Raw genomic sequence first — 72,089 nt, forward strand, 5'->3', positions numbered from 1 at the left:
CCACTAAGACAGAAACAGAAATAAACGTGACCCTCTCAAAAATTAGTTCCATTGAAGCAGATGTTTCCAAACCATTATATAATACCCGATCTTCGGCCTCTCACCTGGTTCATCTGTTTCCTTGATTCCCACCTACCTGGCTGGATGGGTATTGTCTTTTTTCCCTTCAACTCCCAGGGCTCCTTCATGTATTTCAAAAAGGTGAGTAGGTCTGGTTTAGACACACCTGTTTATTAGAAAAAGGAACATGGGCCATAGCCAGTTTGGCTCATTGGGTAGAGTGTCAGCCTGAGGACTGAAGGGTCCCTGGTTTGATTCCGGTCAAGTGCACATGCCTGGGATACAGGCTTGATCCTCAGTAAGGGATGTGCAAGAGGCAGCCAGTCGATAATTCTCTCTCATCATTGATATTTCTACCTCTCTCTCCGTCTCCCTCTCTGAAATCAAATAAAAATATATTAAAAACAACAACAACCAAAAACTTACAAAAAAAAGAAGCATGGGTTCAATGGAGAATCTCCAATTTCCAATCCAGCTCTGTGCTCAAGTAAGAAGAAAGGACATTGTAGAATACCAGAATATCATAAAAAATTATTTTCCAAAATATTATTTTCTGACAGAACCTTTAACTATACTGGAGACAACATTTAAAGTTTTCAAATCTTGAGTTCCACTTCCAAATACATCAGGAAGCCTTTTTGTTCTGCACCAGCAAAACCGCAATTGCTTTCCTTAATAACATGGATCTGAAACACTATCATAAAAAGCAGAAGCTACAAGCAGACACTGTACTAATGAAGACAACAACACCCTGCAGGTGGAGGAGAAATTCTGGAAGGAAGTGGTCCTCACCCAGGAATACCAGGTTCCTGTAGTTCTGCAACATCACGTCCCTGTACAGTTTCCGCTGAGCTGGGTCCAGGCATGCCCACTCCTCCTGAGAGAATTCTATGGCCACATCACTGAAGGTCAACTGCCCCTGAAATTAAAAGGAAATTAAAAGAAAAGCATTAATCAATTGACCATGGGAAGTGGTCATAAAGCCACCCAAAATGAAAAGATAATAGAACCGGTTGAGACTTAGGAAAGTATCCTGAGTTATCCAACAGCATCACTTTGACAATAAAATTATCTAATGTATTTTTAGAAAGGAAGATGGCATATGATCCACAAAACCACAGAAGTTTTACTTTTTTGAAAGATAAATTTTAAAAATACAGGCATCAACACAAGCATATCCATTTTTGAGTGCTATGTTTGAATCATAGAGGATCAACTGTACATATTTCTTAGCTGGAGAAGTCATTTGGAGTGAGCACAGTGTAGTACTTATAAAATTTTAATGAGTTCCGGGGGGGCCTGAATTTCTATCTGTTTAACCAGCTCACTTGTAACTATGGATACCAATGTGCTGGTACATGTGCCGAACCTTTGGATACTACAGAAGAAAACACAGGAAAAAATTCATACACAAGATTTTGACTGAACAATTTTATGGAATTTACAGGTGTCATAGAATAGTATGCCTATCAACCACAGTTGTTTTAAGTTATTTATATATAAATAATTAATAAATCTCAAAAGTATTCAAAGAACAATAACATTCTTGTTCATTTTTTTAATGTTTTTATTGATTTTTAGAGAGAGAGAAAGGGGGAAGGACAAAGAAACAAAAATGTCAATGGGATAGAAACACTAATGAGTGGACTCCTGTACACCCACTACCAAGGATTGAGCACTGTACCTGGGCATGTGCCCTACAGGGAATGGAACCAGTAATTTCTCAGTGCATGGGAAAACGCTCAACCAAGTGAGCCATGACTATTCATCCTTTTTTACGAAAATATTTTGTAAAAGATCCATAAAACGGTAGAGCCTGGGTGTTATTCCAAACTTTACCTCGAATTTGACAAAAAGACCACAGACCAGTACACAGACACAGCCCTCATGAATATACACAGCTATTGTAACTGTAAAGAATAGAAATAAGAAGGTAAGAAATAAGAAGAGGTCAAATAATGTTAACATTTTCTGTAAAGAGGCAGACATAAAAATGGAAACAATGTACAAATTAAATGTGACACAAAATAAAATGTTCATGTCAATAAAATTACCCTGCAATAAAATCAACATTAATGTCAATGTGTCAATGTTACAAATCTCTTTGTGAATGACTGTCTTTGTATTCTATGAACACAAAAGGGAGGTAAACACACCATGATAAAAAAATATTAGTACTATTATTTCTTAGCCTTTTATTTTTTGGATAAAATTTATCATTGGTGCTGATCTGTATTTTATAATTTTAACACACTAGAACATCCATTACTATGATGCTTGTAAACATTTTTGAAAATACAAAACACTGATAAAGAAGAGTGTATCTGTGATAAGTCCGTGAAATACAATAAGAATTTACAATTCTAGGGTAAAGCAAGTATCTCCAGTGAACTACAACAACAAAGCAACCTACAAAGAAAGCGAAACTGAAAAGCCATCAAAGTTTCCAGAAGAAATGTGATTGTTTATGCATAAATCTCAGAAAACTTTTGACACCCTTATTTTAAAAAAAAATTTAACTCCATAGTTCAGGAATTGGGCAGAAAACACTTGTACCAAATGAAAATCAGTTGCAAAGTAAGTGACATCAGGTGACAGAAGGACACATCATCACTAACACCAATTTCATACAAAATTCATTCCACAAATACCTCCTGTACGTTATAAATCTCACACTGCATTTAAAAAGTAAGACTTCCATGCCAATGTAGAGAGCAAGTCTCTGCTAACGAGTTTTCTTTTTCAGAACTTTCTGATCTAATCCCGGCACCTAAGGCCATCCTGGTTAAAGGTGCTTTGTCTCAATCCTGTTCTGCACAGCAGATGTTGCAGATATACAAAATGTGAAACCTACATGTCCCTTCTGCAAACACCATCTCAATAGGGAACTCAGATATCAATGCCTTCCCATGTTGAAGTGTGGAAAAGAAAATATTTTGAAAAGGTGAAGATAGGGGTTCAGAACAAGGCACCCTAAGATGTGCTTCAATGGTATGTTGAGCTGAAGGCATCAAGAAATTTGGGTTCAAGAGAAACTTCTGCTCTCCACCTGAACTACCTAGAAGAATTTACATGATGAGCCTGACCTGTGATATATGTTAAACCAAACATGACATTTGAACTACCTAGATGGTAAGGAAACTAGTATTTCCTGAACATGTGATTTCCTGGCAACAATATTCTAAAGTCCCAAGGTGCATTACCTCATCCCAGGCTCAGAATGTCTTATATGCTAAATTTCATTTTCAATCTCTGAAACTCTCTTGCATGTGGGGTCTCTGACTCTGTCATGTGTGTGCAGCTCCCATACATATCCCCTTTCTGATTAGACCAGCTGAGAGAACCTTGAAAATAGAAGAAAGTATCTTCCTCCCACACAATGGTCATCAATTTATGGTGAGATTCCTAGGGGGGACTTGGATGGACACAAGAGACAGAAAGCTGTGGACAAAAACGCAGAGGTAGCTGACTTTATCTCCCTCCTAAAGGCCTGCTTCCTTGCAGATGTTGAAACTGCTCATGTACTTGAGCAGTTGATGAAGGCTTGACTGCTAAATGACCCTCCTCGGGTGGCTCTAGTGAACTACACTGCCATCTTTCCCCCACAGCGCAGATGCTAACAACCAGATAACCCGGTTGGAAAAGGAAGTAACTGCACCCTGAAATGGAAATCTCAACCAGCAGGCCTTTTTCAAACCACCCTCCTATGTGTCCCAAGCTTGTCAGGGCCGCCAAGCAGCGCCAGCCCCTCAGCAGCTCAGAGGCCCTTCCTTTCTTCTGTGTTGTCTCCCTTATGATCGAGCATAAGCCTAAGAAAATTTCCCAAGATATATCTCTAGAGGTTCCTCTTGATTTCTATCTTGGGGAACCCATAACCCCAAGCGACAGTCACATTTTAAAGAGGGAACTTAGACAATCACAAGAAAAAAAAGTAAGCAGTTGAAAACAAGTTTCGTGTTGCAGGATCATAAGAAATAGAGAAACAAAGGTCTGCACCATCTAAATACATGAACTTTAGAAGGAAAAGCAGACACAGAACTGAGCCAAGACAGAGCGTTTACCTGAGAAGCAGCCATATTGTCCTCTTCCTCCTCCTGCTCGGGGTTGTTTTCTCAGGCGACTTTATGTTGACCAATCACACATGCATCTTGAGGATATGTCTTGTTGTCACCACACTCACAGGCAGAAGGACTTGAATGATGAAAAATGTCACACTCCCCTGCCCTTGACACAGGAGAGATTAAGAAACAATGAGATGCTACATGAAGATCAAACTGTTTTTCTCTCCTGTCTTCTCTTGCTCTCCCCTCCAACAGACATGCCCAAATTCCAACCCAGCAATGAGAAAGTGAGCTGCACTTCTGTTCCTCCCAAACCCAAAAGAGGACCCTGGACCAAAGCCCATTGTCAACTCTCACAAATGCACTGGGGCAGGGAGCCCTTCTGCTAAACACTGGCCACACTTTTGAATCACCTGGCGCACCACACTAAAATGACAACGATGTTCTACCCAGACCAGTTGTTCAACTCTGAGGGGGAAGGCACAGGCACTGTTATTTCTTACAACTCGTCAAGTGGTCTAATGGAAGGGGACCACCTAGCTAAGCATTTCTTCTACAGCTTTAACGTGCATACAGAACCGTGGGGACCAAGGTTTCACTCTAAAAAGTTATGATTCTGTAGAGCTGCAGTGACGCCCATGAAATAGCATCTTTACTTAGTGCTCTGGTGGAGGTGACCTGCTTTAGGTAGCAGTGGCCTGGAGAGACTAGACCCAACACACCTGAGCCCTGTGCATAGTGTGAGGGGTTGGGATAGGAACTTCCAGAGCAGTGGTTCTCAACCTGTGGGTCGCGACCCCTTTGGCGGTCGAACGACCCTTTCACAGGGGTCGCCTAAGACCATCCTGCATATCGGATATTTACAGGACGATTCATAACAGTAGCAACATTACAGTTATGAAGTAGCAATGAAAATAATTTTCTGGTTGGGTTACAACATGAGGAACTGTATTTAAAGGGCCAGAAGGTTGAGAACCACTGTTCTAGAAGGCAGCCTCCCAGGGTGGATCCCTAGAGATGAGGTTGTCCTGGAATGGGTTTGGCCAGGCCTGTGGCTACTGTGCAGATGCAACAGGGGAGAAGAGAAAACTTGGTGGCAACAGGGTTCTGCAAGAATCCTGCCCTCAAAATCCTTCCAAAATGCCACCCAGTCCCTTTGCCCACGCCCCTCCCATGGGACACGTATAACAGGACAATCTCCCTCATCCCCTGTCCATAGGTGAATGGAGCCTCAACCCCTAAGGGACAAGGGATAGAAAAGTGTTTCCATCACAGCTGTATTTGCAAATGAAGTAAAGGAGCATAGTCTAGAAGCCTGTCAAGACATGAGATTGTTTGTATCACATTCATGTTCACTTTCTCTAACTGAACCCCAAACACATTTTAATCGTTGCTCTTGTTAATGTAAGAACACTTCACATGAGATCTACCGTCACAATATTTTAATGTATATTTTTATTGATTTCAGAGAGGAAGGGACAGGAAGAAAGAGATAGAAACATCCATGATAAGAGAGACTCCCTCCCGTAGGCCGACACTGGGCACGTGCTCTGACCCGGAATTGAACCACGATCTCCTGGTTCATAGGTCGACACTCAACTACTAAGCAACACTGGCCAGGCTTAATGAAATTTTAAGTGTACAATACAATAGTGTTAACGGGAAAAATGTTGTACAGTGGATCTCTGAGACTTATCGAGCCGGTAACCTGGGCACGTGCTCTGACCCGGAATTGAACCACGATCTCCTGGTTCATAGGTCGACACTCAACTACTAAGCAACACTGGCCAGGCTTAATGAAATTTTAAGTGTACAATACAATAGTGTTAACGGGAAAAATGTTGTACAGTGGATCTCTGAGACATATTCATCTTTGATAAAGAAAAATCTGTATCGCTGAATAGCAACTCCCATTTCCACTCTCCTCTGCCTGTGGCAATGCTAATCTTTCCTCTAATCTTTGTTCCTATGGGTTTGACTCTATTGTAAGAATTCTGACCCTTTATTTATACCGTGTTTATACATTAAAAGTACTTACTATGACACATAAGTTAAATATCTATAAGGTTAGTAGTCATATTCTTAAATTTGAGGAAGAAAATATGATTAAATTAAAATAAACTCTAAATTTTATAGTTTAACAAACATAATTATTATGAAAGAAACAAAAAACCAATTCCTGAAACACAACAGATTGACTATAATAAAACCTTAAAGCAGTTCTAAATCTTCATATAGAAATTTATGCTTTTAATTGCAGAGAAGCAAATCCATAGGCCCAAGTCATTATTTCTCATTAACATTGTTTTTGGAAATAAAAAATTAATACCTTTTCCCTCTATGCATATCTCTGTGACCAGATTTCCTGTGTTAATAAGGACAACAGGAATACTGGAGGAGGGCCCACTGTTAATGTCTTTAATTTACGTTGATTATTTTTTTTAAGGATCCTTTCTTTAAATAGGGTAATATCCCAAGGCAGTGGATACGATTTCAACATATAATTTTTAAGAGATCCAACTGAACCCTTACATGGTAAATTTACGTGGGTGGGTGTATAAGTGTGTGTGTGTGTATATATCTATGAAATTTTATCACACAGATAGGTTTGTTTAAATCAGGGACCACAAACCAGATCCTTAACTTGTCACCCCTCCTGACAACTCCCATCCCTAACCCAGTGCAACCATTAATCTGTTCTCTATACTAATCTGGTTGGATTTATTTTTGATAACTTTATAATTTCCAAACAATCATTAAATCACAAATTTGAGTTAACCCAATCACTTACTATAAATAGTTCTATTTCATAAAGAGTAAATATTTAAAGAAACTTATATAAGGTATTTCACAACCATTTCCCCCTATTGTGTTTTGAAGAATCAGTATGTATCTTCCACTAACAGCACATCTCAACTGAGACTGGCCACAGTTCACACGCACAACAGCCACAGGAGGAGACTGACTGCCATATTGGATGGGCCAGCACTACAGTATCAACATGAAAGTATTTTATGCAATATGAGGGCAGTCTGTGCCCTGTAATACTCAACCTTTTCATTTCTTTGATGCTTTCCTTGAGGTTAAGTATAAAATCACCTATGTAACTGAGCATGGTCTTAGGAAAAGAGTATTTTTTTTTGTAGGGTCAGAGTCAAGTGGGTGTGTATATACACTTTCAACCTTATATCATGGTGTTACTCAGTCTTTTTGTCCTTGTTGTATTTGTCTAAAGATCTGCCAAGTTCTGAGAGAGGAATTAAGAAAAATTCTAACTTTCACTCTAATATATGTTTCTCAATTTCTCCCTACATTTCCAATCATTATGTCATTCATCTTTAGCTTTGTCACTAGTACTTACATTTATGACTACTATGCATTTACTCATTCAAGTTTTATTAACCATCTCTTTGGTGCCTGGCATTGGAGAACAGAACAAGACCAAGGCCTTGCACATGTGGGACCTTAATCAGGAGACAGACAATAAATATATAAACAAATAAATAAACAGAAAAATATCTTGAGTCTAGAGATGGCCAATGAAGACAAGTTAAAACAGCGTGGAAATCTCAGTGAAGGTTGGGGACAATGTAATAGTCACGGCAAAGGCCCTAAAGCAGAAACCTTCCTATGTGTTTAAAGAACAGTGCGGAGGCCCCTGTGCCTGCAGCTGATGCAGGGAGTGGGAGAGAGCAGGAGATGGAGTATGAAAGGAGCAAAGGGAGCCTGATCTGTGGGCTCCAATGGGCCATTTTAGCTTCACACACTGCATGTTTTATTATCTATCCATTCACTGAAATATTTCATGAAACTATTAGAATATTATTTAATGAGCTCTAACTAATAGGTTCTGGCAATGAATTAGACATATAAGGTTCTTGTCACCCCTATAACTCTCACAGGATATTAAGAAGAGGAATAAACAATTTGATAGAAAAGCAACAGAAACACATTTTTCCAATTACAAAATAAAATGCAATCTTCCTAAGGGCCAGGCTGTTCTAAGCTCTTTCTGCAGAGTCATTAATTCTTGTGACAACATTACGTGGTAATGATTGTGCCCATTTTCCCAATGTGGAGCCTAAGCCACAGTGCGCCAGGAAAACTCCCGAGGTTACACAACCAGCACCAGGCAGGCATTTCTTTCCTTCCCTGTCCTAGCACTTCTCCTCAATCACTACCTACCTCTCTTCTCTCGGACTCCTCCTCCCTATGACCCCCCCAAAAAAACCAAGGGTCTGATGGAACACAGCCCTTACAATTCCTCAGGCCCCTCTGCTCCTCCTGCTGCTAGTATCTGCTTGGTGCCTGCACTGGTGAAGGAAGAGGTAGAGGGGCCCCAGGAACCCAATGCTGCCTTATGGCTGCCTACCTCCTGCGGCTCGTGGGCACTAACTTGTCCTGGTGAGTTCCTCATTAAACTGAGGACCCTGGACACTGTTGAAGGGACAGGTGGAATGAGAGGGCTGTAAGCAGGGGAGGGTAGGTCAGCTCTGGATACAGGAAGATCCCTTTCGGGCCATGAGAGGGGGACAGACTGGATGGTAGACACTGAAGACCAGAGAGGAGTCTAGAAGAAGGCTGAGGGACAGAGGACAGAAGCTGAACCACCTGAAACCATGAAGATGGAAAGGAGAGAATGGGTCAATTCAGGGATCTGAACCCAGGAGAAAGAGGGATAGAGAATGGGGGTGGGGGACTTGTTGGCACAGAGGACCCTGGGTCTTCTCCAGTGACTAGAGTGGACAGAGGAGAAGCTGGGAAAAGAGAAAGATTAGAAAAGACAGTGAGCTCAGTGGGAACTGTGAGTGTGAAGGGCCATGAGGGAGATATTTGGGCCCAACAGTCTAATAGCCAGGATCCTTTCTTTAAATAGGGTAATATCACAGAGGGTGGTCTCATGGATCATGGGGAGGGGAACCCTATGCAAAGCCCTTCAAAAATGAAAATGCTCAGGGTGTTCCAGGAACTTTGGTCAGACTGCGCTGGGTGTGGGAGAAGCTTTGAAAAATGCCACAGGAAAACCAAGGCCTCAAACACCAGGCAAAGGTGCCGGGACTTCCTGCCCAGGGCAGCAGCATCATGGGACGCCTGTGATGGAAGATAGAACCTGGGAACAGGGGTGGGGGCAGGAGGCCGGTGGATTGAAGGGGGTGCGGGTAGGAAAGTCCCAGTGGGTTCCTGATGAGCACAGGGAGCTCTAACAAGAAACACTTTGTAGTGATCACTTGCACACATAGCACCTCAGTGACACAGGTCTTGTGCTGGGCTTTTATAAATTCACACACTTAGTTGCAAAGTTGGAGCCTTTATTATCCCATTTCTCAGATGCAGACCCCAAGGTACATAATTTGCCAAAACTCACACAGCTTGTGCGTCACAGAGCCATGATTTGACTTGACTCATGGCTTTCTGCTTCCAGCATCTGAGCCTTTCATTCTACTGCCTCAATTTCCTGATCTGCCTGTCCAAAAGGCATAATAATACTCCGTCTACCTTAATAGAACTGTCTGTCCACAGGTCTATTAAAGAGACACAAGCATTTCCTGCATCTTTTCCAGGTATTCACAGCGAATTATTTAAAATATATATGATTGTGCACTTAGGTTTTGGCGCTGAAAACTTTGAAAAACATGTTATCTTTGAAAATAGATTGATAAAATTCTTTCAAAATGAACAGATGAGCTCTCTTGGAACAAAGTTTCATGTCCATCCTTCAACATTTTCAGAGAATGGAGAAAAGGGATTTAGAGGAATATCATTGGAGCTCACAGCTCACTAATTTAACAAATCATATAAATGGAATTTTTAATACTGTGAATATTATACTAACTCACTAAAACTAGGTTCTCTCAAGAACATAGCCATCCTTACTAAGTGTACACTGAAATAGCCTAATCATTTGTGTATACCAATGGATGTTCCCACATATTTTAAAGGAGAGAAAGAATGCACAGCACATGATCTAAACTAGATACAATATATTTAGAAGGGAAAACAATTCAAATTTTTGAAAATATAATGACTTCCAGGGTTAATTTTATTTTTTAATTTAAGCTGCCCTATATTTAGAAAAGAATGGTAAGAGCTGGTAATGAAACGTCAACAATGCTTATTTCAGAAGTAAATGAAAATTTACAACAAAGTGGAAATTCAACAAGAATTTATTTCATTCTACTATTTTTAAAATATATTTTTATTGATTTTTTTTAGAAGTGGAACGGAGAGGGATGATGAGAGAGAAACATTGATCAGCTGCCTCCTGCACACCCCCTACTGGGGATGTGCCTGCAACTGAGGTACATGCTCTTGATCAGAATCGAACCTGGGACCCTTCAGTCCACAGGCCAATGCTCTATCCACTGAACCAAACCAGTTAGGGCTATTTAAAAATACTTTTTAAAAAACAGTGAAATAAATGTAACAGCAATAGAAAGGAAAAAGTAAATCCATTTCAAAGAAATAAAAAACCATCACTTTTAATACTCCTTGAAAAAGCATCATGTGGGATAGACTTGGTCATTCTTGTCCCAGTTCACCTTGCTAATCCCACCCCAGGAAATGGGAAGAGACCCAGGACTGACTGAGACAAGATTCTCCCCTCTGGCTGAACAAGGGCTGCCAATGAAAGCTATCTGCTGACGCAAATAACCATTTTATCATTTATAAAATGAGCAAGCCTTATAAACTGGACCTTTGCAATTCTCACTTGCATCTGTATAACTGAAATACAAATATTAAATTAAATAGGTCACAAAGCCACAAGTCATCACATCACAACTTAATCACCCACATCCATCAGTTTTCCACTCACCCAGAACGGGGTTCCCTTCCTCCTCTTCTGTTTCTCAATCCGTTTAGGTCGCTCTCTTTCCTTTGTTTCTCTCCCCTGTCCTTGCCTGTGTTCCCCCTCGCTCCTGTCTCCCCTCTCCCTTTTATTCTACTCCTTTCCTATACTCGTTCCGTGAAATTGCTGGAACCGTCGCCTTCGGTAGCCCTTTATCCCTAATTTCTCTGATTATTCTCCACCTCCATACATTTCGCCTTTCTCCCCCCATCCCAGTGTCCCTTCTGCTTCCCCTCAGGTTCCACCTCTCCTGCCAGCCTCCCTGGCACCGCCGCCTGGCACAGCTCAGAGTGCTGATTCTTGCTGGGCTTGGTCATCCCTTCCTCCCTTCCAGCCCCTACACAGGCCTCATCCAACTTTTTCTCCTGACTCTCTCCATCTCAAGGGCCTCGCCCTTCGGGGCCCCACCTCTACTAACCAAGGGCTCCTCACCCTTTTGCTCCCCTTCACGTTTCTAGAGCTCCCCCCTTTCCTCCATGGGTCTCTAAGTGTTCTCCATTTACCACTTTCCCGAGTTCCTCTTTCATACTTAACAGTCGATTTGCAAGGGCCTTCCACGTCCACAATTTTGCGGACTCCTTATGGGCCCCCTCACTGCCCTCTCACTACTTTATTTCTTCTCATTATCTCTTTCTCTGATTCCCACTCACCCTCACTGCGCCCCTTTCAGGGCCACCCAGTCGCAGTCACGCCTTCCACGAAGCCAATCCCTGCGTGGGCGGAGGTGACAGCTCCGTGGGACACCCCGTGTTCTTCTGTCCTACATCCCACCTTACTGAAACGTGCACACTCACTCGGCATCCGGCCTCCTACTCATTAAGTGGGGCGTGGGGGGGGGGGGAGCATCTGGAAAGGGGGGGGTGTCTATACTCCCAGGCCAGGGAGGAATCCGGCTCTACAGGCCGGGAACTGCGAGGCTGCGGAGGGGAGAGAGGGTTTCACTCCATCTCCCAACACTTTAATGGCCTGGGGCGGAGGGATGCCCGTGAACGGTTTTAGCAGGAAAACCACGCGCGGGCCTGCGCGGGGGCCCCGGGAAGGCAGACCGCAGGCAGAGAGGACTCCAGAGTTTCAGCCAAAGGGAACGCGGGTCTCAAACCCGCAGCGAAGCCCTCGGGGTCAGAGGTCTCACCGGGACGCGAGACTTACTGCTGATGGGAGGCGGGTCTGGTGTTTCAAGGTCTCCTCCGCCCTCGGGCTTCACACGTGCAGGGCTGTGGGCTGAGATACGGAGGTTTAAAGGAGAAAGACCAAGGGTCTCAGACGCCACGGTTACCTTCCCTCTGCACCAGCCGCTTCCGGGTCCGGAAGTAACTGCGCGTGCGCGGCGCCGGCTCACAGCGGGCGGGGCGAGGCGCAGCGGGCGATGGGCGGGGTTTGGGCGCCCCCGGAGCTCCCGGGGCCGGGCCGAAGCGCGAGGCGTGAACAGGGGGTTAGACTCGGACGTTGCATCTGGGCTGGTTTGGGCTGAGCTCCAGGAAGGCGCGTGAAATGCACTGCGGCCTAAACGAGGGTGTGGCCTGTCCGGTGGGAAAAGTGGCGGAACCGATGCTGGAGCACATTGCCTACTGGAGGTGGAGCCCAGCCCCAGGATGACCAGGGTCAGCGTCGCCGGGGATGATAGCTGGGCCCCTACTCCTGTCCGCTTGCCTCACAGTTTGTATTTTCTGAATTCTGAACCTGTGCAATTTCTTTCGTGCCCTGTAAAGCAGGACTACTCCCTGCCCGTTTTAAGGTGCTATTTCAAAATGTTTAATGTAAAATGTAGAGTTCAGTGGGCCACTTACGTAGAAAGCTACAATGTCTTTGTTTTAACAGGATGAAAACGGATTTGCTCAGAACTTCTATTGGGAAGTGGTGGACTCGCCGGTGAGTATTGGCAGAGATGCCAGCTGAACTCCAGCTCTGGGGTCTGAGAGCCTGGCAGAGTTGTGGTGGAGCGATGATTGGATGGAGGAACGCCCCAAATAAGGAATTAATGAAGCAAGGGGTGCAGTTGTCTGTGCAGGAGATGCAAACTTGAAGGTAAAATTCAAAATTGTATCTGTGTGAAATTCAAAATTCTACCTTTGGGAAATAGGCCATCGCAGACAAACATCTATCAGAACACCATTTCCGTTCCCATTCCCCACTCACCCTGTGCTCAGATGCAGAGAATTTTATAAGGACAAGACCTGGAAGGATGAAGCATGTGATAATTTAGGTCACCATCCATGCTTTTTAAAAAAAATATGCAGCTATAGTTCTGAATTGTTATGTTTTTTTGTAGAGTTCTGTCCCACCTGTTTAGAATTTCTATTTTGATTCCACAGTGTTCAGAATTCTGTACTCCTGATGAATTCATCTCTTTATCATTTTGAAATGAACTTCTTTATCCCTAATAATAATAATAAAAATAGGCAGCCCTAGCTGGTTTTGCTCAGTGGATAGAGCACCTGCCTGTGGACTGAAGGGTCCCAGGTTCGATTCCAGTCAAGGATTGTGGGCTTGGTCCCTAGTGTGGGGCATGCAGGAGGCAGCCAATCAATGATTCTCTCTCATCACTGATATTTCTATCTCTCTCTCCCTCTCCCTTCCCCTCTGAAATCAATAAACATATATTTTTTAAAAGTGCAGCAATAACTTTTACAAAATAGATATAAATTGTATTGTTATTTATATATGCGACACTTGAGGGGAATGATAAACTCCAACACCTTCGTTGAGATAAACTTTTCTGACAACAATTTGTCATTAACTTCTGTATATAATTCAATTTCAAATTTATATTTATGCAAAAAAGGAGTCTTATGTACTTTTTATATTTTAGCTTTTTGCTTGTTTTCTACTTATGAAGTTCTCACATATGTGGATAATAAACCCCGTAAAATAAATGTACTGTTACAAGACAATAGAATTTTCCTTAGCTGGTTTGGCTCAGAGGAAAGAGTGTTGGCCTGTGGACTGGTTCGATTCCGGTCAATGGTACATGCCTGGATGTGTGCAGGAGGCAGCCAATCAATGATTCTCTCTCATCATTGATGTTTCTATCTCTCTCCCTCTTCCTGCCTCTCCAAAATCAATAAAAATATATTTATTTTTTAAAAAACAAAGACAATAGAATTTGCTTTTACCTTATAGAAATTTTTGCAATATTTCTAAAGACATTTAGTAAAGATGTCTATCCTCTTTCAAATGAACCTTAAAGAAAGTAAAACAATTTAATCAATTTCCAGAGGTCTTTCAAACCTTCAAGAAACTTGAAAGCAATATCTATGACATCATATCCATCATGAATTACATTTTTTTCTCAAATCCCTACATGTGCAACATTTCTGTCCAGTAAGAATTTTTTGATGAGATCAAGGTATTTTGGATAAACTCTCCTGTAGCATATAATAAATTGATAAGTTGTCATTGCCATATTCATATGTGATGTTTCCCAAGGTTATGCCTTTGTTGTACTCTTTTGACATTCATTACATTTGACTTACCTAATATTTTGTAAAGTTTGAACATCATTACTCATAAAATGTGTAAGATTTCATTATAAACTCAATAACATGATTATCCCCCAACTGTTGACATTTGGATAAGAACTTTGCCACACAATGTATTTTTAAGATTTCTTTTACATGTATATTTACTAATGTTTGGTAAAGTTCAACTCTTGGTAAAATACATTGTCCAGTGCATTATATTTTAAGACACCTTCCCCAAGTAGGAGATTCTCATACTTCCTGAATTTTCATCCTTCATAGACACAGCCCAAATTCATTATATTTGTAAATTTTTTCTCTAATATAGATAACTGTGATATTTGTTCATTAATGAAGAATGGATTGAAACTTTCCCTATCTCTATTGCAAATGTTGGTTTTGATACTAGGAAGGATTCTTCCATGTTATGAAACTAAGGAACCATTTTGAAAGATTTCTTGACTGGATTACACTTACACTATGCTACTCAATATTGATCTCTATAGTTAAGCCTGAGGTAACTGAAAGCTTAACCCCATCTTTTTATCAAACCATTCCAGGCATTGGCTTCCAGCATATATATGTGTTTTTAATACAGTGTTTGGCTTAGATTTGACGATCTTGACAAGGTAAATATGTAGATTTACTGTCTATAGTAATATCACCAACCAACCATGTTGCCACAAAAGAGCTTTCAACACAGGCTCCCATTTTCACATGAACTTTTTATCAAACTCAGAACTGTTGGAGAAAACCCAATTACAGATCAAAGTCAAGCATCCATGTTGTTCACGGGGAGTTTTGCTGCTTATAAAATTTACAAGGGAGTGAAATGGATAAAAGGAGTATTCACATGAATAAGAGGAGTATTTCCTTAATCACTGGAAATTTTTGACATGTGTCTCCCTGTACTATCGTTATAAAACATGCAGATTATTAGGTTATTAAAATCTTCACAATTATTGAAGGCTTCAAAAAACTGAAAAACATAAAAATTAGTTTGACCTGGTGAGTTAAATTCTATATCACAAAATCACAGACCATATATATAGAGAGAGAGCGAGATTTTTTTTTTGTATATTTAATTTTTTAGAGAGAGAGGAAGGGAAAGGGAGAGACTTAAACATCCATGAGAGACATCAACATCAATCAGCGGCCTCCTGCACGCCTCCTGCTGGGGAATGAGCTTGAAATCAGCACGTGCTCTGAACAGGAACCAGACTGGTGACCTTCTGGTGCATGGGTCAACGCTCAGTCACTAAACCACAGTGGTCAGGCGAGACTATACTTTTTAAGCACACATGGAACACATATTTAACACTGTCAACTAAAAAAAATCTGGGTTTATGTAAAGAGAGACTATACAAAAGATGATTTCAGTAGGGAGAATGCTCTGACCATGAGATTAAAAAGGGTCTCAAACACCAGACAGAAAGGGCTTTTCTTTTTATAGAGTGGTCAACAAGGCTAGAAAGGACAGCGGGTTGGGGAGTGGATGAGCAGGAAGCCTAACTCACCCTTGTGAACACCTTTTACCCTGAGTTTGCCTGGTCTAGAAGGAGGCGTTGTTCCTAATTATACTGTGCAAGGATGAGCCACAGTTCAGGGATCTGGGGAGATGGAGAGAAGATTGATTAGGTGTGATTTAGTCATGTCACAGCAGTTTGTTCCAACTGATCAACGGAGACAACCAGTTCAGCACATTATAAGATGAAAAATGGCGTTGGTAAGGTTTGTGCCTGGCTGTGTTCCAGGTGAGCAATGGTGTTGCCCACAATCCTATCTAAGTAATATAAGAAAGGGCATTTCTATTTTCATCAACAAAAAGGCTTGGGGGAACTTCTTTAACAGCTGTTGTCACTACTGATTATGAAACCAAAAAGTTAAAAAATAATAAATACAAATATATTAGAATATTAAAAAACACTCAAATCCTATAATAACAATAAGAGTAAGCATGCTCAAAGATTCTGATATACTGTATTTTTCTGAATTTGACTATACACTTAATTTTACACTTGCTTTTTTATATTCTCATGTTACTAACAAACGTTTTTCCATTTCAGCTTGAAGGCCAATGTTCCGGCATCCTCCAAATTTCCTTTTCCTTATGACTTAGCCACACTTTTCTGTGTTTTTCATTCCTTCTAGCTTTTGTTGAGAACTGACACTTTAAATAATGTAATGTGGAAATCTAGAAATCAGAATCTCCTCTTTCAGGTTTGTTGCTGCTACGGGTTGTGGGTGCTAATTAGTTTAGTGCTTTTTCACAGAGATTTTGCGTTTATTACATTGTGTGGTCAGTGTAGTCTCTCTTCCATTAGCTTAGTAGTCATTTTGTGTTTCACAGAGATTTCACTAAGTAACTGGAGCCAAGACAGAAAGGAAAGAGGAAAAGAAGGTAAGTTGTTCTCCCAGTATTTGCAGATTGGCTCTGAGTTCTGACAGCTGATCAAACATTCAGCCATGCCATCTGCCACACGGTCTTCACCTTCACTTTCTGTTTGTGCAGAGCAAGAGGAGACAGCTAATGTCTTTACCCAGGTACTTCTATTCCCCAGTATATGGGTGCTATTTGTAAAGCCCTTAGTCCACACACATTTTTTTCTTCTCAGCCTCACCACACACTTTTGATCTTTCTGTCACTTATCCAATTACCCCTTGTCCTAGTCTGCTTTGGCCAATATTGTTCCTTTCTAATTCTGGATGATTTTCACTGAAATTTGCCAATGAGAAAAACATGTATTGAATTAAAAAGGCATAAAGGAAGCAGTAAGTCATTTTCAGAAGAACCCCATGACCAGATAAAGACTTTCTCTCTGAAGTACTTGCAGCAGTTTCTGGGACACTGAGCCGCAGAGCCTCTGGGGACTGGACTGAGAGCAGCCATAACTACTCGCTCCGCCCGCCCTGTTGATCCCCTGGGACCCGCCCTGCCCAAGCCCTGCACAGAAGCATTTGTTGGATAGCCCCAGGCAAAGGCTAGATTAGCACCTCCCTAGAGGACAGAAGTTCTCCACTGCAGACACAGCTGATTCTCACAGCCAGTTGCCCTGGAGGTCAAATCCACCCCCCCCCCCCAGTGTTACCTACAACAATCAAGTCTTAACTACAACAAGACTGCGCACAAAGACCACTAGGGGGTGCACCAAGAAAGCATAAAAAATGCGGAGACAAAGAAACAGGACACAAATGACAGAAATGGAGGAAAGCAAAATGCTGGATATAGAGTTCAAAACCACACTTTTAAGGTCTCTCAAGAACTGTCTAGAAGCCGCCGATAAATTTAGTAAGGCCCTCGAAAATACTGGTGAGACCTCCGATAAATATAGTGAGATCCTCAAGAAATCTAATGAGACCCTTGATGTTGTGATAAAGGACCAAATAGTAATTAAGCATACACTGACTGAAATAAAGAATATTATACAGACTCCCAACAGCAGATCAGAGGAGCGCAAGGATCAAGCAAATCTTTGAAATGCGAAGAAGCAAAAAACACCCAACCAGAAAAGCAAAATGAAAAAAGAATCCAAAAATACGAAGATAGCGTAAGGAGCCTCTGGGACAGCTTCAAGCGTACCAACATCCGAATTATCGGGGTACCAGAAGTTGAGAGAGAGCAAGATATTGAAAACATATTTATAGAAATAATGACAGAAAACTTCCCCTACCTGGTGAAAGAAATAGACTTACAAGCCCAAGAAGTGCAGAGAACCCCAAACAAAAGGAATCCAAAGAGGACCACACCAAGGCACATCATAATTAAAATGCCAAGAGCAAAAGACAAAGAGAGAATCTTAAAAGCAGCAAGAGAAAAAAAGTCAGTTACCTACAAGGGAGTACCCATACGACTGTCAGCTGATTTCTCAACAGAAACTTTGCAGGCCAGAAGGGAGTGGCGAGAAATATTCAAAGTGATGAATACCAAGAACCTACAACCAAGATTACTTTATCCAGCAAAGCTATCATTTAGAATAGAAGGTCAGATAAAGAGCTTCACCGATCAGAAAAAGCTAAAGGAGTTCATCACCACCAAACCAGCATTATATGAAATGCTGAAAGGTATTCTTTAAGAAGAGGAAGAAGAAAAAGGAACTCTTACCATTTGCCACAGCATGGATCAAACTGGAGAGCGGATAAATACCACAGGATCTCACTCATTTGTGGAATATAATGAACAACATAAACTGATGAACAAAGACTGATCCAGAGATGGAGAGGCATTGATTGGACTGTCGGGCCTTGGAGGGAAGGTAGGGGAGGGTAGGGGTAAGGGGGAAAGATCAACCAAAGGACTTATATGCAAGCATATAGGCCTAACCAATGGACAGGGACAACGGGGGGGTGAGGGCATGAGCGGGGGGGTGGTGGGGGTAGAGGGTAACGTGGGGACAAGGACACATATGTAATATCTTAATCAATAAAAAATATATTTAAAAAAAAGAGAAAGAAAAAAAAAGCAAGTGAAAGAAACTCAGTTACCTACAAGGGAATACCCATACGACTGTCAGCTGATTTCTCAACAGAAACTTTGCAGGCCAGAAGGGAGTGGCAAGAAATATTCAAAGTGATGAATACCAAGAACCTACAACCAAGATTACTTTATCCAGCAAAGCTATCATTCAGAATTGAAGGTCAGATAAAGAGCTTCACAGATAAGGAAAAGCTAAAGGAGTTCATCACCACCAAACCAGTATTATATGAAATTCTGAAAGGTATCCTTTAAGAAGAGGAAGAAGAAGAAAAAGGTAAAGATACAAATTATGAACAACAAATACACATCTATCAACAAGTGAATCTAAGAGTCAAGTGAATAAATAATCTGATGAACAGAATGAACTGGTGATTATAATAGAATCAGGGACATAGAAAGGGAATGGACTGACTATTCTTGGGGGGAAAGGTGTGTGGGGGATGGGGGAAGAGGCTGGACAAAAATCGTGCACCTATGGATGAGGACAGTGGGTAGGGAGTGAGGGTGGAGGGTGGGGTGGGAACTGGGAGGAGGGGAGTTATGGGGGAAAAAAGAGGAACAAATGTAATAATCTGAACAATAAAGATTTAATTTAAAAAAAAAAGAAAAGAAAAAATTCAGTTCTTTCACTGACATAAAGGAACCTCTTTCTTCACATTCATAGAGTACCTACTTCGTCCTACCATTATTCCGTGGATATTTTTATGAAGACACTGTCCTTTCTCCCCTGTATATTGTTGGATGCTCTATTGTCTAATTTTTCGTAATCATGTGGCTTTAGCATGGCAGTGCAGGGTGTGGGATTTGAGACTTTTCTTGCTGTTTCCACTCTGCTTTTATTTTGCAATCTTTTTTTTTTTTATTTTCAAATAATTTTCATTTCTTGAAGTATTACAAAAAGTATTACATATATCTCCCCCCCCCCCCCCTTAACATTCCGCCGGCCCATACCTCCTAGTGTCTTGTCTCCATGGGTTATTCTTATATGCATGCATATAAGTCCTTCCGTTGATCTCTTAACCCAGCCCCCCAAACCTTCCCCAGGCTTCCCACTGTAGTTTGACAGTCTGTTCAATGCTGCTCTGCCTCTGTATCTACCCCTGTTCATCAGTCCATACTGGTCCCCATTATCTGTTCCAACCTCCTTGGAGCTGTCCCAACCTCACTGAGGCCGTTATATCATCACCAGGGCCATCTTGACCTCACCGGAGCCATCCCGACATCACTGTGGCCATCCTGACCTCACTGGGCCATCCCTACCTCACCGGGGCTATCCCTACCTCACTGGGGCTGTTTCAACCTCACCAGGGCTGTCCCTACCTCACCAGGGCCGTCTCAACCTTGCTTTTGCCGTACATCGCCTGGGTCATTTCGGCCTCACCGGGGCTGTTCCAGCCTCACCAGTGCCGTGCTGACCTCACCAGGGCCGTTTCAACCTCACTGGGGCCATCCCGACACCACCAGGTCCGTTTCAACCTCGCCGGGGCCGTCCCGACCTCACTGGGGCTGTCCCAACCTCACCTGGGCCATTTCAACCTCACCGGGGCCATCCCGAACTCCCCGGGGCAGTTTCAACCTCACAGGGCCATCCCGACCGCACCAGGGCCATTTCAACCTCACCAGGACCATTTCAACCTCACCGGGGCCATTTCAACCTCACGGGGGCCGTCCTGCCTTCACTGGAGCCGTCCCGACCTCACTGGGGCCATCTCGACCTCCTTGGTGCCGTCTAGACCTCACTGGGGCCATTCCGGCCCCGGATGGCGTCTCAACCTCACCGGGGCCATTCCGACCTCACCTGGGCCGTTTTGGCCTCACCGGTGCTGTCACAACCTCAACGGGGCAGTATCGACCTCACCGGGGCCGTTTCGACTTTTCTAGGGGCATTCCGACCTCACCGGGGCCATCCCGGCCTCACTGGGGCCGTCCCGACCTCAACGGGGCTTATCGACCTTACCAGGGTCGTCCCAGCCTCACCGGGGAAACACGAAGTTTGGCACTCTGTCCCCTGTTGGGCGGCTCCCCACCAAACAAAATCTCCAGGCTTTCCTGGTGGCTGAACATCCACTACGCCTGCTCAGACTTCGCCCTCCACCGAGTGCACAGATTACCCGTCTGCCGTCCCCCAGCGTCCCACGCAAGACTGGAACCGGTGGGCGTGCTTGTGCGCCTGTTGGTACAGTGGTTCCACATCGCCGGCCCAGCCGGACCCAGCCCCGGCCTGCCCCAAACCCGACTTCACCCCCCGAGTGTGTCCCTCCCGGATGTAAGGAGCCGAAATCTGCAGTCTGCTAGGTTGGGCTCTGTACTTGGTGCCTCTGCCCATCCTACTCAGTCTCAATGCTCTTCTTTCTATGCAAGGAGTTGAAATCTGCTGTTTGTTGGGTTGGGCTCTGTATTTGGTGTCTCTGCACATCCTACTCAGTCTCAATGCTCTTCTTTCTTTCCTTCCAGTTGTAGAGCCTCCACTGGGCCAGCTTTCCCATGGTTCCGTATGATAGCTGTTTGTCCCACAGTTGGTAGCCTCAACGTTGTTGTGGGAGGCAGCACACACCGGTCTCTTCCTTATGCCGCTTTCTTGGTTCTCCTGGGTCTGATTCTTGAGCGTGTCTCCCATGGGTGTGGGGAGTTGAAGTCTGCAATTTGTTGGGCTAGGCTGGAAAAGCACAGTTGGGTCTTTTTGTGCACCTGGCACAGCTTGGATGGGGATGTAAATTGATTAGGGCTGGGTCTCAGGGAGTCGCCAGGGCGGAGCAAATAGCACAGGCAGCATCTCCGCGGCTCCTCACCTCTCCCGGACACTGGGGTTTCGAGTCCCCCAGTGCTAGTGAGCAGCTGCGTGACAGAGCCTCCCTGGCTTTCTGACGGCTGCAGGGCTGTGCTGCCTCTCCCCGTAGGGTCTGGTGCCTCATGATCCCGCCCGAACTAGGTCAGTAGATTTGAGAGTTTGTAAAAGCGCAGGCGTTTCCTCCTGTGTCTCTGGCACAGCCAGGATGGGGATGTGAATTGAGTAGAGCGGGGTCTCAGGAAGCCGCCAGGGCGGGGCAAACAGCAATGGCGGCATTTCGGCTGCTCGCCTCTCCAGGACACCAGGACCTCGCATCCCCCAGTGCCGGCAAGTAGCCACGTGCCAGAATCTCCCCCGCTCTCCCACTGCTGCAGGGCTGTGCCGCCTCTCCCTGTGGGGCCTGGGGCCTCAGAGACCCACCCGAGCAAGCCCAGAGGATCCGAGGGTTCGTAACCGCTTCCGAATGAAAAAAAAATGCGCATCCAGTTGCAGCCTGCCTGGCGTGTGACTGTGTACCTCTGTTTTTGGCGCCGCTGTAGTTCCTACTCAGTCTCACTGCACTTCTTTCTTTTCTTCCAGTTGTTGAACTCCCACTGGGCCAACTTCCCCATGGTTCTGAATGGTGGTTGTTTCTCTTATAGTTGGTAGTTTCAGTGATGTTGTGGGAGGCAGCACGTACAGATCTACTCCCTACGCCGCCATCTTGGTTCCACTTATTTTGCAATCTTACTGCCTAAAGATCAAATAGGGTGTTTCAGAACTAGTAAGACCAAGTCTTATGAAAAGTCATAATGTTATATATTAAGTACCTTCTATCTGCCAGGCTCTGTTACATACCTCCTTGATCCTCTTATCAGGGTGGTATTTTGATCCACTTTGTACAGAACCAGACACTAAGGCTCAAGGATAAAGAAAATAGATGCTAAAATTAATCAGTCTGTGAATGGTGAGATGAGCCCTGCCTTTTCCCCCGTGTGTCCTTGAACAGCTGGGTTTCTCTTTCAGCCTCATCCCTTAAGTGAGACCACACAGGGCCTGCCTTCAGGGTGATGGGAAAATGAGCTGAGGACACCGAGGGGCCAGCCCAGCATCTGGACACCAAGAGGCTCTCAATGGTGGCTGAACACAGCATCTCATCCCTCCAGGGACATCCAGGCACCTCGGGTGTTTATGACTTGACTTACTCCAGTGACTCTCTTACTATAATATCAAAATGCTTGATGTATGTTAGGAAGCAAGTTAAATATTTACAGATGTAAATACTTATTTTTTTTTATAAGAATGGCCTTTCTTTTTCTTTTTTTTTTCTTTTTAAATATATTTTATTGATTTTTTACAGAGAGGAAGGGAGAGGGATAGAGAGTTAGAAACATCGATGAGAGAGAAACATCGATCAGCTGCCTCCTGCACATCTCCCAATGGGGATGTGCCCGCAACCCAGGTACATGCCCTTGACCGGAATCGAACCTGGGACCTTTCAGTCCGCAAGCCGACGCTCTATCCACTGAGCCAAACCGGTTTTGGCGTAAATACTTACTAATATTTGCTGTCTGTCCACTGTTAGAGAAGGTGTTGGGTAATAACCATGGTGAGTCACTCTACATTATTTTTCCATAGGAAGAAACTGCTCTTGCTTTTGTTCTTTTTTGTTTGTTTGTTTAAATCCTTATTGTTGGGAGTATTATATATGTCTCCTTCCCACCCCCCCCATTAACTTCCTCCAGCCTGCCCAAGACCCCTGCCCCAGGACTTTACCACCCTATTGTCTCTGTCCACAGGTAATATATATATATATATATATATATATATATATATGTACTTTGGTTGATTACCTTCCACCTACTCACTCTCCCCTGCCTTCCCTGAGATTCGCCTTCGCTCTGAGATTCCACACTCTGTTCCATGCTTCCATGTCTCTGGATTCACTCCATTCATCAGTTTATTTTGTTTATTAGATTCCACATATGAGTGAGACCCAGTGATATTTGTATGATACTCTTCAGGTATCAAAGGAAAGAGATTCTTCCTTTTTACTGCTGCATAGTATTCCATGGTAAAAATGTTCATCAGCATTTTTATCCACTCTTCTACTGATGGACACTTGGGTCTATTTCCAATAGATCTTAGCTATTGGAAATTCTGCTGCTATAAGCATAGGGGTGCAAACATTCTTTCTGATTAGTGTTTTGAGTTTCTTAGGATATATTCCTAGAAGTGGGATCACTGGGTCAAATGGCAGTTCCATATTAAATTTTTTTAGGAAACTCCATACTGTTTTCATAAGGGCTACACCAGTCTGCAATCCCACAGCAGCTTATTAGGGTTCCCTTTTCCCCATATCCTCACCAGCACTTGTCATTTGTTGATTTGTTGATGGTAGCCTTACTGACAGGTGTGAGGTGATACCTTATTGTCATTTTAATTTGCATCTCAGATGATCAGTGACTTCGAGCATTTTTTCATGTCTCTTAGCCATCTATATGTCCACTTTGGAGAAGTGTCTACTTAGGTCCTTTGCAGTATTTTAAATTAGATGTTTGTCTTTTTGTTAAGTTGTATAAGTTCCTTATATATTTTCTATATTAACCCTTATTGTCAGGGCCAGCCTGAAAAGGTTGAGCCGGGCTGAGGCACTGAGGTGGGAATTGAGAAAAGAAGGAAAGACAGGAAAGCAGGATCAGGAGGACTCCAGTTCTCGAAGAACTGAAGCGAGTTTATTAGCTATACAATCTTATTTATACACAACACACTGAATAGGAGTCTGTCAAGAGGAATGTATTCTTTGTTCCTCTTAATCTCTAAGGGAGGGACACAGCAGAAGGACAAGTTCTCAGTACAGCATATCTCAGTAAATAGTTACAGACTTCTTGGTAAGCTATGAAAGGTTGTTCTTATTCTACAAAGGTTGCACTTGTTCTACTGATAATCGCCATCCAAACAAGTCTGGGAAAACTGTGTGGGTAAGGGTCCCAGCCTTGCTAGCCCCTTCAGGTGCAAGGACCTTGCCAGCTTACATCTGGCCTCCAACACCTTATCAGCTGTATCTGCCAAATATATACTCCCATATAGTGATCTCATGTTTCATTTTATTGATGTTTTCTGTTGCTGTGCAGAAGGTTTTTATTTTGATGTAGTCCCATTTGTTTATTTTCTCTTTAGTTTGCTTTGCCCTGGGAGATGTATCCATGAACATATTGCTATGAGAGATGTCTGAGATTTTGCTGCCTAGAGTTTCTGAAAGGGCGATGGCTACACCCTCCATCTTGCCTCAGGGCGAGGGCTACGCCCTCCATCTTGGCCCAGGGCGAGGGCTACGCCCTCCATCTTGCCCTGGATCCTCCATTTTTGGGCAGCAGCCTTAGCCATGTGCTCAGCAAGGAGCTTCTTCCTGGAAGCCCAAGCCTCTGCTAGCCACACCTAGGATTTCTTTAAACTAACCAATGATAATCAAGGGAAGTGCGCACCATAGATACGACCACATTCTGTGTAACAAGACACCGACTTGCGCCTGGCCAATTGGCAGGGCCCACAGTCCTCTCTCCTCCCCTTACTCCAACCCCCCTATAAAACCCCTCTCCACACAGAGCTCCCTCTCTCTCTGCTGCTTGCCACTGCGTCGGTGAGTGTGGTCGGGGAGCCGAGCTAGTTCGAATAAAGACTCTTTGCTTTTGCATCAGACTCGGCTGGCTCCATGATGGGCTTTTGGGGATCCTGAAATCTGGGCATAACATTTGGGGGCTCGCCCGGGATCCCCAAGACCCTCAAGGGACCCCCGATACGGAGAGTCTGACTGGCCGCGGTAGGTGTCTGTGTGTTGTGTATTCTGTTCTGTGTGTTATATGTTCTGTCCTGTGTGAGCTCACTTATGAAATTCTGTAGTGCCCGAAGCGGTCTAGGTGGATGCACTGGTGAAGGACCATGGGTGGGGAGAGTCGGAAGACGTTCTGCTCTTCAGGAGGGATGTGGATTCCCCTCACGAGGGATGTGTCTTCCCCTCAAGGATCTGAGACAAGGCAGATTGCTCCCACCGGTTGGCGTACGGCCATCGTCTACTTTTCGGTTTTGCTTCCATGGAGTTGGAAGGCTGTTCTTTGGGGCCCTGTGTTTGTCTGTGTCTGTGTTTTTCTGTTTTATTCTGTGGACTTACTGGACAGACATTATGGGACAGATTCAAACTACTTCTTTAAGCATTATCTTCGTTTTAAAGTCAAGGGCTGTTGCAAACCTGCTTGCCAGCTTCAGGTGTGGTTTTCCAGAACCGCTGGGAATTTGGGACCTTGGAGCTTACTGAATATGGAATTTCAGGGGTGGAGCTTTAAGGCGGAGTTTTACTACAGAAATATGGACGGGGCAGGAAGTGTGCTTGCCTCGCGGATTTATTTAATACTATGTCAAAGTCTTTCAAAGGGTCTGATAGCAGTAACCCAATTTCTAAAGTGAAGTATCATGACAATTATTTCAGGTAGAAACTGTGGTTTCATACTGGTCTTAGAGGGCACATTTTTCCTTTGCCTGGGAGGGACACTGCAGCTGTCCCAGGGTCGGAGGGCTCCAGTTAACTTATCAACTCAGTGTTCTGGAGACCCAGGACTGTAATTTAGAGAACATGCCTAAGTTTAACCCAGGTTACCCAAGGGCTCTAGATAATGTGTTTATCAAACTAGGTTCCTCATTCCAGACCCGAGGGCTCTAGATAATGTATTTCTGTCAATTCAGTGACCCCGAGACGCAAAACTATAATTAACATGCTTAATTCTGATTCTGTAAACTGTTTTTTGCAAACCAGGTTCCTCATTCCAAACCTTGAAATGTAATCAATACCTCTGTGATCTGTCGATTTTGTCATTTCACCGAAATCCTCTTGGAGGACATTGAATGGTTCTTTCCCTCCTCTTTAACTTTTGGGGGATTGTGTGAATGGATTACTGATCTAGATTATCAAGGATCTCTAAGGGACTTGTTCTGTATCTCTGCAGAATTGAAACTGATTTGTTGGTATTTTGTGCTGTAAATGTGGCATGCGCCTGTGTAAAAGTGTTTTTGTTTATTTCTGTTTTGTTTTCTTAAAAAAACATACTCAGTTTTTAATGGGGAATGTTCTTTGAGGCTGAGTGCTCTGACCGATAGCAAAACACCCCTGAGTGGCCGCTGGGTTCTTTTCCCAAAGGGTGCTTGCTCTCTGTCAGAGGTGGAATCGGCCCGCCTAACTAGTAAAAATTTCTGTCTATATTTGTGTACTAGGGACTTTGATTTGCTCTGTGATATTTCTGTGTTGGATTGAAATTTTGGAATTCTAGAGTAGATTTAAAGGTATTTGTGGCTTTTCTAGTCTGATTGGGACATTCAGGGGTGGGCTCACAGCTCCGCAGGGCGGAGAGATTTACTGGCCCTAACCCTGCCTGTGACTGTGTTTTGTTTAATTTGCTGTTTTCAATTGTTTATTAGATTCTAATAAACAGGATTAACAAATGGGCACTCTCCCTAAACCTGGAAGCCATCAGGACTTTGAAGTTCTACAAGAGAGGAGGAGTCTGACTCAGAGACTGGCCGAAACCTTGTTGGGTTAGGAGAACCGGAGGCTGAATGTTGAGCTTGTAGACTGCAGTTTGCTGGGCAGAGATCCAAGCCCAGTTGTATAGGGGTTGAGGTACCTGTGTGCATCAAAACAACTTTTTCCCATGGCATAATACATTTTAAGGAAATTGGACAGACTGTGTTTGTCACTAGAAAGAAGAACTGGCCACAGTGCACAATCCCTGGCACTGACCTGCAGAAAACTGTATAATAGACTCAGATGATCCCTGCATCTTCATGGACATAGCTCCAAAGAGACAAGGACAATTTTGCCTTATATAGGAAGGTCAAAAGTAGACTTTAGTCACCTCCCTAAGATTTGTATAGCCCTACCATATCTCATGTTTAGTAGCAGAAGATTTGGCTGCCTGAAGTGGCCATGGTGCCAATATTATGTTTCACTGTATTAATATGTTGTATAACCTTTGATTCTCTTACAGGTTTGAATATAGCTGTAGCTGCCAGCAGTTGCTGTGGACCAGTGATGGTCTACAGTCCTTGGTGGTCTTTGGGAATAACTAACAAGTGTCCAGATTCCCACACTAAGGGCCATTGTTGTGGCTATATATTAGCTGTCCTGGAAGGGGACTATGTGGGGTGAACCCCAAAAGTAACAGGTATCTAGCTGCCAAGAGGGCAGGTGCCCAAATGGGCAAAGAATACCCATTTTTAAAGGCTAATTTGAAAGTACAAAATTTATAAAGGTTATGTACGTGATAAGAAGGAGAAATGTTAAAAGGAAAATCAGAAAATCTTAGAGAAGATCAGTATGTTTTTCTCCTTATATAATTCCTCTGAAATATTGGCAATGCTAAGTAAGTCATGGCAATACATTTCTTTGCATATATCCAATAAGACTGGTTCCTAATAGTAGTTTTATTAACGGAAAACTTTGACTGGAGTATCATGTTTTAAAGAGCCCTGTCTGAGCTCTAAAGACTTAAAGTCAGTAAAAATGCCACGAAGAAAGCCTGGTATCCTGCTTAGGAGCCCTGAAGATGGCTGGCGCTGGAGCGTCAGGCCCATGCCCTATCACTGGAGGTTGGTCAGAGTAGAAGGGGAGCAATAAGGATGCCTCTGCATCCCTGCGGAACCCCCACTCACACTGGGCCACAACGAGTAGGAGGGCTACTGAGATGGGCCTTAAAGCCTAGAGTGTGGACTCAGGTAGAGTTGCTACAGATGAGGGATTCACCTAACGCAGCAGATACTGCAGGCAGGCCTGATGGCAGCTGGATGGCTTGGCTTCCTGGCCCTACGGGGCACATTAAGATTCAATCATGAAATTCCTGCAAAGGTAGTCAGTTACCATTCTTGTTGTGTTTATGCAAACATCAGGCCAAATTGAATACAGTAGATAAACTAGTCTTGATTTGGCTTTTTGATAGCCATAGAGGAATGCTAAGAAGAAAAATCCAATTTCAATAGAGGTTGTTAAAACTAAAATGGTTTATTTCCCTCCCACCGGACCATGTGTTATAGTTTGTCTCTGCCAGGTCACAAGCCCAGCTCTTTCTGTGCCCAGGAGAGCAGGGAGCCTGAGTGGAAGATGACCTCTAACCAGACACACCCGCTGCATCACCCTCAAGAAGACAGCGGACCTCGCCGGACCCGTTGGAATCCTCCTAATGCTGTTGACTTCCGGCCCTTGCATTATTACCAGACTAGTCCAACTTGTCAAGAAGCACATAGGGGTGGTTCAGTTGATAGTTCTGCACGCCCAGTACAGGCCTCTAGCAATGGTGAAATAGAAATGCAGTCCGGCTGAAGTTCCAAGACAAAGGGGGATATGAAAGGGCCAGGGCTACGCCCTCCATCTTGCCCCAGGGCGAGGGCTACGCCATCCATCTTGCCCCGGATCCTCCATTTTTGGGCAGCAGCCTTAGCCATGTGCTCAGCAAGGAGCTTCTTCCTGGAAGCCCAAGCCTCTGCTAGCCGCACCTAAGATTTCTTTAAACTAACCGATGATAACCAAGGGAAGTGCACACCAAACATACGACCACGTCCTGTGTAACAAGACACCGACTTGCGCCCGGACAATTGGGAGGGCCCACAGTCCTCTCTCCTCCCCTTACTCAAACCCCCCTATAAAAACCCTCTCCACACAGAGCTCCCTCTCTCTCTGCCGCTTGCCGCTGTGTCGATGAGTGTGGTCGGGAGCCGAGGTAGCTCGAATAAAGACTCTTTGCTTTTGCATCGGACTCGGCTGGCTCCCTAGTGGGCTTTTGGGGATCCTGAAATCTGGGCATAACAGTTTCTTCCAGGATTTTTATGGTTGCCCAGCTTACATGTAAGTCTTTTTTAAAAATATATTTTTATTGATTTCAGAGAGGAAGGAAGAGGGAGAGAGAGATACGGGTCCTTCTACCCCACAGTTTCTCATGCATTTAGTAATGAGACATTTCCTCTGCAGAGTGAAACAATTCCAAAGGGAGTGGGGAGGGGGAATCAGCTAAAAACAGTTACTACAAAGAATAAAACTACTCATTGATTTTGTTCCTGTGCCCAGAATGGTGGAAAATCACCTGGGGAGGAAAGGAGGTGACTTTGAACTCAGGACTGGATTTGTTGTTGACCCTGCCCCTCACTAGAGTTCACTTCTCAAAACATGAGTGTCCTCCTATATTAAGCTGAGGATGATGAAACACCATCCCAGCATTATTAGAAAGATAAAAAACAATATATGAAGTTTTGACAGTGCCAGGTGCTTATTATCCTATATAATAAAGAGCTAATATGCAAATGGCCATCACGCCCTCACCCCATATGCGGTAACAGCTCAGACACTCAACACTGGGGAAAGAGGAATGAGGACCAGCCAGACACAAATGAACTCGAGAGGAATGGGGTCGTAACCGGTTTGGCTCGGTGGATAGAGTGTTGGCCTGCGGACTGAAAGGTCCCAGGTTCGATTCCGGTCAGGGCATGTACCTTGGTTGCGGGGAAATCCCCAGTAGGGGGTGTGCAGGAGGCAGCTGATCAATGTTTCTCTCTCATCGATGTTTCTAACTCTCTATCCCTCTCCCTTCCTCTCTGTAAAAAAACAAAAATTTAATAAAATATTTTAAGAAAAAAGAGAGGAATGGGGACCAGCCAGGCTGCGGCCCGGGAGACGGACAAGCAACCTACCCTGTGGTCCTGGGTGCCAGCGGCTGCGCCTGCACCTGCAGCCCAGCCTGGGAGAGTGCCAAACCGCATGCCCGGCAGTCGCGGGCACTAGCAGCTGGGACTACAGCCCTGGAGAGGGACAAGCAGCCTGCCCTGCAATACTGGGCACCAGTGGCTGGCCTGCAGCTAGGGAGAGGGACAAGCCACCTACCCCGCGGTCCCAGGTGCCAGTGGTTGCGCCTGCGCCTGTGGCCCGGGACAGGGACAATCCGCATGCTCCACAGTCCCTGCAGTCCCAGGTGCCATGGGTGGTGCCTGTACCTGCAGCCCAGGAGAGGGACAAGCTGCCCTCCCCGTGATCCTGAGTGCCAGCGCCTGTGGCTGTGGCCTGGGAGAAGGACAAACTGCCTGCCTGCAGTCCTGGGGCCTGCAGCTGTGGCCCAAGTGAAGCCGCCCACCCATGGTCCCCTGTGGCTGCAGCCAGCCTGGGTCCTGGGTGCCTGCTGACGGCCAGAGGGAGGGAATCCTGGGTCCCGGGTGCGGGGTGAGGAAGAGGTGGTTAGGGATGATTAGGCCAGCAGGGGAACAGTGAAGGGCGATCAGGCCAGTATGGAGCAGTTAGGGGCGATCAGGAAGTCAGGCAGAGGTGGTGAGGTGCGATCAGGCAGGCAGGCGAGCAGTTAGGAGCCAGCAGTCCCGGATTGCAAGAAGCAATCGGACATCCCCCGAGGGGTCCCGGATTGGAAAGGGTGCAGGCCAGGTTGAGGGACTCCACCTTCCACCTGTGCATGAATTTCATGAACCGGGCCTCTAGTTAGTTATAATCACAATCATTCACTCTTTATTATGATCCTTTTACAGCACATTCCACCCCACCCCCGTGGTATTGGGTCCTCTGGGGAGATCTCCACCTGGGCAGACAGTGAGCTTCAATACCAATTCCCATGACTTCACCCACAAGAATATGGCCCTGAAATTATTCCAAGATGGAATTGAGATTCCAGCCTCGAGACCACTGCAGACCCAGATGGAGACAGCCCCTTTATACAGCAAGCAACTCCAGCAGAGCCAAACTGTCTGAGACCATCCAAGGTAGATGTCCCTCAGACCCAGCTCAAACCCACACCTGGCCCCTGTCCTCCAAGGCTGCTCCTCCCCCTGCTCTTTGCTTCAGGCCTGGAATCTAATTCCTGACAGTCAATCCCATTGCCAGGCACCTGGATGTGCCCATCACTCATCTCTGTTTAAGGCCAGTTCCCAGGTGAACATCTATCCCTATACTTGGTAGTTTCAACTACTTCACCAGTAACAACTCCAATAACAGCACCTACTATAAGCCAAGCTCCTATGTCCTTGGTGATTTCACTTGTTTTGCAATAGTTATTATATTTCTCCTATATGCTGGGGCTGTGCTTGGTGATTTCTCACATATCACCCTAAGAGCAGTTACCAGTCCTTAACCACCTACTTTCTGCAGGGACCTGTGCTTACTGATTTCATTCATATGCAAAGAGATTGCTGAGTTGTGAGCACTTGCTGGATACTTTGAAGTGTTCTGGGTTACTTTGAAATTCAAAGTAATTGCTGTGGTGGGGATGCTAAGTTATGGAACCCTCCTCTGTGATCAGTCTGTTCTGTGAGGTCAGAGCTTCTGCCCTGTATGGTTTCAGTTTTGTCCATTTTGGAGGCTACCTACCACACTTTCAGACAACATGGTGAAGCTCACCTGATCAGTAAAGAATCACCAGCACCTCCAGCTTCCCTGGTTGCAGAACGGAAATATGTACCAAACCTGTACAGCCTCGACCCATGTAGAGAAAAGCTGGATCCTGGTGAATTTGTCTACAGGGAGGGTGTGATGCTCACTTGTCGGGTGGAGCATGATGAGCAGCAAGTGGTCACCAAAATCCTTGCCCTGGAGGCCTCTGCTCACCACAAGGACCAGCAGAGATGATCCCTCTGGTGAGGCCTCTACTCCAAATGAACTGCTTTGTAAATTTTTATCATTTTTAGTATTAAAAGTAGTAATTTACGTGTCTTATAGAAGAATCTCTAAATTTATAGATATAAATGAGCATTTTGAATAAAGCTCACTTTTTCCCATATTCCACACTCTAAGAGTCACCACTGGTGAGAGTTTCATAAATACCTTGATAGATAACCTTGACACCATTTTACATTAAAGAAATAAAGAGGAAGAAAGAGCATCCTGTTCAGTGCCACTTGTTTTCTTCACCTAAGTCACTGTGTTCATTGTTCATATCATACCTGCCCTTCTCCTTGCTCTTTTAATCTCTATATGGTCCCTAATCCACCCTACTTTCCCACCTGGACAAGACACACAGCTGTGAGTAGTCACAACACAGCCATTCTTCGTCCGCTATTTATGACAAAGAACCAGAAATAAACCCAATTGTTCACTGAACATTCTTACATGTACATTTCTGTTCTTCCATGAATTCCTTTCCTGTCAAGCACCTTGTGGAATGTGCAATTTTATAGAAGGTATTCAGGGAGCAATGGAGGGGTCTTCACAAGACATTCTTGTCATAATAACACGTGATTGGGCTAAGCTAATCAAGATAATCTGAGAAAATATTCAAGATTTTACTGCCTACTTTATCTTATATAGCTTTGATTGTATTGAGTCTTACATTTAAGTTTTTAATCCATTTAGTGTTCATACTTGTGTATGCATAAGGACATAGATTTGATGTTTTGCACAAATCTGTCCAATTTTCCAAACACCGTTTATTGAATAGACTGTCTTTACTGCCTTGTATGTTTTGCCTCCCTTGTAAAATATTAATTGACCTAACAAGTGGGGATTGATTTCTGGGTTTTCTATTCTGTTCCAATGATCTATGTATGAGCTGATGCCAGTTCCATGCTCATTTTATTACTAACGCCTTGTAGTATAGTTTGATATCATGTTGTGTAGTTCTGACAACTTTGCTCTTCTTTCTCAAGATTGCTGGGGCTATTTGGGGTTATAATAAAACTGTGACTGGGAAGATCATTCCAATTGTCAAATCAGATGCCATTCTCATGTTTTCCAGCATTCAATATTCACATTCCAAAAGAGAGATTTCAGAATGAAATTGTAAGTTGTGAGGTCTCTTTTTCATTCAAAATATAATCCAAAATTTTCAACACTATGTGATGTTTCCCCCTATTACATAAATTCCAAACAAACAATCTGTAAGGATGATTTAGGATGGGGAGAATAGGGAGATGGTATAGTCATAACACCTCAAAAGAGAATGACTGTGATATCTATGTAGCTGGGAATGAAAAGAAATAAAGGAATTGGAGATAGGAAGGAAATGAAAAAAAGTATCATTTATGTTACTAATTTCAGAGTCAGTATTACATCCTGGAAAAAGATATCCTCTCTTTCCACATGCTGAATTCATATCAATTTTTCATCCTGGTTCTTTTCCATCTGCTATTTAATACTACATCACTCCTATTGCAATGTTTTCCTTCTAATAATGGAGTATCTCTTCCACAACTTGAATGTGCTATGTTTCTTCACTTCATATTATTGTAAAAAGACCATAATTTATGACATCACCAAGTTGTGACCTGAATAAATGGGCAAACACTGAATGTCTTTGGTGACATCAATAATAAACAATGAAAATAGTAACTAAAGGAATACTGACTTAGTTTTTCTAATAAATAGATGGTATGGAGAAACTAAGATGGCGGCATAGATAAACACCGGGAAATTGCTGCCTCCCACAACAATTGAAAAATACCGCAAAGGACAGAGCAGACATCATCCAGAACAACAGGAAGGCTGGCTGAGTGTAAATTCTACAACTAGAAGGAAAGAAAAGCACGCTGAGAGCCAGAGGAGCTGCGGAGGTGAAGTGCAGAGGTACGGCGGCTGGGGCGCGGAAAGGGGGCGGCACCTGAGGACGCGGCTGTGTTTTTGAATCACAAGCTCCTGACTGCTCTGAACTCCGGTTCCGGCAAGTCTCTGGGGACCCAGGACTCATACGGGGAGAAGCTGGTCTGTCGGGCAGCGGGCGAACTTGAGGGCGGCTTTCCCTCAGAGGTGCTTGCAGCCCTTACCGGGACACTGAGACGCGCGACTCCGGGCGGAGAATCAGCCATAGCTGCTTTCCCCGCCCTTTGATTCCCTGAGACCCCGCCCCACCCAGGCTGCGGCAGAGGCTTTTGCATGTGAATGTACCTAACTGCAGCCGAGCCAGGCAGACCCGGAACTTCCAAGAGAAGGCCCAAGGCCCTGCAGCGGCTTGCATTGCTTCACAGCTGAGCCTCTTCGTGGCTCCTGCTGTGTGGTCTCAGGCAGAGGCTGAATTAGCACCTCCTTAGATCCAGGAGCCACTGTACCCAGTGGTTAGAGGGGGACCATCCAGATTGCAACTCCTCAGATCAATAAGGGACACACTCAGGGAGCAGACTCGTGAGCACCAAAGCCCCACTGAAGCAAGTCTTGCCCCAGAAGGGTGTCTTCAGCACAGAAGTTCTCCCACTTCAGACACAGCTGATTCTCACAGCCAATTGGCCTGGAGGTCAATTCCTCCCAGTGATCCTACAACAACCAAGGCACCAAGAGTGCACCAAGAGTGTCCACCTCAGGTAACTGGGGAGGCTGAGCCACTGGGCCCTACAGGACACCTGGCGTGAAGGGCCACTCTATCAACACAGGGAAGCAGCCAAAATGCGGCGACAAAGAAACAGGTCACAAATGGCAGAAATGGAGGAAAGCAAATGACTGGATATACAGTTCAAGGCCACGTTTATAAGGTTTGTCAAGAATTTTATGGAAACCGCCGATAAATTTAATGAATCCCTCAATAAGTATAGTGAGACCATGGAGGACATGAAAAAGGACCAACTAGAAATTAAGCATACACTGACTGAAATAAAGAATAATTTACAGAGATCCAACAGCAGACAAGAGGATCCCAAGAATCAAGTCAAAGATTTGAAATACAAAGAAACAAAAAATACCCAACCGAAAAAGAAAAAAGAGATCCCAAAAATATGAAGATAGTGTAAGGAACCTCTGGGACAACTTCAAGCGTACCAACATCAGAATTATAGGGGTACCAGAAGGAGAGAGAGGGCAAGATATTGAAAACCTTTTTGAAGAAATGACAGAAAACTTCCCCAACTGGTGAAAGAAATGGACTTACAAGTCCAGGAAGCACAGAGAACCCCAAACAAAAGGAATCCAAAGAGGACCACACCAAGACACATCATCATTAAAATGCCAAGAGCAAAAAATAAATAAATAAATAAATAAATAAATAAATAAATAAATAAAATAAAATGCCATGAGCAAAAGATAAAGAGACAATCTTAAAAGCAGCAAGAGAAAGACAGTCAGTTACCTACAAGGGAGTACCCATACGACTGTCAGCTGATTTCTCAACAGAAACCATGCAGGCCAGAAGAGAGTGGCAAGAAATATTCAAAGTGATGAATAGCAAGAACCTGTAACCAAGATTACTTTATCCAGCAAAGCAATCATTCAGAATAGAAGGTCAGATAAAGAGCTTCACGGATAAGAAAAAGCTAAAGGAGTTCATCACCACCAAACCAGCATTATATGAAATTCTGAAAGGTATTCTTTAAGAAGAGGAAGAAGAAAAAGGAACTCTTACCATTTGCCACAGCATGGATTGAACTGGAGAGCGGATAAATACCACAGGATCTCACTCATTTGTGGAATATAATGAGCAACATAAACTGATGAACAAGGACTGATCCAGAGATGGAGAGGCATTGATTGGACTGTCGGGCCTTGGAGGGAAGGTAGGGGAGGGTGGGGGTAAGGGGGAAAGATCAACCAAAGGACTTATATGCAAGCATATAGGCCTAACCAATGGACACGGACAACGGGGGGGTGAGGGCATGAGCGGGGGGCGGGGGGGGGGGCGGGTAGAGGGTAACGTGGGGACAAGGACACATATGTAATATCTTAATCAATAAAAAATATATTAAAAAAAAAAGAGCAGCAGGAGCGATCAAGCCCCAAAGCATAAAAAAAAAAAAAAATAGATGGTATGAAGTGTACCACATGAACTACAACTTCATATGCTCATTGTGACATTACTTCCATTTTCAAGATATTTCTGTATAATAATGATTTCAATGGAAGCCATTCCTCTGAGCACAACATATAAGGAACATTTCATGAGCTAGCCTATCTAATAAGAGCAATATGCAAATTAACCCTCACTCCATCACTCCACAACAAAGATGGCGACCGGGGCAAGACACTAGTGACGTCACCCTGGCAATGTGAGCCCAGCAGGCAAGTGTGCCCGCAGGCAGCACCCAGCAGGGCCTGCTTGGCTGTTGCCGAGGTATGGAGCAGGCAGGCCCCGCAGAGAGCAGAGAACCATAGGGAACGGGCCCAAGCCGTCAGTAGGACCTCCCCTGAGGGCTCCCAGATTGGAGAGGGTGCATGTCAAGTTGAAGCCCACCCCCCACCCCCATGCACGAATTTCATGCACCAGGCCTCTAGTGGAACAAATAAAATATATGGCATCTTACATGAGACTCAGAAATGTAAAAAGCATAGAACTGCAGTAGGAGAATCTGAGAAGAGTCATCAGATCAGGGAGAAAAATCAATGTAATGTAATAAATGCTTCACATAATAAATCTGTAAGGTTTGTTAGTAAATCAGCAAATGTTTCTAAATAACCAATTTTAATCCATTATTTCCCTTTTCTACTGAAGATATGAGTACATACATACACACAAACTTCCTCATTACTCCTCTTACTCCTAAATACATTTTTTTTAATATATTTTATTGATTTTTTACAGAGAGGAAGGGAGAGAGATAGAGAGTTAGAAACATCGATGAGAGAGAAACATCGATCAGCTGCCTCCTGCACATCTCCTACTGGGGATATGCCCGCAACCCAGGTACATGCCCTTGACCGGAATCGAACGTGGGACCTTTCAGTCCGCAGGCCGACGCTCTATCCACTGAGCCAAACCGGTTTCGGCCCTAAATACATTTTTTATGTTACTATATTTACATACTGCATTTAATGCAAAACAAAATGTGTACAGCTGTTATAAAAACTCAGAAAAAGTCCATGCTATTCATATATGTATAAACATATACATATATATGTATACATTATATATATATGAAAAAATGTTGTGAGGATGCAGAAAACCAAAAATTGGGCTTCTCAATGTATTCTTTTAGATATTTGTTATATTAGCATTTGTTAAGGAAACCCCCCTGGTACTGGATGGTGTCCAGCAGTTTCCCAAAAGACCACAGATAAACTGGAAATAAAAGTTTATAACTCACGGAGGAAGTATACGGGACGCCTGCAGGGACTAACACAGGGCAAGACAGGATGCAGGAAGAGAGTGGCAGTACACACAGTGTAGGTCTGTATTAGGATCACTATGTGGAGTGCCTTGGGGTTCTTGAGCTAGGTCCAGATTGTTCTACTCAAAGCAAAATCAGCAAGGTTTGGCTAACTCTTCAGAAACCTTACGTAAGGGGCATACAAATTGAAGGCCCTGAGATGCACAAAAGACTATTGCTCACAAGGACTGCTGGAGAAGTCATATCAAAAACTTACATTCACTTATGACACTGGAATCTGGTGTCTGTGTGCATTAGGATTTCATGGGAGTTCAGTTCAAAATGTTTTAGCTACACAAAATAAATGACAACACTGAAACACCACACACGTTTATATAAACCCTTAAAAACAATCCCATTAGATATTTTTTGTAACCATCATAATGTCCCAGCAGGTACAATGAATAAAAAGATAAATTATGGGTAAACTCTTTACACATTATTTAGGGTTTAAGGCCTGTGAGTAAATGATGTCACTCCACTGGATTACAAGTTGTTACCCACAATGGTGAATAAGGTGGGAACCATTAAGACTGATGGCATGTCAACACCTCATTCATTACACATCACTGTTAACATATTTCAATTACTTCATCTTTATTAATGAACATATTAAGTCCACACATATTCTAAACAAAGCATTGCAAACACTCTGTACGTTTGTCCTAACATTCATCCCCTTGATATTGTGATTTATACTAAAAAATCATGTAACTATCCTTAGTAGACTGTCTAAAATAAGTATTCTGATTTAAAGCCGTATTTGAAAAGTGTTATTGACTTACTAGTTTCTAATGTGAATTCTCCGATATTTTACATTCATTTGCATTATCTCCTTTCACACATTTTCTACTTCTTTAAGTCACTTTCACGCACAAATTCTGCAGACTTTTCTATAATGTGTATTTGGGGGAAAGATTTTCATCACTTATTTCAAAGGCAATCTCTGATATTCAGGAAGACTCTGGGTCGAGGTAAAGGGGTTTTTTTTGTTTTTGTTTTTGTTTTTATATTTTATTGATTTTTTACAGAGAGGAAGGGAGAGAGATAGAGAGTTAGAAACATCGATGAGAGAGAAACATCAACCAGCTGCCTCCTGCACACTCCTCACTGGATATGTGCCCGCAACCAAGGTACATGCCCTCGATCGGAATCGAACCTGGGACCCTTGAGTCTACAGGCCGACGCTCTATCCACTGAGCCAAACCAGTCAGGGCGAGGTAAAGGGTTTCCACATTCTTTAAAGTTTCTCTCCAGTATGAATTCTCGTGCATCAATTAAGATGTAAATCCTGAATATAGGCTATGCCGAACTTTTTTATTTGTATGGCTTCTTTTTAGTATGAATTCATTAAAGTTCAGTGAGCCTTGATAAATGGTTAAAGGTTTTGACATTCTTTATGTTTCAATTGTTTCAGTCCAGCAAGAATTATATGATATTGACTAAAGTTTCAACACCGGATAAAGACATTACCACATTCTATGCACTTGTGAGGATTCTCTCTGGTATGAATTGTCTGATATTTAATGAGGTTTGGGCAATGGTTGATGTTTTTTCCATATTGTTTAGATTGCTTCTATTTATCATGTATTCCCCAATATTGAACAGAGCTAGAGCAAGGTTAAAGGCTTTGTCACACTTCTCACACCCCTAAAGCTTCTCATGTATTTGGTAAGAATTGTGCAGTGTAAAGGCTTTGCCATATACTCAACCTTCATAAGGCTTCTCTCTGATGAATCCTTCGATGTCTAGAAAGGTGTGAAGACCATGTAAAGGCTTTGCCACATTCTACACATATATAAGGCTTCTGTCCTGAATGAATTCTCTGATGATGGGTAAGGGTTGAAGACCGGCTAAATGCTTTGCCACATTGCATACATTTATAAGGCTTCTCTCCAGTATGAATTGTCTGGTGTTTCTTAAGGCTTCCACACTCATTAAAGGCTCTGCCACATTCTGTACATTTATAAGGCTTCTCTCCAGAATGAATTCTCTGATGTCGAATCAGATGTGAGCCCGACATAAATACTTTGCCACATTCACTACATTTATAAGGCTGCTCTCTAGAATGAATTACCCGATGTCGACGAAGATTTTCTCTCCAGTTAAAGGTTTTGCCACATTCTCTACATTCATAACGCTTTTCCCCAGAATGAACTCTCCGTTTCTTAAGGCTTGCTCCCTTGTTAAAAGCATTAACACCTTCTGTACATTTATAAGGCTTCTTTCCAGAATGAGTTTTCTCATGTAGAGAAAGACTTAAGCTCCCGGTGAAGGCTTTGCCACACTGTTTACATATATAAGGCTTCTCTCCACTATGGATTCTCTGATGTCGAACCAGTTCTAAGCTCAAGAAAAAGGCTTTGCCACATTCTTTACATTCATAAGGCTTTACTCCAGAATGAATTATCTCATGTTCTTTAGGGGTTCCACACATGTTAGAGGTGTTGCCAACGTCTGTACATTTATAATAGTTCTCTCCAGTATGAATTACCTGATGTTGAATGAGTCTTGACCTGTGGATAAAGGCTTTGCCACATTCTTTACATTTATAAGGCTTCTCTCCAGTATGAATTCTCTGATGTTGAGTAATGCTTTTATAACAGTTGAAATCTTTCCCACATTCTCCACATATATAAGGCTTTTCCCCAGAATGGACTCTCAGATGTTGCTTAAGTCTTCCACATTCGTTAAAGTAATCATTACATTGATTACTTCTCTCTTCATTAGGTGAACTCTGGTAATCATTGAAGAGATAAAATCTTTTAAAGAGGGCTCTAATATCATTGCACATATAAAGTTGTTTCTAATTACCTATTCTGATACCTATCTACATCCTCCCACATCTACAAAATGTATACACTCTGAAAGACAGGTGAATATTTCTCCATGAAAGAATAATGGAAACTTCTTTGAGGGATTTGCAAAACTAATAATTTTTACCTTCATTTTAGAAAGACCTACATTTTAGCAATATTTGACAATTTAATCAAATCCTACATTACATCATTCACAAAATTATTTGCACAATGGACTGACTAGCTGACTTCTCTGATATTCCAAATTTTACTTTAGGGAATAAGGATGTATGTATGTATTAATTGATTTATCTATATATCTATTTATTCACTTCTTTATTCATTTTAATCCTAACCTGAAGACATGATTATTGATATTTATAGAGAGTGAAGTAGAGAGAGAGGAAAAGAGAAAGTGAAGAACATCGATCAATGGCCTCCTGCATGCAACCAGACCAGGAATCGAACACACAACGTTCATTATATAGGGCAAAACGCCAACCAACTGTGCCACACTAACCATGGCAGCAAATATGTTTTTTAAATTTTATTGGTCTTTACGTTCAGAGACCATTGCTCTGTCAACATAGCTGATGAAAAGTAGATATTTTCAAGATTCTTTTCCCCAAGATGTTTTATATACTTAATCTCCTTAGGCAACATGGATTTTATTAAGGGTAATTGCCCCACTTTGATTATATCCATCAGAACATCCTTTTTTTTCTCTTCATATTACTTCACCCATTACAAAACTTTCATTAAGTGTAAATTCTCAGTGCCACACGTGCTAGATCTTACCTGTTGCATTTTCTGGAATGAATCTTCTACGTCTGACTTTATAAACAAACCCTGGGTGACTTGAGAAGACAGAGCTGAAATATAGCAAATTAAGTATGAAACACTACACTCAAGTAAATATTCTTTAAATTCTAATGTGAGATGGCAGAATAGGAAGCACAACTTTTTTCCTCCATGGAGATGCTAATTGACCCAATTACCTTCTAAATTGCTTCAGAAGCCAGTTCAAAGACCACAATACTCACCAGAAAGCACAAAATAAAAAATTCATTATCAAAGAGAAACACAAGTCACCTACATTTGCCCACAACACCTGCTCGCCCGTTGTGACATACTACAAAATAACTGTGGGCCAGCTCCCCAGCCTCAGTTTCTTCTCAGAACGGAAATCAATGAGTGCACTGTGTCTCCAGTGGTCTGGATTTTCTACAACTGCCTGAGGAACTTGTTTCTCTTTGGAATGACACCGATTTAAAGGAAATGTTAATATACTGTGACTGCATTATGGTGGCTAAGAAGGTAAGAGAGTAATTGTTCAAACACCAGAGAGACTGCAATGCTGAAGAAAGACATCAGAAATGGTTAAGATGTGAAATCAAATTATGTTTTAAACTGGGAAGTTACAAAACACACACACACACACACACACACACACACACACACACACACACACGCTTCTGGTCAAGATGCAGCAAACAAAAGCCCTGGTCCAGACAGATTCACAGGGGAGTTTTACCAAATATTCAAAGAAAACTGACACCTGTACTCAAGCTATTCCAAAAATTTCAAGAGGTAGGATCACTTCCAAACTCTTTCTATGAGGCCACCATCACCCTGATTCCAAACCCAAATAACGACATGACAAAGAAAGAAAACCACAGGCCAATATCCCTGATGGACATAGATGCTAAAATCCTCAACAAAATTTTAGCAACCCGGATCCAGCAATACATTAAAAAGATCATTCATCATGACCAAGTGGGATTTATTCCAGGGATGCCAGGCTGGAACAATATTTGGAAATCAATAAATGAGATATAGCACATAAACTGATTGCAAGACAAAAATCACATGATCATATCAATTGATGCAGAAAAAGCATTGGACAAAATCCACCACCCTTTTCTGATAAAAACTCAGCAAATTGGGAATAGAGGGAACATATCTCCAAATAACAAAGGCCATATATGATAAACCGACAGCCAATATCATACTCAATAGGCAAAAATTAAAAGCACTTCCCTTAAGAAGACAGGGATGCGCTCTTTTACTACTCTTGTTCAACATAGTTCTGGAAGTCCTGGCCATAGTGATCAGACAAGAAGAAATAAAAGGCACCCAAACTGGAGAGGAGGAAGTAAAACTCTCATTATTCACAGTTGACATGATACTGTACATAGAAAACCCTTAAGAGTCCATCAAAAAACTACTAAATTTAATAACTTAATTCAAAAACATAGCAGGATACAAATTTAACATGCAAAAATCTATTTCATTTTAATAATAGCGAACTCTCAGAAAGAGAAACTAAAATAACAATCCCATTTACCATTGCAACAAAAAAATTAAGATACTTAGGAATAAACTTAACCAAGGAGGTAAAAGACCTGTACTTGAAAAACTACAGGACATTGAAAAAAGAGGTAGAGGAAGATATAAAAAAGTGGAAGAATATATACCATGTTCATCGATTGGTAGAATAAACATGATTAAAATACCAATACTACCCAAACAATCTACAGAGATTCAATGCAATTCCTATTAGAATACCAAGGGCATATTCCACAGATCTAAAACCAACACTCCAAAAATTAAATGGAACCAGAAAGACCCTGAAGTGCTGCAGCAATCTTGAGAAAGAAGAAAAAAGTAGGAGGAATCACAATACCAGATATCAAGTTATACTATGAAGCCATTGTACTCAAAATAGCCTGATACTGGCACAAGAGGACATACAGAAAGCCGAGAGACATGAAAAAATGCTCAAAGTCATGAATCATCCGAGAAATGCATGTCAAAACAACAATGGCATATCACCTCATACCAGTCAGAATGGCTATCATCAACAAATCAATCAATGACAAGTGTTGGTGAGGGTGTGGAGAAAAAGGAACCCTAGTACACTGCTGGTAGGAATGCAGACTGGTGCAGCCATTGTGGAAAACAGTATGCAGTGAGTTTCCTCACAAAATTAAAAATGGAATTCTCATTTGACCCAGTCATTCCACTTCTAGGAATATATCATATCCTAAGAAACCTGAAACACTCATCAGAAAGAACATATGCACTCTTATACTGATAGCAGTGCAATTTGCAATAGCTAAGACTTAGAAACAGCCTAAGTGCCCATCAACAGATGAGTGGATAAAAAACTATGGTACATTTATACAATGGAATACCAAGAGGTAATAAAAAAGAAAGAACTCTTACCATTTGCAACAGCATGGTTGAACCTGAAGAGTATTAGGCTGAGTGAAATAATCCAGTCACAGAAAGTTAAGTACCACATGAGTTCACTCATATGTGGAATCTAATGAACCAAATAAACTGATGATCAAAAATAGACCCAGAGTCACAGAAGCATAAACAGACTTTTTGAACCCCAGAGGGAAGGCAGGGGAGGGTGGCTAGGAAGAGATCAACCAATGAACTTATATGTATATATGCATAACCTGTGGGCACAGACAATGGGGTGGTGAGGGCTTGTGGGGGAGGATGGGAGTGGGCTGGAAGAGGTTAATGGGGGAAAACGGAGAACCTATGTAATACTTTCAAAAATAAAGATAAAAAGAAAAAAAAAGATGGCAGTGTAGGTAATTCCGGCACTGGCATCCTCCCACAACCACATAAAATATACAACTAAACCATAATTCAGAAATGCCAGAGACCTGGCTGAATTAAGTTTTAAAACTAAGGATATAAAGAAGAACCTTCATTGAGATTGGGACCGGGGCAAAGTCACAGAATGGGTTGGTCCCATGTTGATAAAAATCATGAGATATATTTCTGCTGCAGAAGTCATGTTTGAGGAGTGAACGGTCCCAGGCCACCAGCCCAGGGTTCCAAAGCAGAGCAGAGATGTGACCATTACTACGGCTGTAAAAACTAGCAGTGATGGTGGCTGAGTGAGTCAGAGAGTGGGTGGAAACCCAGACAGTTCCTCTTAAAGGGCTCGTGCTCAGGCTTACTCAGACTCATGCCTTCTGAGTGCTATGGATGCAGCTCGGCATGAGAGACATACAGGGAGGAACTGAAATGCCTTGCATAAGGGAGAGAGCAGGAGGAGGAGCTTTCTCCCAGACATAAGCTCTGATAGAAGCCATTGTTGCTTTTCTGAAACTTTCCCCGCAAATGGCTATCAGATAGGGGCCACAGCTGAGTCTCCATCTACCTGTCTCAGACTTTTCACCCCACCCTGAAGATTTCCTGACTACCTGCCCCATCAGCTTGTGGGGCGACCCAAGCTGTTTCCACTGGCTATTCCATACAAACAGCCTGACTGGCTTGAGCTTCAGTCTTTACTACAATATGTAAATAAGCATCAGCTGGCCCTAGTGTGCCCCATACCACTTGCTAAGTAGCCCCAGGCCAAAAACGATATAATGTCTATTCATTGCAGTGTCCACGTGAAACTAATATAATATTGTATTTGCAATTATAATTGAAAAATAGAAAATGAATGAAACACAAACACACACACACACACACTCCAATTACACTTTCCAGAATAGGTTTGACAGGCCATTAAAAATCTAGCACAGTGGGGGGGGCAGAAAGGAGACATCTGTAGTACTTTAAACAATAAAGAATTTAAATTAAAAAAGTAAAATATGGGATATACGGGCAAAAAAATCTACCACAGCTGACAGGCGGGCATGGCTCAGTGGTTGAGCTTTGACCTATGAACCAGGAGATCAGGTTTGATTCCCTGGGGCAGCATGTAGAAGGCAGCTCATCATGATTCTCTCTCATCATGATGTTTCTATCTCTCTCTCTCTCTCTCCCTTCCTCTCTGAAATAAATAAAAATATATTTAAAATAGTAAACACATTCCTGACCGGTTTGGCTCAGCGGATAGAGCGTCGGCCTGTGGACTCAAGGGTCCCGGGTTCGATTCCGGTCAGGGGCGTGTGCCTTGGTTGCGGGCACATCCCCAGTGGGGAGTGTGCAGGAGGCAGCTGATCGATGTTCCTCTCTCATCGATGTTTCTAACTCTCTATCCCTCTCCCTTCCTCTCTGTAAAAAATCAATAAAATATATTTAAAAATAAATAAAAATAAAATAAAATAGTAAACACAACCGAACAAAAACAATCTACCACAGCTAATTATTTGCGTTGTCTTGTACAAAGCAATTTCATAAAGAATGTGCTGCTTCTAATGACCTTAAGTAGCAGCAAAAGATCACAAGGCTTACGAAGAAACAGAAAAACAGTCCAGCCCGAGGAACAAAATAAATCTCCATATCCTGGCCCTAAGTTAACTAACATCTGTTAATTACCTGACAAAGATCTCAAATATGCCGAAACTGGTTTGGCTCAGTGGATAGAGCGTCGGCCTGCGGACTAAAGGGTCCCAGGTTCGATTCAGGTCAAGGGCATGTACCTGGGTTGCGGGTACATCCCCAGTAGGAGATGTGCAGGAGACAGCTGATCGATGTTTCTCTCTCATCGATGTTTCCAGCTCTCTATCTCTCTCCCTTCCTCTCTGTAAAAAATCAATAAAATATATTTAAAAAAAAAAGATCTCAAATAAACCAACATAAAGGGGAAATATTGCAAAATACAGAAAACATAAAAATCTAAACATTATCATCAAAACTATGCATGGGAAAAATTAAAATGCGACAGAAAGTGTAAGAAAAAAAAAAAAACATATATTGGGAGCTGAAGGACCCAGTACCTGAATTTAAATATACAATAGAACTATCAGCAACAGACCTGATCAAACAGAAGGAGAAATAAGACAACTTGGACACCTATCTCTAGTGTTCCTGGTTTGTGAGAACTAAATTCTAGTATCTCAACTGCTTCCCTCACAAATTAATTACATGAGACATAAAAGATTAAAAAGAAATATGCCTAACCCAAATATACCCTCTCAAAAATCATTTCCATTGAAGCCAAGCTTCCCAAACCATAGTTTAAGGTCTGGCCTCCTCTGTCAACCTTGGCCTCTCATCTGGGTCATCTGCTTCCTTCATTCCCACCTACCTGGGTGGATGGATACTGTTCTTTTTCTCTTCAATTCCCAGGGCTCCTTCATGTGCTCCAAAAAGGTGACCAGGTCTGGCTTAGACACAGCAAGACCTGTTTATAAGAAAAAGGAACAGGAATTTTAAAGGAGATTCTCCAATTTCAAATATATACTGAGCTCAAGGGGGAAGACAGGACATTGTAGAATATCAGAATAGTCTAGAAAAAGTTTCCCCAAAATATTATTTTCTGATCTCACCTTTACCATACTAGAGACTACATTTAAAGTTTTCAGATTCTGATTTCCACTTGCAAGTACACCAGCAAAACCCCAGTTGCTTTGCTTAATAACATGGATCTGAAACTCTATCATGAAGAGCAGAAGCTACAAGCAGACACTGTGCTAATGAAGACAACAACACCCTGCAGGTGGAGGAGAAATTCTGGAAGGAAGTGGTCCTCACCCAGGAACACCAGGTTCCTGTAGTTCTGCAACATCACGTCCCTGTACAGTTTCCGCTGAGCTGGGTCCAGGCACGCCCACTCCTCCTGAGAGAATTCTATGGCCACATCACTGAAGGTCAACTGCCACTGAAATTAAAAGAAAAAACAAACATTACTCAAGTGACCATGGGCAGAGGTCATAATGTCACCCAATAAGAAAAAAGTTCGAGCCCTGACCGGTTTCGCTCAGTGGATGGAGCGTCGGCCTGCGGACTCAAGGGTCCCGGGTCCGATCCTGGTCAAGGGCATGTACCTTGGTTGCGTGCACCCCCAGTGGGGGATGTTCAGGAGGCGGCTGATTGATGTTTCTCTCTCATTGATGTTTCTAACTCTCTATCCCTCTCTCTTACTCTCTGTAAAAAATCAATAAAATATATTTTTTTTAAAAAGAATACAGTTTGATTGTACTTTTGTTTTTGGTTTTTGTTAATCCTCAACGGAGGATATTTTTCCATTGATATTTAGTGAGAGTGAAAGGGAGAGGGAGAGACAAAGAGAGAGAAACACATGGATTGATTGTCTCCAGCATGTGGCCGACCTAGGGCCTGGGATCAAACCTGCAACCAAGGTATGTGCCCTTGACTGGAATCAAACCAGAAAGCCTTCAGTCTACAGTCCAGAGCTCTATCCCCTGAACCAAACCGGCTAGTGCTGAACTCATTTTGAGCCAGGGAAGTACCCTGAGTTATCCAATAACACCACTTTGACACTAATATTCTCTAATGTATTTTGAGAAAGAAGAATGGCATATGACCCACAAAACCACAGTTGAAGCTTTACTTTTCTAGAAGACAAATTTTAAAAATAGCTGGGCCATCATGGCAAAGTGGTGAGCATCAATCTATGAACCACAAGATCATGGTTCAATTCCTGGTCAGGGCACATGCCCGGGTAGCAGGCTTGATTCCCAGGGTGGGGCATGCAGGAGGCAGCCAATCAATGATTCTTACTCATCATTGATGTCTCTATCTCTGTCTCCCTTTCCCTTCCTCTCTGAAATCCACAAAAATGTTTTAAAAAATAACAATAAATAAAGGCATCAACACAGGCATATTCATTTTTGAGTGCTTTGTTTGAATCATAGAGGATCAAGTGTACCAGTATATATTTTTTAGGTGGAGAAGTCATTCTGAGTGACAACTATAAAGTACTTCTAAAATTTTAAGGATTTCTGGGGTGGGGCCTGAGTTTCCACATGTTTATCTAACTCACGTATGACTATCAATGCCAATGTGTCTGGTTCATGTGCTGCACTTTACATAGCACAGAAGAAAACACAGGAAACAATTCATATACAAGACTTTGAATAGTTTTATGGAATTTACAAATCTCATTGATTAGTAAACCTAACAGCCACAGTCCTTCTTTAATACATTGTTCTAACAGTTTTATACATATTAATCAATCTCAAAAGTAATCAAAGAATAATAATATTATAATTCCTTTTTCAAAAAGTAAGTTTTTGTTGATTAGAGAGAGAGTGAAAGGTGGAGAGATAAAAACATCGATGAGAGAAACATTGATGAGCTGACTCATACATGCCCCCTACCAAGGATTGAACCAGCAACCCGGGCATGTGCCCTGACTGGGAACTGAAGCAGTGACCTCTCAGGGTCACCACTCAACCAACTGAGCCATGGCGATTGTTTCTTTTTTATGAGAAAATTTTGTAAAACCTCCAGCATTTGGTAGAGCCTGGGTGTTATTCCAAACTTTACCTGGAATTTGTCAAAAAGAACAAAGACCAACACACAGACACAACCCTCATGAATGTACGCAGCTGTTGTAATTGTAAAGAATAGAAACAAGAAGGTAAGACAGAAGAGCTCAACGTTAGCATTTTCTGCAAAAACCAAGACATACAAATGGAAATAATGTACACACTGAATGCAATACAAAATAAAACTTTCATGTCAACAAATTACCCTGAAGTTTATTAGCTGGTTAGGTTCAGTGGATAGAGCGTCGGCCTGTGGACTGAAGGGTCCCAGGTTCAATGCCTGGGTTGCAGGCTCGATCCCCAGTAGAGGGGGTGCAAGAGGCAGCAGATCCATGATTCTCTCTCATCATTGATGTTTCTCTCTCTCCTTCTCCCTTCCTCTCTGAAATCAATAAACATACATTTTTTTAAAAAATTTAACTCTGTAGCTCAGGAATTTGGCAGAGAACACCTGCACCAAGTGAAAATCAGATGCAATGGAAATCACATCAGGGGACTGAAACACGGGAAAGGACACAACATCACTAACATCAGCTTATACCAGTGGTTCTCAACCTTCCTAATGCCACGACCCTTTAATACAGTTCCTCATGTTGTGGTGACCCCCAATTTCATTGTTTCAATTTGAACATAATTAAAGCATACTGATTAATCACAAAAACAATATGTAATTATATATGTGTTTTCCGATGGTCTTAGGCGACCCCTGTGCAAGGGTCGTTCGACCCTGAAAAGGGTCGTGACCCACCGGTTGAGAACCGCTGGCTTATGCAGATTTCAATCCACATACCTCCCAGACTCTGTAAATCGAACAGTGCATTTAAAGCAGTGGTCCCAATGTGGGGCAATTTGACTTTAAGAGGGGAAATTCAAGAATGAGTTAATGAATGAATTTTTTGCATTTCTTATGGTTCTAGGGACTTCATATAGAGTATATGAATATATATTGTGACATATTTATACATTTCAGTTATCTATTATGTTTTGAAACTTTATTTGCTATTTTTTTCATATCACTCCATAGTATTAGTATTTTTAACAATTCCTTAGTGATTTCTTCCTCAGTATTTCGATTGTCCTTGCATTCTTTTACTTTTCACTTTCATGGATGCCATGTTCTTTGGAAGCTTGTTTAGACCAAGTTAACGGCCTTTTAGGGTTCCTCCACAAGAATAGAAGTTCACTTTTTGAATAATAAGAATTATATGTCACAGGAGGGGTATCAGGATTTTAGAGATGCTTAGGTGGGGCACGGCCAAAAAAAGTTTGGAAACCACTGATTTTTAAAGAGTATTTCTTTCTGTCCGGCTGGTGTGGCTCGGTGGTTCGATTCCCGGTTAGGAATCCCCAGTGTGGGGGGTGTGCAGGAGACAGCCTATCAATGATTCTCTCTCACCATTGTTTCTCTCTCTCTCTCCCTCTCCCTTCCTCTCTCAAATCAATAAAAATATATATATATTTTTAAAAAGTAATTCCTTCTTATCAACGTAGTGAGCAAGTCTCTTGCAACGATTTTTCTTTCAGAACTATCTGATCTAATCGGGGCCTGGTTAAATGTGCAGTGTCTCAATCCTGTTCTACAGAGCAGATGTTGCAGCCATACGAAATCTAAAACCTACATCTCCCATCTACACTTCACATCTCATCTCTATAGGGATCTTGGATATCAGTGCCTTCCCATGTTGGTCTGCCACACACACAAAAATGTTTCCAAGAGTTGAAGGTAGGGGTTCAAAACAAGGCACCCTAAGATGTGCTTCAACAGTAGGTAGATTATGTTGAGCTGAAGGCACCAAGACCCTATGGGCTCAAGAGAAGCTTCTGCTCTCCCCCTGAACTACCTAGAAGAATTTAAATTCGAAGCCTGGCCCATGATAAGTGTCAAAACCAATAATGACTTTTTACCTATCTAGGTGGTAGGCAAACTAATACCTCCTGAACATGTGATCTCCAGTCAAAGATCTTCTGAAGTTTCAAAGTGCATTACCTCATCCCAGGCTCAGAATGTCTCATATGCTAAATTTCCCTTTCAGTCTCTGAGCCTCTCTTGCATATGGGGTCTCTGACTCTGTCATGTGTGTGCAGCTCCCATACATATCCCCTCTTTCTGATTAGGCCAGCTGAGAGAACCTTGAAGGTAGAAGAAAGTATCTTCCTCCCACACAATGGTCATTAACTTTTGGTGAGATTCCTATGGGGGACCTGGATGGACACAGCAGACAGAAAGCTATGGACAAAAACCCAGAGGTAGCTGACTTTATCTCCCTCCTAAAGGCCTGCTTCCTTGCAGATGTTGAAACTGCTGATGCACTTGAGCAGTTGATGAAGGCTTGACTGCTACCTGAACTTCCTGGGGTGGCTCTAGTGACTACACTGCCATCTTTCCCCCACAGCGCAGGCGCTACCAGGTAACCCTGTTGGAAAAGCAAGTAACCACCAGCAGGCCTTTTCCAACCACCCTCCTATGTGTCCCAAGCTTGTTATGGCGGCCAAGCAGAGCCAGCCCCTGAGTCAGCTCAGAGGACCTTCCTTTCTTCTGTGTCATCTCCCTTATCCTTTAGCAAAAGCCTAAGAAAATATGCCCAGAAATTTCTCTGGTAGCTCCTCTTGAATTCTATCTTGGAGAACCCAAAACCCCAAATGACATAACATTTTAAAGAGGGAACTTGGGCCCTGCCATTCTCCGTGATTACAGCATCTGCCCCAGACAGAAAGGATGCGGGTTAGAGTCCAGGTTGAGGGCACTTACCTCGGTGGCAGGTTCCCTGACACCAGTAGGGGTGCATGTGGGAGGCAACCAGTCCACATGTTTCTTTCAAGATGCCTCTCTCTCTCTCTCCCCCTCTCTCTCTCTCTCTCTCTCTCTCTCTCTCTCTCTCTCTCTCTCCCTCCTTATTTCCTTCCACTCTCTAGAAATCAGAGGAAACTTGGATAGCTATAAGGAAAAAAAGTTAGTAGTTGAAAGCAAACTCCCTCTGGCAGGATCATCAGAAATAGAGAAGCAAAGGTCTGCAGGTCTGTACCACCTACATCCGTGAACTTTAGAAGGAAAAGCAGACACAGAACTGAGCCAAGACAGAGCGCTTACCTGAGAAGCAGCCATATTGTCCTCTTCCTCCTCCTGCTCGGGGTTGTTTTCTCAGGCGACTTTATGTTGACCAATCACACCTGCATCTTGAGGATATGCCGTGCTTCCACCACACTCACAGGCAGAAGGACTTGAATGATGAAAAATTTCACACTCCCCTGCCCTTTGTCACAGAAGAGAATAAGAAACAATGAGACCTAGCAGGTTTGGATCAGTGGATAGAGCGTTGGTCTGCGGACTGAAGGGTCCCAGATTCGTTTCTGGCCAAAGGCACATGCCTGGGTTGCAGGCTCGATCCCCAGTAGGGAGCGTGCAGGAGGCAGTGATGAATGATTCTCTCTCATCATTGATGTTTCTATCTCTCCCGCTCCCTTCCTCTCTGAAATCAAGAAACAATGAGATGTTACATGAAGACCAAACTGTTTTTCTCTCCTGTCTTCCCTTGCTCTCCGAGCCCACAGATGTGCACAATTTCCAACCCAGCAATGAGAATGTGGGCTGCACTTCTGTTCCTCCCAACCCCAAAAGAGAACCCTGTTACCTCCCCTGGGCCAAAGCCTGCTCTCAACTCTCATAAATGCACTGGGGCAGATAGCTCTTCTGATAAATATTAGCCTTGTTTTGAATCCAAATGACCCAACCCATCTGAAATCTGAGTAGTGTGAGAAGTTGGGACAGGAACGTCTAGAGCGCAGACTCCCAGGGTGGATTCCTAGAGGTGCAGGAAACCATTTACTGTCTTCACTAGCTGAGTATAGACAGAGACCCCCAAAAGCTAGTAACCTTTGAAAGTCCTAGAAAAGGTCAGGATTGTGCACCCACCCAGTTAATTTAGACACCACCCAGTTAATCTAGATAATGGTAGCTGAAGCATAATCCCCACCTTAGTTCACTGAATTCCTTAGATACTTGTGTAGACCAATGAGCTAATCCATGTGTCATTCAAACCACCTTACCCTAGGGCTACCCCAGACAAACCTCCTTACCCTAGGGCTACCCCAGACAAAATAAAAGGTTGGAGCGGCCTGAGCATTGGTGGAAGTCCTTCTCCTTGAGTTGGACTTGCCCGCCTGGCTCCCCAATATTTCAAATTATCTCGTGTCTTTTCTCTTTCATTTGTGTGCGGCTCCTCTTTCAGATCCTGAACCCTGACCCACGCGGGACGTGGGAAGGAAACATACACGACATAGAGGTAGGGTTGTCCTAGAGTGGGCATGGCCAGATCCTTGGATACTGTGCAGATGCACCAGGGGAGAAGAAACCCATGTGGTGGCCACAGGGTTGCCCTCAGTATCCTTCCCCAACTACCCTGTCCCCAGTTCTTTACCCAGTCCCCTCCCATGGGATGAAAGAATAAGTTTAAAAGCTGCCGTGTTTAAAAGCTGCCTGTTTTATCTCAACTCCCCAAGGTCCCCCGCCAGTGATGGGAACAAAGCCCTTAAAGCTGTCCCAGGAAACAGCCCCGAGCAAAGAGCAAGCAGAGCAAACAGCGCTCTGACAGTTAAGAAAAACAGGATATGAGATTACCAGATGGGACTGTTGACTGAGCTTAAGCCCTGTCATGAAACATGTTATTAACGAGCCCAGTTCCCCCTTGGAATTCCTTTGTTCCCCTCTTCCCCCTTCCGTGTGTAACCCCTCCCAATGTGTGGTGTGTTTTTTTTTGTTTGTTTGTTTGTTTTTTTTAATATATTTGTATTGATTTTTTACAGAGAGGAAAGGAGAGAGATAGAGAGTTAGAAACATCGATGAGAGAGAAACATCGACCAGCTGCCTCCTGCACATCCCCCACCGGGGATGTGCCCGCAACCCAGGTACATGCCCTTGACCGGAATCGAACCCTGGACCCTTCAGTCCGCAGGCCGACGCTCTATCCACTGAGCCAAACCGGTTTCAGCCCAATGTGTGGTTTTTGCCTATATATACTTGTAAGACTTTCTGCTCGGGGCTCGACTCCTCTGCTCCTGCGTGAGTTACGAGGTGAGCCCCAGCACGCTGGAATAAAGCCTCTTGCTGTTTGCATCAAGTGACGCCTCCTGCGGTTGATTGGGGTTGCCGTCGATCCGGGAGACAGAGTAAGGGTCTCCCTCTGGGGGTCTTACACCATCACAGCTTTGTTTGAAAATGAACTGTGTCAGGGCCAGCCTGACAGGGCTGAGCCGGGCTGAGGCAGGGAGGTGGGAATTGTGAAAAGAAAGAAAGACAGGAAAGCGGGGTCGGGAGGACCCCAGTTCTCTTGATGAACTGAAGTAACTTTATTAGCCACTCAATACTATTTATACATAACACACTGAATAGGAGGTCTGTCAAGAGGAATGTATTCTTTGTTCCTCTTAATCTCTAAGGGAGGGACACAGCAGAAGGACAAGTTCTCAGTACAGCACATCTCAGTAAATAGTTATAGACTTCTTGGCAAGCTATGAAAGGCTGTTCTTATTCTACAAATGTTACTCCCATTCTACAGTTAATCGCTATCCAAACAAGTCTGGGAAAACTGTGTGGGTAAGGGTCCCAGCCTTGCTAGCCCCTGCAGGTGCAAGGACCTTGCCAGCTTACATCTGGCCCCCAACAGAACTGAAGGAGCACAGTCTAGAAGACTGTCACTGTATGAGCAACCTCATATGCCATTCATGTTCACTTTCTCCAACTGACCCCCAAACACAAAGCAGCTGGGCTTAGGTTCCCTCTTTTATCCTAAGGCCTTATTTCATTTTACTGTCCCCAGCTACTCTCAAAGCCACCTGGACTCAGGTTGTGAAAAGAACCCACACACGACTAGACCCTGACGGGTAACACTGGGACACCCAGTGCTTTTCTAGCCTAAATCCCGTCTCACGGAAATGTGTGCCCTTCCTTGGCATCTGGCCTTTTAGATACTAAATGGAGAGTTGCGGGGGAGTCTGCAGAATCCCAAGCCAGGGAGGAATCCAGGCCTTAAATGGCCTAGAGAGTCCGAGGCTGAAGGAGGGCGCAGAGGGTTTGAGTCCATCTCCCAGGACTTTAAATGGCCTGGGGTGGGAAGGCTCTCCAGTGGGAGGTTTTAGGCAAGAAAACCATCCGAGGCAGGCGGTGTGCAGTGGCCCCAAGAAGGAAAGTGTAGAGGCAGGGCGGATGCAGAAAGAATTTAACCAGAAATTAAGGGAAACCTCAACGCAAAAGTGAAACAGGAATTTTGGGGGGTGGGGGGGTGAAAAAAACAGGTTTTAGGAAATTTTAGAAATTAAGGGGACCATGGAGGAAGCACAGGGCTGCAGAGCAGCAGAAGGTATATTTCCATAGAATAGGGAAGCTGAAAAGCTGCAACTGTAAGGCCAGAGAAAATTCCCCCCTTCCTCCACCCTGACTGACCTTTCCGGTAAGCTCTGGTTTAGCAAGCTCTGATCTAGTCACAGCAGAGGTATTTTATCTCTTCCTGGGATCGGTCTGTGCAAACCAGACCACCCTTGCCCCTTAGGAAATGAGTCAACTGCAAACGCAGGTCTGCCCCCTTAGGAAATGAGTCAACTGTTAACTGTTAACCTAGTTCCCTGTTTTTCCGGCCACCTGCGTGTGGTTTTTGCCTTTATAAACTCATGTTCTGCAATTGCTCAGGGCTCCAGTCAGCCAGCACTTCCCTTGTGTTGCTGTTCGTCTGCCTGAGAGCCCCTGCGCTGCGCTTGTAATAAAGAACCTCTTGCTTTTGCATCAAGTTTCGGTCTCCGCGTTTGACTTGGGGTCGTCGCCCCCTCTGTCGGACTCACCGGGGGTCTTGGGACCTTACACAACAGGCATATTTCCATAGAATGAGGGAGCTGGGAACAGCAACACGTCTATATTTACAAAATAGAGAGAAGGAAGCCCTTCATCCAGAAGGAGAAAAAGAAAGCCCAAAGGGAACAGAAAAACAATAAGGGGGGGGGGGGTGAGAAGAACTTCACATGTCCCACGTGAGGTTGGACCTTTGAGCCTAGGAGTTACTGTAGTAAGCTGTCTAAGGGAATAGTGACCAATCAGAGGGGATATCAAGGCACCAGGATCTGCAGCCTTTATAAGCCATAGGGAAAAGGAACTCAGTGGGACCCTTTCCCCCTCCCCACGTGGGAGTGTGTACTTGTTCTTCAATAAATCTCCATCTTTGCTATACCACTTCCTGTCCGTGGATTCGCTCTTCAATTCCCGCGGACAGAGAATCAGGGTTCCAGTCCAGGGGAACACCACGCGTTCCAATCCAAAAATTCCGTTTCAAAAGCAAAGCCCTAAGGGTTCCAACCTTTCACGGGGACGCGAGACTTACCGCCCTTGGAGACGCGGGTTTGGGATTTCAAAGTCCGTCGCGGCCCCAGGATTCATCTGTACAGGACCTTGGGTAGAGATGCTCGGGTTTAAAGGAGAAAGACCAAAAAATCCGCATAGTTACCCTCCCTCTGCCTTAGCCGCTCCCGGGTGCGCAAGACACGCGGCCAGGGCGGTGGAGACCCGAGAGGGTGGGGCGGGCCCGGATGGGACGTGAGCAGGAGCGGGTGGGGCGGAGCCGTCCTACCCGGAAAGGCGCACCCAGGAGAGGGGAGGGCCCGGCTGCGTCCGGGGCGGGGCGTTGGGATGGGGGTCGATGAAACTGGCTTGGCCTCAGCAAAAGTGGTTCAGCGGGTGGAAGAGTGTGACAGGGTCGGGAAAAGAATGTGGTGGAACTGGGCCCAGAGCCGCCGATGGCAGGCGGGTGGAGCCAGGCCCCCAGAATGATGATGGCCAGGGTCAGCTCCGCGCGTGGGGGTGGGGGGGACCGTAGGGGCGGGCGCGGGGCGGATATGGCTGGGCCCGGACTCCAGTCTTGGGTCTGAGTTTGTATTTTCTGATTTCTCAACTTGCTCAATTTCTTTTGTGCCCTGTGAAGCAGGGCTATTTCCTGCCCATTTTAAGTACATGTTTCAAACAGTGTAATGTAAATTGAGAGTCCTGTGGGCCACTTATGTTGAAAGTTAAATTGTCAAAAAAGAAAGGAAGAAAGTTAAATTGTCTTTGTTTTAACAGGCTGACAATGGATTTCCTCAAAACTGCTAGTGTGAAGTGGTGGACATGCCTGCGCATCTTGGCTGAGATGCGGCTGAACTCCAGCTCTGGGTTCTGGGAACCTGGACTTCCATAGCGAGTTGTGGTGAAACAGTAATTGGATGGAGGAACCATCCAAGTAAGCAATTTCATGAAGCAAGGAAAGGAGACTGTGCAGGAGATGCAAATTTAAATGTAAAACTCAAAATTCTACCTTTGTGAAACAAGCCTTCACGGACCGACATCTATCAGAACACCATTCCCGCTCCTATTCCCCACTCACCCTTGAATTTTATAAGGACAAGATCTGGAGGGATGAAGCATGTGATAATTTAGGTCACCATCCATGGTGTTGTTGTTTTTTAAATACAGCAACAACTTTTACAAAATAGATATAAATTGTATTGTCCTTTACATATTCGGTCGGCACTTGAGGGGAATGATAAACTCAAATACCTTTGTTGAGGTAGACTTTTGTGATATCGTAATTCATTTGTCATTGACTTTTCTGTATAGAATACTGAGAAGGAAAATAGGGGGGCAACTTTGGGGGCTTACAGCCTAATTCAGTATCTATTAAACTCATTTTACAAGCCCCATTCTAACTGACTTGGGCGGAGCTGCAAAGCCCACGCCAAGGGGCCCGCCACAAGAATATATATATACTGAATGGCCAGATTATTATGACCACCTGACGTTTTTAGGCAAATTAGTTATAATTTCGCGCTGAAGTTGCTAGAGGGCCAGACCATTATAAATAGGGAAGCAGGTAGTTTACCACGACAGAAGTGATTTTTTTCTGAAGATATGGGTAAACAATGTGATTTAACAGCCTTTGAACGTGGGAGATATATATATATATATATATATATATATATATATATATATATACACACACATATACACATACACATACACACACACACACACACACACACACACTGAGTGGCCAGATTATTATGACCACCCCATCAGTACTTTGTTGGGCCACCTTTTGCCTTCAATACTGCGGCGACTTTTCTTGGCATTGACTCCACAAGATGTTGAAAGGTGATGCGAGGAATCTGACACCATGCCTGATGAATAGCACTGTCCAGTTCTGTGAGATTTGATGGTTGTGGAACCAGCTGCCTGATGGCTCTTTTAACTTCGTCCCACAAATGCTCAATTGGATTGAGTTCTGGTGATTGTGGGGGCCACCTAAGCAAGGTAAAGTCTCCCTCATGTTCTTGAAACCACTGCTGCACAATCCGAGCACTGTGGCATGGCGCATTGTCTTGTTGGAAGAAGCCATCTCCATTGGGATACGCCATCAACATGATAGGATGAAGTTGATCAGCAACGATACTTAGGTATGTTGTGCTACTCAGATGTTGTTCCACACGAATTAAAAGGCCCAAATCATGCCAGGAAAACATGCCCCAAACCATAACACTGCCCCACCAGCTTGAAGGGCTGTCTGTACTCATGCATGTGGGGTGCATGCTTTCATGCTATTTCCACCAAATTCTCACCCTGCCATCTGCATGATGCAACTGGAAACATGATTCATCGGACCACATGACTTTTTTCCAATGCTCAACTGTCCAATCCTTGTGTTCCTGTGCGAATTGGAGACATTTTATCTTGGTAACTGCAGACAGCAAAGGTGTTGGAACAGGCCTTCGGCTTCCATATCCCATACGATGCAGTGTACGGCTAATTTGCCTACAAACGTCAAGTGGGCATAATAATCTGGCCACTCAGTGTATATATCAAAGCCTCCCCACATTGTCAGTACAGGCTTTGGATCAAAGTCCCCTGAACTAGCAGCGCTGCAAAATAAAGGTTTTGCTTTCCTAATTCCTCTGGGTAATGAAGATTTTACTTTCCAGATTCCTCTGGGTGCCGGCTACCATTCCCTTGGGCCATTTGCAACAACATTCTTGGTTCCCTGACCCACGAAGCGTCAGCTGCGCTGGGTTTTGGGGCCACCGCTGATGAGAGCGGACTCCCGGGCACTGGGCACTCGTTCAGGCTCTCAGACCCTGGGAAGGCGTCGCTGGCACATTCGCCGGTTCCTGGGCTCCTGGGGCCTGCAGAGACTGCTGCGACTCTGCGCTCTGGGGGACTCACTGAGGCAGGAAACCGCTTTCCGGACCCGCGGTTACATCTCTCACCCCTCCCTCCCCCCGCCTCCCCTCGTCCCCCGCCGCACTTGGCCGAGTTCAGGCCTGTCTTTTGGGACAGAAGAGGTTGGCTGATCACCCGCTAGGCAGTTATCTGCCTCTGTTTGCTGGGCGGACTGACGGTGGAGCTCTTAGGAGTTGATCTGCCTCTGTTTTGGTGCTTCCTGGGGAGGAAGTCAAACTCGGCCTGACTGTGTGTGAATGAGAGCGTGAATGGCGATTCCCATATGGCTAAGAGAGGCATCCTCACCTGGGGGACTGAGGCAACCCGGCCCCTCCCTGCTGTGGTGATCCGGTTCCAGGATTTATACGGATTCTCCAAAGCTAAGAGTTTGTCTCCACCGAGAGAGTGGCCAGACAGACGGAGTTTTCTGTTGAAATTGTATGTCTTTTTGTTGTTTGTTTAATTTGTTTGAAGATGGGGCAAGTCCCACTTTGGGAAACCCAGTTAAGCTAGTGAGATTTCTGTCTGTATATCTGTAATGTAATCTTTTAGGGACTTTAGTTTACTCTTCCCTGGTTTATAAATACAGGCCTATACATAATTTTCCAAAGTCTTTGATAACTTCAAGGCTTTGGAGCACTGCTGGGTTCAATGATACTGAAACATTAATTGATCTGAGTTTACCTTCTCTGGAGAATCGAGGAGGACGTTGAATCATTAATAAGTAAGTCCTGTATTTTATTTGAAATCTCTCTTAAAATATAAATGTATTGCTAATCTAAGGAACGTTAATTACTTACATGTCACCGAAAAATTAAGGTTAAGGAAAAGATGGCTTTGGTGCAATAGAGAAAGCATAGGCATAGAAATGCAGTTTGAAGGAGAAAGAAGGTAGTTTCTAAAGCTGGTAATTTCTGAAAGTTATAAGAATGTTTGTGTCTAACACACATTGATACGTTATCTTTTGGTAAAATCAAGTTTGACAATCCTTCAAGGGTTTAAATTTTAAGAAACTTTCTCTTGACCTGTAGTTGGCTTTAGATCATCCCAATAGGCTCTGAAATGCCTCAAATGTTTGTTTTTTCTTTCATGAAAGAAAATTTTATACTGAAAGTCATAGGAGCCTTTGTCAAATACAATTATAACTAATATTTATTAGTTATAATATTATAGAATATTGGGTTTTACAGAAAGAATTAGCCAGGGATTATAGTGTGAAACTAATTCCCTGGAAGTTAAGAACATCCTGTGAATCAGAATGGCCAGCCTATGGTGTGGGTTGGCCCTCAGAGGGAACCCTAGATGTCCCAACTGTCAGGGCCCTCTTTGAGGTCATCACAGGTGACCCTGGTCATCTTGATCAGTTTCCTTGCATAGATCAATGGCTAGAAATAGCTCGACACAGGTCTCCTTGGACCCGGCTCTGCGTGTGTAAGAAAGGACAGAGTAAGGTTTTAGTGGCAGGAGAACAGAAGCAGGTCCCTCGGAAGGAAGCTCAGCCCCCTGTTCTACAGGAACCCCCCCCCCCCCAGGAAGTGCTGCCAGTTTTACCACCTCCATAGGTGCCTCAAGTGGCACCCAGTGCTCCTTTGCCTGGTCAGGGAAGCTTAGATACACCATCTCCTTCCGTCTCGCCCCATCCGGACTCTCCAGAGCCAGTTGGACAATGTTTTCACTCAGCTGATCCGGGACCCAAGTCCCCTCTTGTCTTATTCAGGAGGACCAATCCACGAGGGACACTTGCCATGATGCCTGTAGCTGCTACCCCAGCTTCTCCTGCCTCATCAGCCTTCTGAGAGATGGTCAGTGCTGGCTGTCCCTTCCTGTTGCCGGCAGCCCCCAGAGGAGGTAAAAACCTGGATGGTAAGGGCAGCAGTGAAAGGTGGGTTCTCATGCCCTCCCCGGGAAAGAAGTTTCTGTGGTCATTCTGACCCAGAACAGGAAATCCAGCAGAGACAGGACAGGCTCCCTCCCAGATGAAACGCGTACCTGCAATTCTGAAAGGACCCTTTCTGGCTCCTAGGAAACTCCATTGTGGATACCCAAGCTCTGTCACAAAACCTTTACAGCCCCATCATTAAAATGGGATTAAATAAAAACAATTATGGCCGAAAAAGAAATGAAGAGACATCCAATCTCATTAGTAATTAGCAAAAGCCAAATAAAACCACACTGAGATGCTATTTTGTCCCTATTCAAATAGCAAAAATAAGGAAACAATGGCTCTTTCCTACACTACTGGTGGGCATATAAATTGGCACAATTACTTTGGAAAATTTTACATTGAACATTCACATACCCAATAACCTGGCATTTCCACTCTTGGCTCAGAAACAAAGGCTCAGAGATGGCAAGTGAGTTTGAAAGCTCACACAGCCAGGAAGAGGCAAACCCAGTACTTGGTCCAAAGTCTGGCTGACTTGAGCACACCATTTTTTATTTTTTATTTTTTTTAAGAACAATCTATTTTATTGAGGGCCTTCAGGGAAAGGTTGAATTGCTGGGAGGACAATGAGATCCCATGTCTTCTGCAGGCCGGATCTCGCAAGCTTTACAACCTCCGAAAACAGCATACACTTTGACAGCCATGCTCATCTCCCTCCCAACGTGCTGAGGACAGAGTGTGTGGCAAGGGATCATTAAAGTTTTGACAGGCTAATTATAGGAACCACTGCCCAGACACAAAAGCCAGAACCCAGTCCACCAGGCTCCTCCCTCTTGCATCAGCAGCCTTATTTTGCTGTGTTGAAAACACTTCCCCAGGTAGCCTTCACCACGAGAAGCAGACACAGCCTTGCCCACAGCCCCACTTCAGACTCCAACAGGCACCTGAGAGCAAAGACACAGCCGGTCTCAGGGACTACAAGAGGAACCGTGTGCCCCTCGTCATGCCCACCCCTCCCCACTTGGTCGACTCACCTCCCTCCTGGCAACTGGTGCTGCTCGTTGTCCTCTCAGGTGAGTGGGATCTGGAACAGAACAGAATTTACCCCTGGCTGGTCCCCGAGAGGGGCATCAGCTGCCCTGGCATGCCTGGTGGGGCAAGAACCCACCAAGACAGAGTAGGTTGAGGAATTTCCTGACCCCAGCAGAGCACAGACCCAGTGTGCAAAGAAGCAGAACTTCTTGGGCAGCACAGGGAAGTTAAGCTCCCAGGCTCTGGGCTCATGCCAGGTGGGTTCTGGTTCGGACACTTGTGTGCCCATGTCACCTCTTCCACGAAGCAGGACCGCTAGTGGGACCTTTATCTAGAAATGCTGGGAGCATTAAACATAAAAATGGTGAGGCGCAGCCCAGGGCCATTGGTGTTATTGGCAGGGCCCTTGCCCTTCAGTGCAAAATGAAAATGCAAGTCCTTTGTTCAAGAAGTATTAAGAATTTTAAAGCTCCTAGCTGGTTTGGCTCAGTGGATAGAGGGTTGGCCTGCAGATCAAAGGGTCCCGGGTTTGATTCCAGTCAAGGGCACGTACCTTGGTTACAGGCTCATCCCCAGCCTTGGCCCTGGTTGGGGGTGCATGCAGGAGGCAACCAATCGATGTGTTTCTCTCACATGGATATTTTTCTTTGTCTTTCCCTCTCTCTTCTACTCTCTCTAAAAAAAATAAAAATCAACTGAAAAATATCCTCAGGGTCCCCAGTATTGGGTGACCTGGGTCAATTGCAATTGTTGTTAACAACAACAACAACAACAACATTCCATTCTTTGATTGATTTCAGAGAGGAAGGGAGAGGGAGAGAGAGATAGAAACATCAATGATGAGAGAGTCATTAATCGGCTCCCTCCTGCACGCCCCACACTGGGGATGTGACCTTGACCGGAGTCAAACCCGGGACCCTTCAGTCCACAAGCTCTATCCATTGAGCCAAACCGGCTAGGGCAAAATATTCCATTCTTTAAAAAATAATAATAATAATTTAAGGCAGCAACAACAGAGCATTAACTCAAGCATAGGGCCTATGTGACTATTCACATGGAACAGCCATGAGCCAGCACTGGCCCAGCCCGAGACAAAGCTAGGCTCAAATCTCGCCACTGATTGCTTGAATTAACTTCTCTCTGAGCCTCAGGTTTCCCTCTCTGTGAAGTGAGGCTAATCATAAGACCCACTTCATGACTTTGTTAGGAGGTTTCAATGAGGTTATACCTATAAGTACAGTTGACCCTTGAACAATGCAGGGGTTTGGGGGTTCTGACTCCCCAGGCAATTAAAATCCATGTATAACTTTGATTCTCTAAAAACTCAACTAATAGTAGTCTACTGTTGATCAGAAGCCTTCCTTATAAACAGTCCATGAACACGTATTTTGTGTTATATGTACTATACTCTGTATACTTAGAATAAAGTAAGCTAAATTTTTAAAATGTTATTAAAAAATCATAAAGATCCTGGCTGGTGTGGCTTAAGGGTTGAGCATCAACCTATGAACCAGGAGGTCAATTGAACTAGGTTCGAGTCCCACTCAGGGCACATGCCTGGGTTGTGGGCTCGATCCCCAGTGTGGGCCATGCAGGAGGCAGCCGGTCAATGATTTTCTCTCATCAATGATGTTTCGATCTCTCTCTCCCTCTCTCTTCCTCTCTGAAATCAATAAAAATATTTTTTAAAATAATTTTTTAAAGAAAACACACTTATAGTGCTGTATGTATTCACTGAAAAAAAATCTCTGTTGAAGTGGACCCACATAGTTCAAACCCATGTTGTTCAAGGGTCAACTGTACTTGGCACAATGTAAAGATTGTATAACTGTTGGCTATTATTATCAGACTCATATCTCCTCTAAGATCATCTAGCTGCAGGGCCTTGAGGCTCCTGGGTATTGTTCAGCCTCTCAGCCCAGAACACTGTGATCCACCAGACAAAATGCTTGGTTCTCAACAGGCTCATTCCATCTCTTGCCCATCTGGACCCTTGTCCCCAGGCCCTATTGAGATCTAGATTCTGTTCATCACACCTCTGGTCCCCCAGATGGTAACCCCCAGGGGGGTCCTGGTGGGACTCAGGTGTGGGGCTTTGAATAATGATAGCTAATATTGAGAGAAGTTAGCTTGAAACACGGGCAGGCAGGGCAGGGGTCCAGTGGCAAACAAAGGCAGGTGGGACATAGGCCGGGCAGACAAGGCAGTTTGAGCAGCCTCATCACAGAAACCAACCAAGCAGGATAACAAAATGTTTCTGGACTCAGGGCGGGGGCAGGTGAAACTAAGGAGGGTCTGCAACAATAAGGTGAACTGACACATAGGAACTGGGGAAGTTCAGATCCGTTGCTGGGCAAGAACAATTAAGGGAATCAATCAGGTGGCTACACGGGTAGATATAGAGCAGGTGTGTAGCAAATGTATACCTCTAGACTACAAGGCTTCAAGGGGGCAGCCCATTATTGGCCCCCTTCCTCCCCATGCGGGGAGTCTGAGTCTGCTTGTAATAAATTTTCCACACTTTTGCTTAGTTAAATCTTCTGGTCCGTGGAGCTCATTCTTAGGCGTCAGAGACGCAACCCTGGGAAAAAAACACCTCAGCTCACCCTTCAGGTGATCAATATGTTTAGCATTTGCATTGTGCTGAGCCCTCCATCAACTATAGAAAGAATGGATGTTGAAATCTCACACTTTGTGCATTTGTCAGTTTCTCCCTGCTATTCTATTACTGGGTTTTGCTTTATATACTTTGAAGTTCTGTTATTAGGTACATAAATGTTTGGGATTTATAAGGCTTCTTGATTAATTTACTCCTTTATCATTATGAGATAATACCCTTTAGTTCTGGAGATAGTGTTTGCTCTGAAGTCTACTTTATCTGATATTAAAATAACCACTCCAGCTTTCTTTTGATTGGTGCTAGTATGCTGTATATGTTTCTATCATTTTCCTTTTAATCTGTTTACACCTTTAATATTTATAGTGCATTTTTTATAAGCAACAGATAGTTGGGTCTTATTTTTTATCTAATCCAGTGGTTCTCAACCTTCTGGCCCTTTAAATACAGTTACTCATGTTGTGACCCAACCATAAAATTATTTTCGTTGCTTCTTCATAACTGTAATGTTGCTACTGTTATGAATCATAATGTAAATATCTGATATGCAGGATGGTCTTAGGCGACCCCTGTGAAAGGGTCGTTCGACTGCCAAAGGGGTCGTGACCCACAGGTTGAGAACCACTCATCTAATATGACAAGCTCTAACCTGTACTTAACATATTTAGACCATTTACATTGACCAATTTAAATATATTACCCTCCTCTCTGTTCTTTGTTCCCTTTTCCTTCTACCTATTATTGGTAATTCAATATTTTTATAATGCTATTTTATCTCCTTTATTGGCTGTTAGCTATAACTATTTTGTAGTTTAGTGGTTGCTTTAGAGTTTAATTATACACCTTTAATTTATCCTGGCCATGATACCTACTGAATGCATGGTTCACCTCAGGTTTCTTCAACTCTCTGACATTAGTTTTCTCGTCTCAAAAATAGACATAATAGCCCATCCAGTGTGGTTCAGTGGTTGAGCATCAACCCATGAACCAGGAGGTCATAGAGTTTAATTCCTGGGCAGGGCACATGTCTGGGTTTCAGGCTCGATCCTCAGTGAGGAGCATGCAGGAGGGGCATCCATATTTCTGTATATATCTCTCTTCCCTTCCTCTCTCTCTAAAACCAATAAAAGTATTTTTTAAGTTAAGAAAAAACCACAGAGGTAGTAAAATAGCACCCTTCTCATAGAGTGCTGGTACCTATGATGTTCATAACCTGGGTGTAGAACTTCCATCGGTGGCCTCCACCCTCTTTCTCTGAACTTAGTCTGAGGCCAACCTCAAAGTTCAACCTACCCCCCAGATAGACTCACTTCACAGTGCATCAACAAGCACTGAAGGAGTCACAGGAGGCAGGGGGGTACTTACAATGAGCACCACAGCACTTAGGCTCTGTGTGCCCCATTTGAGGGTTAAGAGCAGGGGCTCTAGAAACAGGCTTTAAGTGTTTGGATTGAGGCTCTGTCACATTTTTGGGGGTGGTGAATTAGTTTGCTAGGGATGTCTTAACATAGTACCACAGGCTGCTGGCTTAAATAACAGGAATTTTTTGTTTATATAATTTTACAGGCTAGAAGTCTAAAGATGAAGATGTCTACAGGGTTGATTTACCCTGAGGCCTGTTTTCTTGGTTGTAGATGGCTGTCTTCTCCCCGTGTCTTCATGTGGTTTTCCCTGTGTGTGTGTGTGTGTGTGTATGCGCGCGTGCACTCGCGTGTCCTAATCTACTGTTCTTATAAGGACACCAGTCATGTTGGATTAAGACCCACCCATGTGACCTCATTTTAACTTAGTTATCTATTTATAGACTTTATGACCAAATGTAGTCATGTTCTGAGGTACATGGGTTAGGACTTCAACATATGAATTGTGGGGGTAGGAGCACCATTCAGCCCATAAACGGTGAACCCGGGGGAAGTTACCTAACCTTTGTGGGTACTCACTGTTTTTGTTCTAAAATGGGGATGATGTTGCCCACCTCAAGGGAGTGCCGGGAGGAATAAATGCAATCATACATGCAGTGCCTGGCCATGGTGAGTACTCAAGTGCCATCTATTATTTGTAAGTTCTCCATTCACTATCTCTGTTCTCTCCAGCCGGTTGCCTCATCTCCTCTTTCACTTCCCTCTCCAGCAACCCCTAGAGTGTCCTGAGCAATTGTCCTTGGCCAGTTAATGACTAGTTTCTGTTAAGCTTGACTCTCAGGTCTCCAAGTCTTTCCTGCGCAGCTCAAGGCCTTTCTTCGTCTATTGTAGGAGTCTCTGAGAGGAGCAAAGGGAATGAGTGGCAGGTGCTGCAACCTGAGGGTCCCATGCTGGTGGCAGAAGGTGAGACACTGCTACTGAGGTGTACAGTGATCGGCTCCTGCGTTGATGCCATGATTAAATGGATCAAGGTGAGCAAGCAGGACCAGCAGGAAATTTATAATTTCAAACATGGCTTCTTCCCTGGGGTGACACCTCTGACCCAGCAGACGTGGGAGCCACTTAGTTGCGACTATTCCATCTATATTCATAATGTCACCAAGGAGCAGGAAGGAACCTACCACTGTGTGAGGTTTGATGGCTTGAGTGAGCCCTCAGAAATGCAGCTGGATGAAGGCACCTCAGTGCTTGTGAAGGGTGAGTATCAGGCCCTGCAGGTTAAAGCATTCTTCTCTGATCTGTTTTTCTACATCAGTCACTTGTATCCACAATCATGCTGTATACACAAAATCTCAGTGGCACGTAACAATTAGTATATCTCACTCACACATTTACTAGTATAGGCAGCTGGGATGGTTCTATTCCGTATGTCTCATTCCAGATAAGCCAGAGTGCATTTTCTCATGGAGATGGCAGGAGAACAGGAAGTCAAGTCCTAACACTCCCAGTACATTTCAAGCTTCTACTGGCATAGTGTCTGCTAACAGCCCATTGGTTAAAGCAAGTCACATGACTCAGCTCAAATTCAATTGACAAGAAAGTGTACCCTATCATCATGAGGCTATGGCAGGAGTGTGGATGTTCCAGAGGGGAGTTAAGAACTGGGGCTGATCATTTCATTTATTCACTCCCCAAGGAATCAGTCATTTTATCTATAAGTTCACCAGTGATGACCTGGATACCCAAATCCTGGGTGTGTCATTCAATAGAAGTGTGTTTTTAAATCAGTCACTTCAGCTCTATGTACTTCACTTGCCTAACTTGAAAAATAGACAACATAATTCCTGCTTCAAGAGTCATTCGGGTAAGGAACAGATGTTTCTGAAACCACTCTGTAAACTGCTGACATGGAGAGTATCTGTGAGTGTGGTCATGGGGGCGGTGGGTAGAGGGGAGGAGTCGGTCCATTTTCACTTCATGCAAGCATTTCAGGAAGACTTCTCTGACTCCTTCCAAGCTCTGGCTGGTGCCTTCTCTTGGCCCTGCAGTCGCTGGGTTTCCAAACTCAGGGGGATTTCCTGGACCATCTCCACAGCCAGACTGAGACCTTCTTCGGGCAGGACATTTGTGTGTCTTTCTGAGCTCCATTTTCCCCTGTTCTAGCATCAATACAAATCGGTCTGAGAACTTCTTTATTGCCCTGGCTGGTGTGGCTCAGTAGGTTGGAGCATCGTCCCTTACACTGAAAGGTTGCTGGATGGATTCCTAGTCAGGGCATATGCCCAGGTTTGGAGTTTAATCCCTTTTCAGAGCATGTGCAGAAGGAAACCCATCAATGTTTCACTCTTACATCGTTGTTTCTCTCTCTTTCCCTCTCCCTTCCTCTCTTCAGCTACTGAGTAATGAGGAAACATAGGAGGGAGTGGTTGAGTGAAGAAATCAGGGAAGCGGAAGGGAGGAAAGATATAAGGGTGGAAATGAGTGGACAATGGAAGAAGAGAAAGAATAAAACAAGGGTCTGTCTTTGGCTTCAGGAGCTGGCAACCTAGAGCCAAACCTCCGGATCATCCAGCCCCAGGAGCTAGTGTTGGCAACGCCTGGAGACACTGTCTTCCTGAACTGCACAGTGCTTGGAGATGGTCCTTCCGGGCCCATCAGGTGGTTCCGGGGGTCTGGTCTGAGCCGTGAAGCCATTTACAACTTTGAAGGCATCTCCCAACCCAACGTGACTGCGGTCCAGGCCTCCAGCAGCGATTTCAGCATTCTTTTGCAAGATGTCTCTACGGAGTATGCAGGCACCTACTACTGTGTAAAGTTTCAGCGGAAACTTAACAGGCAATACCTGTCTGGACAGGGCACCAGGCTGAGGGTGGAAGGTAAGACAGGTGGTCTAGGCGGTGGTAGGGAAAGGGCGGAGGTTATCCACAAGGACCTTTTCACCATGCCCCAAACATGCCAGCTTTTCTCAGTCTCCATGCCTTTACATAAACTGTTCCCTCTGCCCGGAATGTTTTCTCATTTTCTATGTCAAACTCCTAATCATCCCTCAAAGCTCAGCATCAATAGCCTCTCCTCTGTGAAACCTTCTCCTTTTACCAGGCAGAGTTCACTTTTCCTCATTCTGGATCCCATAGAATTTTGTATAGTTAATGGTTCAACAAACATCTAGTGCGCGCCTGTTGACTGCTCTGCAGTGTACTCGGTGCTGTGGACACTGCAGTAAATCAGACATTGTTTCAACCCCAGAGATGCTCACACGGGTCTAACTAGTCCTTATAGGTACGAGGTCTGACATATAGCCCCCATCCCAGGTAGAAACTGGCAGGCTCATTTTAGTGACCCCAGCTCCAAGCACAGGGCTCAGAAAGTTGTGGGACAGAAAGAAAAGTGGAACTTGAGACCACCTCTCTCCCTTGCAGCAAAGCCCACTTCTTCGCAAGAGGCAGAAGTCATCAATCAACATGTAGCCAGGAGATCTCTGTCAGGTGAGTGAGTGTTCCTACCTGCAATGGAATTAACCAGGACCCCACTGGCGAAGGTGGGGCACAGATGGCTTAGCCATGGGAAGACAGTCGTCCCGTCTAGGGCCCATCTGCCACCAAGAGAGTTCTGGGAAGCCAGAGCACCTTGCTAAAGCTCCATCAGAGACACAGTCAGTGCTAGCTGTTCAGCAGGTGGTCTTCCCTGAGAGGCAGTGGTCTCCCATGATTCCCTGTAAGATTACACTGTAAAACTGTGCGTAACTGTGCTGAAGCACATGGCTATGGATTGAGCCCCTTTCTCTCTGCGAGACTGTGGGTAGGTTGCCTCACTCCTTGAATCTCCGATGTCCTGCTCTGTGACCTGGGGTGTTGGGATGGGGGTCAGAGAGCCTACCTCACAGGGTTGTGTGTGGACCCAATGAGTCACATGTGCTGAATGCTCGGAACTGTGTCTGTCACGGCACCTGTTAGTACTCAGGGATGCTCGATGACTGGGGGAACTGGGCATAGAGGTTGCCAGGGTGCCCTCCCTGACGCTCAGCCCTGTTCCTGCCATTCTTGGGGGCCCACCACTTCTTTGACACATGTGGTCCTGAGCAAATCACTCCCCTACTCTGCGTCTGTCTCCTCATCTATACAAATGGCGTTGCTATCCTACCTTGCAAGATTAGTTTGAGGATTCTACTAGGCAATTAGGAGGTGCTTAGCTCAGGACCTGGGGCAGAGGAGTCGATCAGCCAATAAATGAAAGCAGTTTTCTATTATAGCAGTTTGATGACGTAGTTTCCATCATTTCGCTATAACGTGAATAAGATGCCATAGGAACTTCACTCTTGTTTATATCAATTAGCCTGTGGTAAAGTTGGTTTCATTACAAATATTATATGTTTTGCTTAAAGTCACAGAACCTATGGATGATGTTAAGTGAGGACTTACTGTTTTGTCAGAAGTCAGGGATACTATCAGGATGATTAAAGGTACAGGTACGATAGTGTCCCTTTCCGGGCCTGGGACAAGGGGTCTTGGATCTCCCCTTCCAGTAATAGAAAGAATATGGCCCCCGAAATTAGAGAGCAGCTGAGCCCAAACCTCGCCCACAGGGAGCACTGATGTATGGGCTGCTGAGGACTCACCTAGGGTCTTTCTTGAACTCTCCTTTGTGTCCCCCAGGCCTCCTGTCTGTGCTCACAGCTGTGGTCCTGGGAATGAAGGCAGTGACCTTGGCTGCACTCCTGCTGGCCCTGGCTGCCTGCTGGAGACACGGTGGGCAAGAAAATGTCAAAACCCCAGGCCCAGCAAAGCTGTGCGCATCTTAGCCTGGGGCATGGGGCCTGGGGCATGGATGAGGGGTCAGCTCCAGAGTGGTGCTCTGAGTCGGAGAGGGGCCAGGACTCCCCAACCATTTCTCTGCCTCCAATCCCAGCCTCCAGATGTCTCCCAGGACTCACGAGAAACTCCAGCATCCCCACACCTGGTTTCAGTTCACCTGGTGAAATAGCCCACTTGGCACTGGGCTCCCCTCGGATGTGCTTTCCTCGCTCTTCTCAGCCTGTCCAGGCCCTCCTTGTCCTTCAAGGCTCTTGCTCCTGCTGCAGTCCCTGTGAAGTGCTCTCCCCGTTCCTTCCCCGCTCCACATTTTCATGACCTTCAACTCTAACTCAGAGACTTCCCAGAAGATACCCCTCAGCATTTCTCACCCAGCCACACTGCCTCCATTTGTATCCTTCTCTCCACTTTCCTGCCTCTTTTCTTCCTCACTGTGGCTAGCTTGGGTGGCTGCAATCGTTGGAATATAGGGTTGGTAAGTTTGACGAAACTCATAAATAACAGTGGTTTCAACCAGAACAAAGTTGGTTTCTCTAGTAATATCTGAGCATAAGCAGACCAGGCAAAACAGCCGCTTCCCGGTACTGAGACCAGGGGTTCCTTGGTCATGTTGCTACCAGGTCCACCTCCCAGGCTGCAAGACCAGGGAAAAGGCGATGAAGGGGAGCATGGCACTCCTCTGCAAGGGCACAGCTAGGAATTTGCCCACATCATCTCTAATTGGCTGGAAGGTGTCACATGGTCACACCTAGCTATACGGAAGGCTGAGACATACAGTCTTCATTCTGGCAGCAATTTCCGCAGCTGAAAAATTCCACTAGAGAAATAGAGGGCAAATATCAGTACATACTGTAGCCCAAGCATGTCAAAATCAGAGGCTAACATGGGTGAAATAAGCAAGGTTTAAGTTGATGTGGGCCGCAAAAAAACAAAAGCTTCCATTTTCATAGAAACATAAGTTTATTTCAGTAGAGACATGTTGAATACACAGGGCTGAAATAAATGAGTCATCGTTAACATAAAATAATAGAACATTTTACTAAAAATTAATATTTTTTCTTGAACATTAACTTACCAGACACTAAATAACTGCACAAATGAATGAGCATAACGCAAATAAACCTATTTTTCTTGTTCTTCGAAAGCGAAAATATTTCCTGTTGCATACACCAAACAAGTCACTACAGGACTAATGATGTGGCAATGGGCTGCTCAAATATTCACTGCTAGTATTCGTGGAGAGAAATGGTGTGTCTGTGTGTAAGGCGCTTAAGGGAAATGAATGCAACACGGTTATAGTAATCAGTCATTAGAGAACGTTGTAGTTATTAATTATGTATAACAGGATGTTGTAAAAATTAAGTTATGAAATTTTTATTAAAATGTTTCTTACA

At 44.0% G+C, this 72,089-nt stretch overlaps 2 protein-coding genes across 3 annotated transcripts in view; one reads left to right on the plus strand and one right to left on the minus strand.

Moving 5' to 3' along the window:
- Positions 1–15,476: 15,476 nt before the first annotated feature.
- Positions 15,477–56,320, minus strand: LOC308523143 (KRAB domain-containing protein 5-like). 2 transcript variants are annotated; one of them, XM_081096840.1, is made up of 6 exons: positions 56,129–56,320; positions 51,856–52,018; positions 47,008–47,134; positions 46,562–46,657; positions 41,350–41,423; positions 38,069–40,490 (listed from the first exon to the last, which is right to left on the minus strand). In XM_081096840.1, the coding sequence occupies exons 2-6, from the start codon at positions 51,868–51,870 to the stop codon at positions 39,468–39,470; spliced, it is 1,335 nt and encodes a 444-aa protein (XP_080952966.1). In that variant the 5' UTR covers positions 51,871–52,018; positions 56,129–56,320; the 3' UTR covers positions 38,069–39,467. The 2 variants fall into 2 exon arrangements, with proteins under 2 accessions (XP_080952967.1, XP_080952966.1); XM_081096841.1 differs by lacking the exons at positions 38,069–40,490; positions 41,350–41,423 and adding an exon at positions 15,477–16,036 and having other exon boundaries at positions 56,129–56,281.
- A 5,433-nt stretch (positions 56,321–61,753) lies between these two features.
- SIRPB2 (signal regulatory protein beta 2) overlaps positions 61,754–72,089 on the plus strand; it is a 10,343-nt gene continuing 7 nt past the window's right edge. Inside the window, exons 1-5 of the mRNA XM_081096842.1 lie at positions 61,754–61,950; positions 66,779–67,144; positions 68,422–68,763; positions 69,307–69,372; positions 70,540–72,089. The exon at positions 70,540–72,089 is cut by the window's right edge and continues 7 nt beyond it. Of these exons, the coding sequence (XP_080952968.1) occupies positions 61,881–61,950; positions 66,779–67,144; positions 68,422–68,763; positions 69,307–69,372; positions 70,540–70,685 (990 nt within the window). The 5' untranslated portion in view covers positions 61,754–61,880 and the 3' untranslated portion in view covers positions 70,686–72,089. The remainder of the gene's footprint in view (positions 61,951–66,778; positions 67,145–68,421; positions 68,764–69,306; positions 69,373–70,539) is intronic.

The sequence above is a fragment of the Myotis nattereri genome (genome assembly GCF_964212035.1).
Source record: "Myotis nattereri genome assembly, chromosome: 8".
Classification (NCBI taxonomy): domain Eukaryota; kingdom Metazoa; phylum Chordata; class Mammalia; order Chiroptera; family Vespertilionidae; genus Myotis; species Myotis nattereri.

What these genes read in the sequence shown, in the direction of transcription:
- LOC308523143 (XM_081096840.1), bottom strand. An exon ending in AACAGTATCCATCCACCCAG is followed by an intron (nt 41,424 to 46,561) that starts GTAGGTGGGAAT and finishes GCTATATTTCAG; the next exon opens with CTCTGTCTTCTCAAGTCACC. An exon ending in CATTCCAGAAAATGCAACAG is followed by an intron (nt 40,491 to 41,349) that starts GTAAGATCTAGC and finishes AATGATTACCAG; the next exon opens with AGTTCACCTAATGAAGAGAG.